Source organism: Fundulus heteroclitus, unplaced genomic scaffold, assembly GCF_011125445.2.
Source record: "Fundulus heteroclitus isolate FHET01 unplaced genomic scaffold, MU-UCD_Fhet_4.1 scaffold_97, whole genome shotgun sequence".
Taxonomy (NCBI): domain Eukaryota; kingdom Metazoa; phylum Chordata; class Actinopteri; order Cyprinodontiformes; family Fundulidae; genus Fundulus; species Fundulus heteroclitus.
The window spans coordinates 680,871-751,703 of NW_023397439.1; the positions used below are offsets into that span (position 1 = coordinate 680,871).

General features: G+C 41.6%; 4 protein-coding genes and 1 non-coding gene across 9 annotated transcripts; 2 read left to right on the forward strand and 3 right to left on the reverse strand.

Moving 5' to 3' along the window:
• Positions 1–9,346: 9,346 nt before the first annotated feature.
• LOC105924742 (sterol-4-alpha-carboxylate 3-dehydrogenase, decarboxylating) lies at positions 9,347–16,407 on the reverse strand. The gene is made up of 7 exons (XM_012860545.3): positions 16,140–16,407; positions 15,893–16,054; positions 13,914–14,060; positions 13,704–13,832; positions 13,448–13,590; positions 10,362–10,464; positions 9,347–10,267 (listed from the first exon to the last, which is right to left on the reverse strand). Exons 1-7 carry the CDS (start codon positions 16,158–16,160, stop codon positions 9,935–9,937), a joined length of 1,038 nt encoding a protein of 345 aa, XP_012715999.2. The 5' UTR covers positions 16,161–16,407; the 3' UTR covers positions 9,347–9,934.
• An 821-nt stretch (positions 16,408–17,228) lies between these two features.
• On the forward strand, positions 17,229–20,757 carry LOC118556391 (caltractin). The gene is made up of 5 exons (XM_036134974.1): positions 17,229–17,451; positions 17,657–17,821; positions 17,924–18,052; positions 20,266–20,403; positions 20,539–20,757. The coding sequence occupies exons 1-5, from the start codon at positions 17,449–17,451 to the stop codon at positions 20,626–20,628; spliced, it is 525 nt and encodes a 174-aa protein (XP_035990867.1). The 5' UTR covers positions 17,229–17,448; the 3' UTR covers positions 20,629–20,757.
• A 1,801-nt stretch (positions 20,758–22,558) lies between these two features.
• On the reverse strand, positions 22,559–29,891 carry gcna (germ cell nuclear acidic peptidase). The gene is made up of 12 exons (XM_036134978.1): positions 29,732–29,891; positions 29,359–29,459; positions 28,714–28,825; positions 28,546–28,618; positions 28,415–28,464; positions 27,992–28,058; positions 27,835–27,905; positions 25,567–26,272; positions 25,354–25,498; positions 23,968–24,103; positions 23,674–23,878; positions 22,559–23,200 (listed from the first exon to the last, which is right to left on the reverse strand). The coding sequence occupies exons 1-12, from the start codon at positions 29,868–29,870 to the stop codon at positions 22,969–22,971; spliced, it is 2,037 nt and encodes a 678-aa protein (XP_035990871.1). The 5' UTR covers positions 29,871–29,891; the 3' UTR covers positions 22,559–22,968.
• A 1,472-nt stretch (positions 29,892–31,363) lies between these two features.
• On the reverse strand, positions 31,364–46,054 carry ogt.1 (O-linked N-acetylglucosamine (GlcNAc) transferase, tandem duplicate 1). 5 transcript variants are annotated; one of them, XM_012860064.3, is made up of 22 exons: positions 45,687–46,054; positions 43,159–43,339; positions 41,879–42,122; positions 41,724–41,792; positions 38,423–38,539; positions 37,683–37,762; positions 36,685–36,880; positions 36,455–36,595; positions 36,258–36,358; positions 35,963–36,116; positions 35,680–35,781; positions 35,377–35,574; positions 34,965–35,123; positions 34,760–34,849; positions 34,088–34,213; positions 33,807–33,977; positions 33,606–33,722; positions 33,330–33,503; positions 33,086–33,238; positions 32,742–32,994; positions 32,533–32,656; positions 31,364–32,420 (listed from the first exon to the last, which is right to left on the reverse strand). In XM_012860064.3, the coding sequence occupies exons 1-22, from the start codon at positions 45,721–45,723 to the stop codon at positions 32,240–32,242; spliced, it is 3,168 nt and encodes a 1,055-aa protein (XP_012715518.1). In that variant the 5' UTR covers positions 45,724–46,054; the 3' UTR covers positions 31,364–32,239. The 5 variants fall into 5 exon arrangements, with proteins under 5 accessions (XP_012715518.1, XP_012715687.1, XP_012715634.1 ...); XM_012860233.3 differs by having other exon boundaries at positions 35,395–35,574; positions 43,159–43,309; positions 45,687–46,053; XM_012860180.3 differs by having other exon boundaries at positions 43,159–43,309; positions 45,687–46,053.
• Positions 46,055–47,651: 1,597 nt separating this feature from the next.
• On the forward strand, positions 47,652–47,778 carry LOC118562546. Its single transcript, XR_004930657.1, has one exon. It is a non-coding gene; the product is annotated as a U6atac minor spliceosomal RNA (small nuclear RNA).
• The last annotated feature ends 23,055 nt before the right edge of the window (positions 47,779–70,833 follow it).

Consider the following 70,833-nt stretch of genomic DNA (forward strand, 5'->3'; position numbering starts at 1 on the left):
GCCTCTGAAGGTTTTTTAGTGAACACCGTTGGTTTGCTGGGTTAAAGAAATAATTTGCATGCAGATATTTGGTCATCAGATCTCGTAATGGAAGCATAGCTGCCACTGTCAAAGAGAAGATGCTTTTACCTGGAGCCGTTATCGGTGACGAGGGAGACGACGGACGCGCTTCTAGTTTGGTAAAAACACCCCTGAAGGAAAAATAAACAGAACACATGATTATTAACATTAATGTTTCTGCCGTATTACGTTACGCTTCCCCCCCCCCCCCCTCCATTTAACTTTTCATTAATATGCGTGTGAATAGCGCTTTGTGAACACCAGCCTCTTCAGCAGTGGCCGCTTGTGGCTTACTCAGGTAACTTTGTATGCCCATGACATAAAAACTGTTTTATATATGTTATACTGACAAATATATGACCCTGGATGTAATGAATCCACATGAGTTTCACTTTCGGAATGATTTTACTGAAATAAGCGCATTTTTCAATTATATCCTCCATTTGTGAAACACGTCTGTGTGACTGCTTTTGGTTAAATTAAAAAAAGCCTGAAATGATCCTTGTTGTCTACATTGTTTATAGAAAACCTTTCAGAGTGAGTGCTTCTCCTACCTGATCAGGTACCCTGGAGTTGCTGGTTTGCTGAAAGTCAAAACAGAGGTTTGTTCAAATAAAATTGTATTTTAATAAGTTAATCTGTTACCTTACTTACTGAAAATGATGGTTTTTACCTCTCAGTGTCAGACGTTACCGGTGGCGGGGTGGATTTAACTGGCGAGGAAACTGGACTCGTTTCAATAGGAGCTCCGTTCAAACGCCTGGCTCTAACTTCTTCCAGCCTGCACAGATTGCACACAGACTTTAGTTGTGTCTCGTCGAGTGACTGAGCAGCTGATGAGATGGGCAGAAACTTTAGAAAACATGTGCTTTACCATGGCTTCTCCTCCTCCTGAGGTTCAGGCTCAGGTTCGTCTCGGTGCTGCAGCCAGCTGCCGTCTCCCCTCAGCTTTGTTCGTACTTTGGTGGTGCGAAACACAGATGCTCGGTCTCCCTCTGGGACACAAACAGGAGCACATAGAAATGTGAGTTATGCCATGCATTGTACCGTGCATTGTCATTGCATTTTAATAATGGTGAGCTTGATAGCGCATGAAATCAAGGTCTCTCAAATTCAAATCCTAAATGCTTCCAAACTAATTTTGAAGTCAGGACTTTCTTGCTGCATTGCATTTGCCCTCTACTATTATTGCACTCCTGGTATGAACAGGTAAAAAAAAATAATTAAATAGCATAATCTCACATAGAATGCTTTCTACACAAAAATAGTACATTTATTAGGAAAGAAAAAAAATCTTGTGTTAATATGTATATGCTCTATATAGTGGCACTTGAACATGTTGGGCTGGGAAAAAATGGCTTTGGGCGGCTTGTTAAAAATTTGGGCTGCTTTTCACAACATTTTGGCAGGTTGTTAGGAAGTATTCATAGGAAAATTATATCAAATAATTGTCAGTGTGTGCCAGGAAAGTAAAAAAAATTATATATGTAAACTAGTAAAATTATGTTTTCCTTGCACTCATTTTTTTAATTCATTTATTCTAAAATGTTTATACCTGTCAAACCAGATATCATCTATGATTATAGTCACTGATTAATTAAACTTCACTATGAAATCGTATTGGCCAAGGTCAATTTTAAATGTTCTAATGGAGTTAGGAGTTCAACGATCAGCTTGTTTCATGGCTGTGTGTAAGGAAAAATGTTTCTCGGTGAGAGAGAAAAAGTTAGATTTCTAACTAATGTTAGGAGGCTATTGATAACCTTTTTGTATTGCTACGAGAACAGGAATGGGTCAGGGATTTTTTTGGTGTAGTTTGGTCCCCAGATTGCATACTGTTGTGGACATACGTATACATGAGCAACATTTTTCCTTTGCTTTAGTGCTGTTGTTTGCTCATTCATGGCGTGCTCTTTACGATGTGTGTAGTAATTGTTATGTGTGTAATTGTAATAATTCTACACCTCTAACATGAGTTCAAGAGAGGTTGAGATTCAGGCTGTTTTTTTGTTGTGGCTGTGTTGTGTGTGTGTGTGTGTGTGTGTGTGGTGTGTGTGTGGTGTGTGTGTGTTGTGTGTGTGTGTGTTTAAGAATTCAGAAGGTTTTACTTTTTGTTTGGGCTGTACGTCAGTTCTGGCAACCCCTGCCCATATCCAATAAGTGTAATTGCAATATTCCCAATGAATACTGTTAAAGTTACACTGTAAAAATTAATTTTTGGGTGGTGTTAAACATTAGACAAATGACTTACATTTATATCAAGCGTATTAGTTTATCAAAGTAACTTCAATAATGCCTAAATTTGACCATTAACATGCTGTGTTAGTAATATAGCCTACCTAAACATTTTTGACAGGAGAGATCCTGGTTTGGTCATTGGATAGCGATTTTCAGTCGTTGTGTTTAGCGTTTAACTGTCAGGCCAATATGTTAATATGGGTGTATTATGAATTAAACAATCAGCATACAAAAAGCTAGGAACTGCCTTAAGACATAGAGTTTAGAAAAGTTCCTGTTTCAGAACAAGATTTTAAGTTTATATCCAGTTTCAGCTAGCTTAGCCACAGCGCTAATGCTAACGGCAGACTTGCTAGCGGGTCAAGCTTTTGAGGCATTATTTTGCCGTAAAACTGCAGGTAAAACATGCCGGTTTAAATATATGTTGTGTTTTATACCTTCATCACAATAAAGTTTTGTTTTTATTTTTAATTGGAGGACAAACCAGATCAGTTCCTTATTCATTAAAGACAAAGCTACATCATTTTAACTACATGTTTATGAACTTAATGTACTAATTTCTGCTGTAAACTGGATAACTGTTCACGCAAAAGGGAGCAGTGACAATGGATGGTGGGAATTCAGTCACAAATGTGACTATGCCCAATAAATTAATTATAAATATAATAACAATAATAACAGATACATCATAAGTTTAGTGTTTTTCCATACTCAGGAAAATATGGGATGTTTAAAACCTTTAGGGCAAGTAAGGGCTGTTGCCCTGATACTAATTCAGAGTACATGAAGTCTTAATATGCCAAATCATCAGTGACAAAACTACACTCATCAGCTCAATTCAGAGGGGTGATAACATCAGCTGTTATTGTACGAGGCACACGGTATCATAATTAGATCACATTAATTAGTATTCTCACCGTTTGACATGTTTTCTTCGGGTGGGATCTCTGCGCTTTACCCTACAGGCAGCCTGAAAAATACATCGGCAAGAAACATCACGAAGAGAAAGTGTGTAATCAGCAAACTGCTCCTTATCTTCAAATTAGCCAATTTTCAAATGCGTCTTCCCATGGTATGTCCCCTCCCCAGAAGACTCCGTCAGGAATTCCTCACTCTCATCCTTCAAGCATGTGGATCATCCTGTCATACCACTTACCAAACAAATACTTCTATCTATATGAATGGACGCACACGTAATCGTCACTATCAATCAGCTCAGAGCGATCTCTTATTTGATCACCGATGAATTGTTGTTGCTCGATTACAAATTAGGCGCTCCCACAGTTTATTTGGGATCAGAAACGAGTTGCTCTGAGGTGAAACATACACCCAGGGAGAGTGTTAAGAAAAAAAACAAGTCAGCGACAGATTCCTTATCTTGAAACAGGCTGCAGCTCATGCAAAAATGGGGTTCTACCAAACTGTGAATGCAAATGTTAGCGGCTAAACCTCTTGAGGCTTTCCATGTAGCCCTTCCAGAGCAAGATGAGATAGTGTAGCTCAGGGATGGTGTCCTGAATAAAAAAAAAAGTGACTGGAAATGGAGGAAGGATTTTTATCCGGGCGGCCCACACGCGTGATAAATCGCTTAATGAAACACAGCAGCTTTAAGTGGAAGCACTCAACTGAAAAAGATGTGTTGAAATAAGTGGGCAAACAGTGATAATCATCCGTTTAAACAGGCAAACATTCACACGACGTGACTAATCCACCTTCAGGTGACTCCAAAAAAAAACAAAAAAAATGTTAAGATTATCTGTTAAATCAAGTTAGCAAGTCAGATAGTTCATGGATATATAGTACATACCTTTTTCTTAACCTGATGTCCAACAGGGTAATGTCCACACTGCTGACTGTGGCCGGAGTGAGCAGAGGAAGAGTCTTTTGTCTCTGACAGGTGTCTCAGTAAACTAGCAAACAGGTACGGGCGTGAGCACTAACAAGCCCAGCCAGTCAAGGAAGGTGAACGTGGGGTGGAGCAGTGTGTGTGTGTGTGTGTGTGTGTGTGTGTGTGTCAGAGGTTGCTAAGAACTCTACTCTTTCTGTTTATCCCGTCTGTGCTTTGTTCTGTAGAGTCAGCAAGCGTGTACCTGTCGCGCAGGTGGATGACGATCGGTTCTTCAACATGAGCAAAAAAAAAAAAAAAAGGCAACGAGGGAGGAAGGAGGACAAGGTGCAGAGCGGGGCATACATAAATGAGGCGAGTGGCAGCGGCGTCTCCTGTGGGGGATGCTCGTGTCACGCTCAGTGGGCAGGAAAACCCGGGAAGCAAACACACATCATTAAAATAAAATCCAAGAGCGGCCCGCAGAGCCTAGCTGAGAAAACAAAAACAAAACAAAAAAAACATCAAGACTTGATTAATGCTGACGTCTTCTGTAACCATCTTGAACTCTTATTTTATATTTCAAACACATGCGTTCTTTTCCTTTTTTTTTTTTTTTTTTTTAAGCATTATTCTTCCAGATCACAAAGGTCAGTTTTGATAGGGGGACCACAGAGCGTATTGTAAACAAAGTGTTTGCTCAGACTGACTGGCTTGAGCTGATGTTTGCTCTAGAGAAAGGCAAGAAAAATGAGTTCATGTTTTCTGTAAATGTCATGCAATTTCTCCTCCAGATGAAAACAGCCACAGCACGAAAATGAACAAAAGCGACCAAAACAGACCATCCCACACGTTCGATCTCTGCTTAGATTTCACAACCTGTCACAGAGACGGGGAAGGAAGAGGGCATTTAAATCTGAGAGCCGAGGTTTCACTCTGGGTAGCAGAGTATCTACATGGATTGTCTTCCTTTCTTTTTTTCTTTTTTTTTCACACCAAACCAGTCGGGCGGCCTTGCCCTGTGGCTCCGACTTCACATATGAATCATTAGGGTGCTGCTGGCGAAGAATTAAAATGAGAATGCAAAGTATCTGAACTTAAACCCCACCTTATTTCCACCACACCAACAATTGGAATTGCAACAATGTTGTGCCTGGAATGGTCAGAAACCCGTGCGGTAAGCTGAGCGTGAAAGTGAGTTTTTTTTTTGTTTTTTTGAAGGGGGGGGGTATCAAAATGAGGCTCCCCGTTGATTCTGGGTTGATCATTTTCAGGCTTTATCTTCTCGTAATAATCAAAAAGCCAGCCTATAAAAATAGACACCTGCTGTGTTTTTATCGCCCCACGATCCATCAGGTTCTGTGAAATTCCTTAAATAGTTTTCTGTCAGCTGGTTTTTCGGGTGAAAGCACCTCCTGGTGGAGGAAGTCTCAGAGAGAAGAGTTTTTTGCTGTTTGTTCTTTGGGACTAAAAGGTTCTGTACAAATAAATCGGTGGCCAAAATAAACATTAACTTGAGTTTATGCTCCAGCTGGATTCTTTTTTTTTCCATGCTAGTCCTTCTTATTTAAGTTCTTATTCCTTATTTAAGGGATTTATCGCTCATGAGTTTGCACTTTTGTGGTGCAGCTGGGTTCACTGTCCTGGGGGACACTGGTGCAGCACCGCTCAGGTCAGTGGCAGAGATCAAAGTCACAAAGCAGCTTTCCTCATAATAACATGATTATCAGTGCTACTTCACCTGTCAGCGCTTTTAATGCGGTGTATTCCCAGATATATTCTAAGAAAACGGTCGCATTCCTATAAAGTTCCTGTTTAGACTAAATGTTCACATTCCTCTTTTTTTTTTCCCACACTGAAAAGTGAAACAGGCTGTAAAGATGTACAGGAACCTCTGAGCTTTTGCTGATGAATAGTTTTACAAAACCACTGGCTCCATTAATATCTCTACTGTGAATAACTCATCCAATAGGACTGCATTTTGTCTTCTTTTTTAACATTTCATGCATAGAGAGAAACCTTTATCGTTCATCTAAGCACAGCCTCTCTGGAGCATGCAGAGTCCTGGATACCGTCTTATACTCTGTCCTTCAGCTCGATCGGCAGGTTTTCTGGATGTTTCCGGGTTAGGGGGGCCTGAGATGGCCATGGAAGAAGGTTGGTGTCTGCTGAGTCATTTCTGTGTGGATTTGGCCTCGGATCAGTCTCCTGCTGAAAGTTATAACGACAACCTGTTTTAGTTGGGTTTCAGATCCGCCTCCATACTTAACAGAGGGCATAAAGAGCTTCTGCACTTCAAATGAGAACCACCTCATATGAACCGCCATGTTTAAAAAAAAGTACCTCTAACATGTCCACACAAAAAAAGAAGAAAAAAAAGGACCTCTGACAGCAGTCGACTGTCCAAGGTGTGGCTCTCAGCAACTCTGAGTCATTTGTCTGAATCTCATGTCCAATTAAAGTATCGGTAGCGTTTAGCAAACTCCACACATAGCTCGTTGTGATGGAAGGACTCTAAAAAGCTTTCCCCTGCCATGCTTCCCGAGCATAACATACAGCATGTACTGTATGTGGCGCCTAATGGATGTCATGGAGATGTGGGATGCCACTCTTTGCTGCAGTTCTCTATCAGAGTTTTGGGTATTTTTATTTACATTCAGTCTGATCCATCTTACTATCTGTGGAGACAACACAAGCTTCTCCGGTCTTGTTTATCACAATTTAGGCTGTTTCAAAGTTTATCAGTTGCTTGGATCAGAGATATGGGCACATTAAGCAACAAGCTATTTTCTAGTAGCCCTTTCCTGGCTTATGAAGAAAAAAATACATCTTTTATTTTTCAGCATATTTTGTCTTTCTCATTCTTACATTACAAAAATGCTTCAATTAAATTTTCTTCATAGGAAATATCAGTTGTGCCGTTAATAGGCTCGGAATCGTCTTGTTACTGAAAGGTGCTTTAGAAATAAACTCGCCTGGCCTTGCCTAGAAAGAAAAATAGAACCTTTTCAATACTGTTGTTAAAGAAAGGTTTTAATTTAATTTATGCGACACATCTGTACTTTGGGTGTAAGAAAGGTGGGGAAATGTGAGATATTTTCCACTACTATAATCATTTTCTTCTTTACAAATCTGAAAGCCTAAAATGACTTAGAAAGCTATCCTTGAACATAATGTGAGGGAAATGAGCTTTGTTCTCTAATTTACAGAATCATTTGTCATATGTCCCTAATATTGAGCTGCAAATATTTGAACGGTGAAATATGAATTTCCTGGTTGCACTGCACTTGCGACCATCTGTGTAGATAGCACTGTCTGACCACAGCTTGATATATATATATATATATATATATATATATATATATATATATATATTATTGAGTCCTTGTTTGAATGAGATAACACCACAACACCACAAGAGAAATGTTTCTTATCTTTTCAGTAGATATGGCCATAGGTTCTCCATAAAATCTTATTTGCTAATGTAATCTGGGGGAAAAAAACATGGGAGCTCCTCTATTGCAGTGGTTCCCAAGCCTGGTCCCCAAATACTCCTGTCCTGCATATTTTAGACATGTCTCTGTTCCAGCTCACCTGGTTCAGATGACAGCATAGCCTTCCCTGCATGCAATCAGGTGCTGCAACAAGGAGAGACGTAAAACATGCAGGACAGAGGTACATGAGGACCAGGGTTGGGAACCAGTGCTTTAGGAATATACAGAGAAGTGAACCAAAGGCTGTCCGTAGGTTGTTGTTCATATCAGAATCTCTTGATGGTTATTACAGAAAAGTTTTTTGCATAGCAGCAGTTGTATCACCTGTGGTCAAATCCGCATTAGAAAAGGGTTTCCCTCAACTGAAATATAATCTAAAATTCTCAAGAATATGAACCACAGCTGAGCAATATGGATATAAAATTGTTTTATATTTTTATACAGCAGTTTTTTTTTTTATTATTATGGCACTTTAACAAATGACCGTCTAAAGCCTCAGAAACACAATTACTGTTGTAAGAACCGCATTTCTCTTGTGGTATAAAATTAACTTTTACTAAAATAAACCAGGTGGTGCTGCTCTGCTGTTAGACAAAACATGGAGATTAGGGTGTTCAGACATATTTGAAAACAAGTGCAGCATTTATTATGCCTGGAAAACAGCTAATACAGTAAAGCTAGCATCCCTAATTGTCTGGCGTTTTGCTAACATAATCTATTCAGTTCATTGATATAATTCCAGGAACCCTTATCAGGAACGCACAAACAGAAGCGCTGCAGTGCGTCACATCAATTAACGAAGATCAGCTGGGGCCTTGAAAACTCACCGGACACAATGTGCTGAAGCGTGCCGAGACAAAGACAGATAACTGGACTTCAGCTGTGGGTAGTTTTAGAAGAAGCCTAGAAACTTCTGAACAGAAAGAGTTAAAAAAGGATCAGCAACCTTTGGAGCAACAGACGCAGCTGATCTGGGTTAGTTCATAGAAAACAATGGGGATATTTTTCTTCTGCTGCACAGTAGATGTTGCTCTTACTGGATCCCTTGATATGCGGTTACAAATGATTTCCTCATGATATGAGCCATATCCACCTGTTTATAAAGAAGACTTGTTCTTAAATAGCACAAGGAACTACTTCTACATCCAGCATATAGTTTGTTATATTTAACCTGACATGAAAACAGGTAGAATTTAACTTAACAACTAGGGTGTCCAAGTTTCCATCATATGCAACATACTAAATAAGAAACCCTAAAATAAAGAATGTCTGGCAATCATACTGACAAAAGAAATAAATTAAAAAAAAAAAATGTAACATCCAGGTCCTGAAGATACTGCCTTTTGCCTTATCCCAGAGCCTGCATTTTATAAAATATAATTCCTTATTTAACTACATAATTTTGCAAATATCAAATATAGGAGATTTGGCTGCATAAAATATAGCAGGTGGAAATTTATCATAGAGGTCCTGTACTTATCAATATGAGCAAATGAGTTACCACATTATCATAAAACCAGTTTGATGAGCCAATAATTGAGATTTTAACCTTGTCTAGATTGAGGAATGACAGTAAATACACTAAGAAAACTTAATAGTTGGCTTGGAAGTTTTCCAGTGTAGCCGGATACACCTACGAGCAATTAGAGGCAAAATATGAGACGTTTAATTTCTTTCTGGTACACTGCTAGTAGGTAGACTGTACCCCCAAAAGCCGGCCACCAAAGGGCAAGGAGCAGTATGGGAAACTTTATTTTATACAGAGATAGTGAAAATACAATATTTCTAGTTTGGTTTACAAACCAAAATCTATTTCACAACACAAAACGGTATTAATTCATTCATTCATTCATATGCACATTCAGAACTTTTTAGCAAATTAACATTAGCACAGTGTGTCTTTATTATTCACAAACTCTCATCATAGCAATGGCACAGAATTAAAGTGGTATTTTGTAGATTGTCCAAACTGAGTTTAATGCTTAGAAAGCCACTCATGTCAGCTGTATGACATCTATAAAGGCGATCCCAGCAGCCACATTTCAGCGTCTACATAACAAAGATTAAACAAAGTAAAAACAGACAAAGAATTATGAATCAAAAAGTTGAAATTATGCAATAAGTTTTGTTTTTAGAGTTTATAAAGTGTAATGAGAGAATGCAGAAACTGTTCGGAGTACAAGAGCCATTTGCTGCCATCTGCTGGTGGAAACAGGGCATACCATGAAAAGGCAGAAAAACTACCAGAGATGACTAGAATGGTTCTTTCAGTGCATCGTGTTGGTTTCAGCAGGGTTTCCCGTCTCCCCTCTAACCATCAAGCCCCATGCCTGAGATGAGGGTAGCTCTCCACCGTGCGTTCAATCCCCTTCTTCAGACTGACCACCGGCTTGTAGCCCAGGTGCTCCTTGGCGCGCTCGCAGCTGTAGTAGTGATAGGTCCCGGCCAAAGCCACTCTCATGGGCGTAAAGGTGGGTTTGAAAGAGACGAAGGGGCGCAGGATGCAGGTCAGCAGCCAGAGGAGCAGGGCCAGTCCGTATACGAGTCGGTACGGGAGGTGGAGGCGCGGGGCAGCGTACCCTAAGCCCACCAGAATCTCCGACATGAAGTCCCAGAAGCGGATCGGCTCATCGTTGGTGATGTGGTATGGCTGCAGGAGATCAATGGAAAGATCAATGGAAAGCCAATAAAAAAAACAAACAGGAGGACATCATAAAATGAGCGTCTTTTGAAGTCCCACTCACCTTTCCGCAGATGGGGGAATCTGCTCTCAGGTGCTCGGCAGCAAGGATGTGTCCATGAACAACATTCTCCACATAGGTGAAATCTACAAGATTGGTTCCATCACTGGTTGGAGGGGGGGGAACCCATCAGATTTAATATTCATGTTTAAAAACAGTCAGATTTGTTTCTATTGTGTTCTATATAATCCCTACACGCTCCACCATAACTTAACTACGGGACAAAAGAAAAAGAAGAGTGATAAAAAATGATTATTTCTATAATACCGCAACTACAAAACCTGAGTATGAGCTAATTGTACATCACTGCTAATCAGTTATTCGCTCAGCGGGACATGACGTGGAGGTCTACTCCAATGAGCATCATTATTAGGAACAGAGAGCTACACTAAAAAGCTCTGGCTATGATAGAAGGGGGGAGGAACCTTCTCTAGGAGCTTCTCGCTAGATTTGCAACATGATGAGAATATCTGATCCTTGGATTAGTGAAAAGCAAAGCATTTATTCCTAAAGTAGCTTAGGAGGTCCTTCAGATCCCCACGTTGCTTCTCATTGCTGCAGCAGGTCCGATTCTACATGCCGACTGAAAAAGTGTTGATTGGTAAACCAGGAAAATATGTCGCATCTACATAGTAGGTTCAAAAGTAAGCCTCCCTCTTCTCAAAAATATAAAGTTATGTAAAAATTGTGGCGTTTTAAAGACTGTAATAAAAGATATACACAAAAAAATCTAATTCAGACAAAAAAAAAAACTTTTCTAAATATTTTGTTCAACACAAAACTTATGAAACCAACACTTACAGCCTTTGATGAATACACTGTATGTTAAAAGTATTTCCAGTGGCAAAAAGTACTGTTTCCTGTATGTTCACTTTACCTCCAAATGTAACAGCTTCCACACTGAAGAGTGTTGTTAGCGACGGGTAGTACTTATGGAAAAGGACTGGACTAATACGATTTTGATTAATTGGTCACCAGTCGGGATCAAGAAATTTCCCTCTCCAGCCTGTTTCTCAGTGCCTCCCTAGCACAAATTAAACTCAATTCCAGAACCTCCAAAATTCCAGAACCTTCATAAACCTTAATAAAGACATAGCACAGCCGCGATAGCACAAAAATAGATAATTGCGGGGCCAACTTTTTGTTCATCGCGTTATCAGCCAACCTAAGTTTAAAAGTTGTTTGTGGGTCGGTTATCATCCGTTTTATTGGGTTTCAATAGCTGTTACTACAATAAATTTCACAACAAGATATTCATCTGCCGTTTAAAATCATTCTCCAGGCTCTTAATACACATCCAGACAGACTTCTTTGTTTTCTTCTTACCTTTCTTCTTCCCTTTATTAGTTAGTGCGCCGCTGCGTGACCCTAACCCTTTAATTAGTAGTGTACCCGAGCTTTCTTGGTTTGGTACCACCACAGCATGAGGTGGAAGGAGACTGGCCTTTTGGGTCGCTGCATGGCTCAGCGGGCCGGGACCGTTTGTTTTCTCAAACACTTCCTACAAAACACCGCCAGGCTGCCCCCGGGGACATTTAACCAGCAGGTATAAAATAGGGAAAACTTGTTTCTACACAGCAATGATCAAAACAACTTTTATTTCTGCTTTTCAATAAAAAAAAATTGGTGCATATTAAATATATGATAATTAGTGTTGCACCGATACCGATACCAGTATCGGCCAGGGCGCCGATACCGCACTAAAATGGTGGTATCGGTATCGGCAAGTAACAAATAGGTCACAGATACCATTTTTATGTTTGTATGTCACTTGAACGCAGCCTTCTCTCTCCTGACACTCAGTAGTTCTACTGGATTCACTTTGTATTCATCTTTTTCCTGCTTTAATAAGGTAGCAGCTTGACAAAGCCATGATACCAATTATTTTACATCCAAGTAGTATGCAGTCCTTACTATACACACACACATAAATTTCAAAGTAATGGTATCGGTATGGTATCGGCCGATACTGCACAGCCAGGTATCGGGTATCGGTATCGGGGTCAAAAAATGGCATCGGCGCAACACTAATGATAATCACTGATGTCACAACAATAGGTAACCCTAAAGGTCATGATTTTCTTTTCATGTTTGTGATGCTAGTGGGGAAAGAGGACCTCTAAAAACATTCAGGACTGTATCCCAGGCTTGGCTACCTAACTCACACGCAGCATTTTCTCTAAATGCTGCGGTCTGGGCACAGAGGGATGGCAGATCTTCTCGTAAACCTCAACTGTAGTGTAAAAGGTTGAAGTTTCAAAGTCATTTATCCTGAACTAAAACCACTATCCCCTCAAAAATGCAACGCTGCGCACTTTGGTCATGTTTGAAAACGTGACACACTGAGTGACTGCTGTTGGTTAGCTTCCTCAAATTTCCTTATCTTCGGTTTAACGGTTGCAATGCTACCTTTTGGTTAGCTGTGCCCCCCCAGTCAGCCATACATGTAGTTGGAATTTGCAAAATGTGATGGCACGCCACAAAGAGTAAGAGCGCTCCCTACAACAATTTGGTTTCTCTTTAATTCACTTTATAGTTTTTACTTTAAATATTCCTTAATTCAATTTCTTAGTTTATTCCTTTATCACCTTACAATGTTTTATGGAGTGCACATATTAACACTGCAAGGTCATTTTAGTTTATGTTGCAATAAATACTCACTGAAGTGCAGCCTCATTGGACTGAACCAAACGCCTCATGCCAAGTGGGGGAGTCTTAGGGGGTGTTTTAGGTTTATTTCAATGTTTGTGTTAGTAGTTATGTGGCAGCCATTTTGTTTTCCCCTATTGTGTGTCTATGGTTTAGCTAAACCAGTATCTAAGGGCCCTTGTGTGTCATTTCATTAGGTCAGTTTGGTTTGTGTCTGAATTCAGTATTTTGAGTTGACCTCTTTTATTGGCATGCCGGTTAAATTCCTAACTTTGTTAAATATCTTTGTGTTTTTGGGTAAATAAAACCCACTTTTTTTTTAATCCAACACCTGTGTCTTCCACTCTGTACTGCTTGGTCCCTCGACACAAAAATAATCATGCACGGGTGTTCTACAAGATTACAGTTGTTTGGATGTGAACCAATAGTTGATCGCTCACCCGATGATGAACTTCATCTTCCCCTGGCGAGCTGCGTCCACCAGGGTGGGAACCAGCTGCGGATCCCGGGGGCCAAAGATGCCGTGAGGCCGAATAGCAACAGTGAGGAAACCCTTCTGCTTGTCACAAGCCTCCAGCACCAACTATAACACACCAAAATAAGTCAACTTGTTGAACAAAAGCTTACGACAGCTTATGACATTTTTCCTGAATCTAGAGGCAACAGATTTTTGCTTCAGGTACGAAGCACTCCTACCTTCTCCTGCTCAATCTTGGTCTGAGTGTAGTAGTCGATGGGCTTCTTGGCGTACGGCAGATCCTCTTTTCCATTCTTAATGTCTGTGCCCTCAAACACCACGCTGGCACTGCTTGTCAAGACCAGTTTCTGGCAATAGAGGCCGCTCAGGCATTTTAATCAAATTCCTCATTTCCCAAAGTTTGCACTAGAAAGTAACAGCAGCAGTACCTGTACTCCAGCATCTATGCAGGCTCGAATAATCGTCTGTGTGCCCTGAATGTTGACCCTCTCAAACAGCAGCCGATCATCGCTTGCAGGAGGTGGGGAGGCGCAGTGGAAAACCAGAGAGATGTCCTTCAGAGCAGAAAGCAGAGCCTGGAGAGGAAAAAAAGGGAGGCACAGTCACAGCTGCAGGCTTTAAAAAAATAATAATAATGATAAATTGATGTGACCCGAGAAAGGAGGGGAAAGGTAACAAAAAGCAACACAAAGCAATGGATAGTTTGAAGTGAAATACAAGGGGATATGTTGGTTTCACAGATTTTCACAAATAATTTTTTTTGGTCAAAAAGCCATGCAGGATTGCTCAACTCTTTTTACTCCAATACCCTTTTTAATACCATATAACTATTTACCTTCAAAAGTCATCCAAATAGTAAATAGTAGGAATGCACCAATGGAACAGTTTTTAGCCAATATCAATAACCGATAATAACAATTCAATTCCAAAATACTTGATTAATTCCAGAGGGAAATTAAATGTTTCAACTCATGTTTCAGGGTTTTCTTCAACAAGTAGTTGTAGATAGTGATGGCTGCAGGCGGGAAGGATTCCTGTAGTGGTCTGTCATGTTTAACACTGAACGTTAACGTGGCGGCCAGAGCGACAGATTTACATATTATCCCTACGTACAGTAGAAACACAGGAGCGATGCAGCGCAAAGCGAGGCTACAGACGCATTTCTAGCATCTGTTGCCTCTAGCGAAGTGTGTGCGCGACCGCCATCTTGGATGGGCCTCTCAAATACATCATAACTCCTTGAATTTTTACCCGATTTTCACATGGTTTGGTTTGTTGCAAACGGCAGAGATGTGGTTATGATACAGGATGCTGTTAAACATAAAAACATGTTTTAATCCTGAAATACGTTGTTTAAACAACATATTTCATAAATGTATGCTCTTTAACAAACAAACATGACATTAATGTATAAATACGTGGTTTCTTACTAAAATACTTTGTTTTATGCTATATAACAAAGAGATATGTGGTATGGCATATTAAATATGTAAATAAATACATGCTTATATACTCAAATACTTAAAGATACATTTGGTATTAAAAATTAATACATTTTACATTTTAATAAAGAAACAATTTGGATTGTTCATTGAAATTTATTTCCCTCAATCCTGAGCCTTGTCTAAACACAGGCAACAATAATTTCTTCATATTTTTGCATGCTGTGCATGCACACAACACATACGTTTTTTTAAAGGCCTGGAAAAGTGTTTTGCACAGCTTCCTGCATGTCTGTAACTCCAGGGTACTTAAAGTGATCACTCAGCCTTAGGTTGTTAAATATAATGATAAATTAATAAGCACAAATAATGGTCCATCTGTTGGGTTTCTGCACTGTTCTCACCAAATAAAAACACATCTTCAGACCAACCTCAGCCCAAAAGGGTGATCTGCACCGCTGGATCTTCTTTCAGTAGGTATCGCTGGTTATTTTAACCTAAAGCTGCAGAAAATACGGTCAAAATTGCTCCCTCTGTGTTTAATCCTGTCGGCTCCTATGCCTGCCTGGAGTAGGAGAGACCCATCCAATATGGCGGCGATATGGTCCACTATAACTTTAACAGAAGCTTGATCTGTAGTAAAACTCTAGTATTGACTCAAGGAGAATGAAAACTGAGTAATGCCACAGATTTTTATAAGAACAAATTTTAAAGCAGTTATTTTCCTTAAACATTGCTTTGGTCATTACTTAAAATTCCAAGATGCAAATTGATGATAGTGACGTAGATAAAAGTAAAAGAAAAAAAACTCAACGCATATGAATACTTGTGATAATGTTAGAATAAATGGCCAGCCCTCGTTAGACACTGCGTTTGCTTCCCTGAAGCAGTCTCAAGCTGTTTTGTCATTTTCGGCTTCCATCTGTGGATCCCACCGATGAAAGCCGTGCCAGAAGAAGTCTGACCTGTTTGTCGCAGAGGTCTCCCTGGAGAAAGGTGACGCCTGGAAGCTCGTAGCTCTGCCAGATGTCAAACACAGACACAGAGTAGCCCCTGTCCAGGAGCTTCTCCACCAGGTGTCTGCCCAGAAAGCCAGATCCCCCGATCACTGCACACCGCTTACTGCTCTGCGGGAGACAAATCATCATTTTATCAACCGCGCACAGCTGTCGTCATAAATAAAAACCCTAAAGCAGACAGTCTGGGACTCACCGGCCGAACACGTGTCGCCATAATGGGAGAAAACTGGCCAACAGGTGAAGAGAAGTGGACTTTTCACCCGCAGAGGAGGGGAAAAAAGTTTACGTCTTCTGAATGTTCTCACTAGTGGCACAGGGACGTAAAAGCTTTGAACATGAAGCGCACAGTGCGCAACTTTTACTGGGACATACCAACAAACCTGGGCTTAATTCAACGATGAACAAACATGAACAGCTTCTATCAGCTGAGAGAACCTCTGTGTGATTGGTCGAGACACGGCCGAGCGCAAAGGTGACGTTCACGAACAGCCAATGCCGTTTACGATACGTCAAAGAACGCCATAATTGTGGCCAATGGAGAACCGCAATAATTTAGGTTCCGCCTCCTGTCGGGGATACCACGCCTCTCGGGGGGTTAACGACATGACGTTTCCACACGAACCAGTGTATTCCGTTTTTTAGAAGCAGACATGGTTTGAGAAGTTTTTATATGTGCAGTAAGGGCTTGTACTTGTGTCATACTATATGATTTTATGTTTCTTTTTTAGTATTTCATTATTTGACTTGTGTCTTTTTGACGCTCTCTCTGTAATTAACTATTTTTTTCATATTTCCCCCGTATTTATTTCCCTCCTGTTTATAAAACAATTAAAAATGAATACACTACACGTTAAAGTAGCGATAAAAGGCAGTAAAATAGTACATACGGTCACTTTTTACCTACTACTACGAGGATCCGCGGATCTCTTGGTGTATTTTTCAGAACAGCCACTAGAGGGTGTATTGAGGCACACCCAAAGCTGCGACACTTAAAACGTGATAAACTGGCTTCACGTGCATATATCGCAGAGGGTGAATATTGCGTGGGGTCGCCCACTCATCGTACACTGAACTGCTCGTGTTATTGTTCTAAAATCATTTTTTACAATCCTATATATGGACCCTGTCATTTTTAGCATCCAATCAGCTCTTTGCAGGACGGGTGCGTTTGATTCCTCACACCGTGTGCGCCTTTCAGCATCCTCACCCGGACGCCTGCGTCACACAGACCAGCGTGATATGTCGGCTGGCGCACAGTGGGTTAAAACCCACCGTCTAGTCCGTGACAGCAGCTGGAGCACAGGTTGTTAGCTAGAAACGCGGTACTCCTCTCCTCCTCCTCATCATGGTTGATATTTGTGCTAAATAAACAGGAGGATATCTGTTTTTTATTTTTTTTGACAGGCTAAGCTTTCATGCACTCCACCGATCTCCTCCCTCCTACATGAGACAGAGGCTTTAAATAGCGGAGAAGAATAAAGCTGCTGGTCAAATACACAGACATGGTAAGAATTAGGAACATCGGGTTTTATTAGAGTAGCAACCTTTTGCGGGATTTTTTTCCCCCTTTAAAATGCTGTTTCTGGATATATGTGGCTAATTTCTAATAAATTGCCATTGGGTTAGTTTTATTATTCTGTGGGGAACACACCCACCCAAAAGAGCTCCTTTCTTTTTTTAAAATGCTCTCCTCTTATGACATGCCAACAGGCGACCAGTGCCAAGAGGCCATCCCTGCAGGGTCCAGTGCCCCCTCCTCGCAAGAAGACAACTCCCAAGCCAGAGCTGACCGAGGAGCAGAAGCAGGAGATCAGGGAGGCCTTCGAGCTCTTTGACACCGATGGCTCCGGACACATAGACGTGAAGGAGCTCAAGGTAAAATGAGCCGCAGCACTGATCGATCCCCGTGGAGAAGGAGAAAATGTTTATTATCATTGTTTAGGATCATCTCGGTGCATCTTTCTGATTCTGAGCCAGGTTGCAATGAGAGCTTTGGGGTTCGAGCCAAAGAAGGAGGAGATCAAGAAGATGATCGCCGAGGTGGATAAGGACGGGACTGGGAAGATCTCCTTCGCTGACTTTCTGGCAGTCATGACTCAGAAAATGGTATGCAAGCATGCACCGGTGGTTTGCAGTGCCTTGCTAATACTAACCCCTTAAAAACGTGTCGCATTTTGTCGCCGGACGACCACGGTCCGTCTGTAACGGCGAGCACCATTCTGTTTCGCAACACACCACAGGCTCAGTCAGATTTGACAGCTTCAGTGAACAACCTGCCACAGATTCTCCTTAGGGTTTCGGTTTGGACTTTGACTAGGCCATATTTGCTTTGATGTGAAGCAGTGATTCCCAGCTCCTTTAAGCTTCATCATGGGGATGGTTTGTTCAGGGTCATAGCCAGTGTTAGTTTCCATTTTTCATGGTCTCATCTGATCAGAGCACCCTATCACAAGGAGTGGAGGGAAAGGTGTCCCCTGCCTGTGTCCTTGTAGCACACTGAAACGGGACTGGTGGTTTTCTTATTTTAAAAGACCAGATTTTTGGACGGCCCTACTAATAGCTACAACAGAATAAACAGATTCTCCCACCAGAGCAGCAGATCGCTGCCTCTCTCCTCCAGAGTTACCATTGGGCCTCTTGGCTGCTTCTCCTGATTAATAGCTCTCATCGTCTGGCCCATCAGGTAATGGCCATTTCCTTTTTTCATTTTCAGGTCATGGATTGAACAGTGCTCTGTGAGCGGTCCGCCTAACCCTACTTTAAACGTTCGACAATTACACAAGATTTTGAAGGCGTTTGGTTACACTGCCTTTTATTTGGGGTAGCAGAGCAAATGGGGCAAAAAAAAAAAAAAAAAAAAAAAAACATGCTAACCACACTTTTTTAGATTTTTGTGGTTTGTGTGTCCTTTTTTTTTTCTTTCGACTCTATAATTGTGTGCTTCCTTTTATTGATCACATACACTCACCGGCCACTTTATTAGGTACCCCATGCTAGTAACGGGTTGGACCCCCTTTTGCCTTCAGAACTGCTTCAATTCTTCGTGGCATAGATCCAACAAGGTGCTGGAAGCATTCCTCAGGGAGCTTGGTCCATATTGACATGATGACATCACACAGTTGCCGCAGATTTGTCGGCTGCACATCCATGATGCGAATCTCCCGTTCCACCACATCCCAAAGATGCTCTATTGGATTGAGATCTGGTGACTGTGGAGGCCATTTGAGTACAGCGAACTCATTGTCATGTTCAAGAAACCAGTCTGAGATGATTCCAGCTTTATGACATGGCGCATTATCCTGCTGAAAGTAGCCATCAGAAGTTGGGTACATTGTGGTCATAAAGGGATGGACATGGTCAGCAACAATACTCAGGTAGGCTGTGGCGTTGCAACGATGCTCAATTGGTACCAAGGGGCCCAAAGAGTGCCAAAAAAAAATTCCCCACACCATGACACCACCACCACCAGCCTGAACCGTTGATACAAGGCAGGATGGATCCATGCTTTCATGTTGTAGACGCCAAATTCTGACCCTACTATCCGACTGTCGCAGCAGAAATCGAGACTCATCAGACCAGGCAACGTTTTTCCAATCTTCTATTGTCCAATTTCGATGAGCTTGTGCAAATTGTAGCCTCAGTCTCCTGTTCTTAGCTGAAAGGAGTGGCACCCGATGTGGTCTTCTGCTGCTGTCGCCCATCTGCCTCAAAGTTCGACGTACTGTGCGTTCAGAGATGCTCTTCTGCCCACCTTGGTTGTAACGGGTGGTTATTTGAGTCACTGTTGCCCTTCTATCAGCTCGAACCAGTCTGGCCATTCTCCTCTGACCTCTGGCATCAACAAGGCATTTCCGCCCACAGAACTGCCGCTCACTGGATGTTTTTTCTTTTTCGGACCATTCTCTGTAAACCCTAGAGATGGTTGTGTGTGAAAATCCCAGTAGATTAGCAGTTTCTGAAATACTCAGACCAGCCCTTCTGGCACCAACAATCATGCCACGTTCAAAGTCACTCAAATCACCTTTCTTCCCCATACTGATGCTCGGTTTGAACTGCAGGAGATTCTCTTGACCATGTCTACATGCCTAAATGCACTGAGTTGCCGCCATGTGATTGGCTGCTTAGAAATTAAGTGTTAACGAGCAGTTGGACAGGTGTACCTAATAAAGTGGCCGGTGAGTGTATAATCCCAGCAAAACACATTGAACTTTGTGGCTGTAACGGGAGAAAAGGCTTTGTTTTTGGTTTTTTACCCCGCTCAGTTTAGTTTTCCAGAAGATAATTTCAAACTTCTAGTAGCAATGTTTTCTCATTTTCAGGCCGAGAAAGACTCCAAAGAGGAGATTCTTAAGGCTTTCCGGCTATTTGATGACGACGAAACCGGCAAGATCTCTTTCAAGAACCTGAAGAGGGTGGCCAAAGAGCTCGGAGAAAACCTGACGGACGAAGAGCTGCAGGTTAGCCACGGCGTTGCACGATAAAATATCCTACCTGCAGAAATCAGGACGCCCATCTGCCTGTAAAGTTTTTTTGTTTTTTACCTGTATGTCAATATATCGTGTGCTAGCATGATTTGCTGCCGCTTTGTGCAGGAAATGATCGACGAGGCGGACAGGGACGGGGACGGAGAAGTGAACGAGCAGGAGTTCCTGCGCATCATGAAGAAAACCTGCCTGTACTGAAGGCAGAGCGCCACGTTAGGGCTGGTGACGTAGAGCCAAGCGAGGCCCGGACAGTGCTTTTATGTGTAATGCTGCTCATGCGCTCGCGTAGAAAACCTTTATTTATTGTGTTGTGCCATAAATCTCACCGGAAAAGTATCAAACCGCATAAAGATCACGTGTTACAGTGGGGTAAATGCATCTCAGGCTTGAAGAGAACTAGCGAAAAGCCAAATACCATTCGTATTTGATTAGCCGTCATAGAAAACGAACCATGCTGCAGATTTCTAACAGGAATATAGATTCATATCGATGCCAAATTCAGTTGTGACCGTTAGGAAACTCCCAGTGCCTGCCGAAACAGTGACAACCAGTACATTCCAGTGCTTTATTTGCTAGAACACTTTGTGAATCAAGTTCTACTGGGCTCTTTGCTTTTGCCCTTTTTATGCCAATTTTAGTGAAATTTGTAGTATAACCTTGGATTAACAGGGAGCGCCGCCTCATCCCCGGGCTTCCCGTGGATTTGTGCCTGCCTGCGCCTGCTCGAGGCGCCACCGTCACAATCAGGGAAGATGTTCCACAAATCCACACACACCTTCCCCACTGATCCCGACACAAACCAGAGCTTTGAATATTGTACGCTCCCTATATATTTAATCTCCTGCTGAGCTCCTCTGAATTGTCGAGTGCTTTGAGTGTTGTGAACTGAAGCGTAAATACGTGGCAGAGTCGTGTTTAAAGAACAGATTAAATATGATGAAGTGGTCTGTCTTTTTTTTTTTTTTTTTTTTTTCCTCTCTCCTGCATTTCACTTGTACTACAAGCCATTATCCATAATTGATGTCTTTAACTGACCATCAGGCACTGCATCCGAGCAGAGATATATTCAAGCTGTAAACATTTGCCATCATCGATCTTTCAGTCGCACCCATTTCCAGGTTTTTTAAACAAATAGTTTGAGAAGCTTTTGAGTTGACAAAAGACAATGCCAAAGGTGACTAGGGGACCAAACTGTGGGCTGTGACGAGAAGTCTTGGATTGTGAGATGATCTCCAGAGAAAGGTGGTTTTTAAAAAAAAAAAAGAAGGTGGATGGCAAATCCAGGGGAAAGATGGAATCAAACCTGCAACCTTCCAATTGCAAGATGGCTACCCTACCTACTGAGCTACAATCTGCCCAATGGCTCGCTGCCCAGGGCATCCCAAAAGAAAATAAATGTTTAAAAATCATCCATACAGCTGTAAATACTGTAATGTCTTATCAGAGTTAACATTTATTATTTTTATACATGCATGGTCAAAACCCACCGAAATATTTTTGTTGCATTTTTTTAAGCCCTGACTGGGCAGAACCTTATGCGTTTGCCTTTTTGCTCATTAGTAACACTAACATGCTGCTTAGTCAGGCTGTCTGCTCATGTAACCAGCCTGCTGTCAGCTGCTTCATCAACACAACAGCAGTGGTTTACCCAAATGTTAGCAGCTGAAGCTGGCGCTCTGATCACAGCAGCATTTTGAATGTTTCGGAAAAGCTTTGGTTGTTTAAAACGTTTTTTTTAATAACCTAGCACAGCTTGAAAATGGTCATCAGTCCATGTTTATTTAGGGCCATCTTAGACTAAGACTAAAGTGCAATATAGATTGATGGTTCAATTGTGGATTTAATAATTTTTGCATTGGTTACAGAGGCCTTAAAACATGGTTTGTGATCGGTGAAAACTTTCCTTCTATTGATTAACGTTCCCAAAATACTAGAGAAGATGTTTCCCCCACTGATGTGGAGAACAACGTACAGAGAGGAGCCAGGGCAGCGTTCAAGTAAACAACTCCCATTAAATTTAAAAATCACTTCATGACTGCAGATTTTTCCAGTAATTTTCTGAAAACACAAAAAAAAAAAAAAAAAAAAAAAACACCCTGGTAAAAAAACAACAACAATAAAACAAAAAAAGGTTTAAAGTCGTTTATAAAATTCATTTTTAAATATTACGCGTTGCTGAAAAACATAGGGAGCTGAAGAAGAACAAAAAAAGTCTCAAATCCAAGGTGACTTTTCTTTTTACATGAACAAGATGTCAAATGTTGGTTCTGATAATGTTGTAAATTTTTATTTTCTAAATTTATTAATGGTAAAAAAAAAAAAAAAAAAAAAAGGCAGTATAAAGTCAATTAAGAAAAATACATGAAAATATTAACCTCTACAATGCACAAAAATATAGCAGGTAGTAAACCTTGCTGTTCTTATTCACATTTCCAGTTACAGCCACCAATAAAAAAAATGAGTTAAGATAATATTCCAGCAACCCAGACAGTTGAGAGGCATTGCTTGAGGTAAGAGGTTTTCAGTGAATCTGCTCGCCTAGCTCTCACCAAGTTTGGTCTTTGAGGCAAAGTCGGCGCTCAGCTTCCGCATCACTTCGGCGTGGCTCTGCCCCGCCAGCTTCTGCCTCACGTTCCCATAATTCTCCTTGACGAACGTGGCGAAAGGCGTGGGAGCGCGTGGCTTGGAAGGAGTCAGTAAGACCAGCTGACCCGTGCAGAGGGCACACACAAATTTCGCCGTGTCGAGCGACTTGGAGTGACGGCCGATCCTGAGAGGAATCAGGAAAGGGCAGCTCATTGGTGTGTGAGGAATGGTTACAACAAAACAGATAAAATCACTCTTTTAGAGATGCACCCATCCAGAAATCCGCCAAGTTTCCCCAAATACTGTATTAAATTGTTTTGAAATTAAGAACTCCAATATTTTCAGCTGATAGCCAACCACCGACGTTTAGTTGGTGCTTTATTTTATTTTTTTAAAAAGTCTGATTCTTTGACGCATAAACATTGATAATCTTGTAATTCCTGTTTTTATCCTTTAACTCAAAACTAATAGCTCTGTCAAAGAAATTGCTAAACATTTTTTTTACCCAATGTTACAGCCCTTAGTAAAAGAAAAAAAAAGAATCAGAAATGGCAGGTCAGAGATGAAAGGAAAATGGTCATTGGTGAGGAAAAGCCTGACCGGTGCGTCTCTAGTTTTCACTGAGAACTCAGACGTACTTGTTACTCTTAGACTTACGTATTCTGGCAGCGGCTGCACTGATACTTGAACTTGTACGTGATGTCGTAACTATGGCAGCGCGTCACCATGGGCAGCTCGGGGTGCACGGTCGTGGCTTTGCGTGCGTACAGCTTCCAGAGGTTTCCGTGCCCGTCCCTCACGCCGTTGATCAGCCACGTGGCGGCGTGGCACATTTCGTGGATCAGCGTGTCCCTGAGACGATCTGGGAAGGGCGGAAAAACATTCATGAAGAAGCGACAGAGTCATTCGTCATCATCAGACATTGTATATTTCTGCTTTCAGGGGTGTCACCTGCAGTGTCGCAGACTTTCTCCGACAGCTCGATGCGAGCGTAGCGCGGCCCTCCGCCTTTTTCCCTCCCCGTGATGCAGTGCCCGGCCGTTTTACGCATCTTCTTATTCCAGGTTACAGACATCGTGGTGGGAAGCTAAAAATTAGAACAACAATTTGTGTATAACGAACGTTAGTAAAGCAAACCTGGAGAAAACTGAAGTGTGACGATTTTGCGCTTTTTTTCTTAAAAAAATAAAATAAGAAAAGCAAACTTAAAAGAAAACTTTCTAATTTGAATCAGTTGACAGATCAGCTTTGCAGGAAGCAGCATTTCTCAGAGAATAAACATTTCTAAAATACCAATGCTTATCAATGCGTTCTTTTTAAAAGTTAATTACAGCTAGGCATGGATTGGGGAGCCACAAGTAATGGTTACTCTTTAAAAATTAGCATGACACAGTAACAGTAATAAAACTCAACATTTTTCTGTAGACTGAAAGCCACCGTCAGCCTCGCCCCTCCTCATCTGATCTGCTGCACCCTCCCTTAGATCATCCTCCTCCATCCTCACCAGGCCTTCCAGCCGTCTCAGCATCACGGGGAGGAGAGCATTCAACTTTTCTGCTCTCTGAATATAGAACTCCCCCTCACCAGACATCTTTAATATCAACTTTCTCCCTCTGTTTGCTTGTGTAAGAGATCATACTTTCATTTAATATTGCATTTTAACTGTCGTTTAATACAGTTTCTCTTATTGTGCTGTGCCTTCGAGGGACCCGAGAGGCGCTTTTAGATTAAATGTATTAATATAACTCAATATCTGGGGTCTGATTGCAATTCATCTGTAGAGACCGACATTAACGGTGCAGACTTAATGATTTGTTTTCATGTCCCATGATGCACTTTGAGTTTAAAAGGTGCATAGCCAGATTATTTGATATTCTTTTAATTTATGTATACAACCAGTCGCTCACTCTGGTTGTATACAAAGTTTTAATGAAAGAGTATCACGTCCTGCTGGTGTATTAGTTATCATTTTGCCATTTTACGCTTTGTTTTTGCTCAGTTTGTTAGAAAATAAAGCCTTCTGTGCTCATTTACAATAACGGAAGTACGACACTGCGTGTGCACAGCTGGGGATAAACCAGGAAGCAGCTAGCAGCTATTAGCATCTCCCAGCGAAATAATGGAAACAATGGTCCAAGATCCAATGAGGGGAAAAATCAAAAACAAATACAGTTTAGTACATTCATAGTTTTTTGTTATAGGCTTATTGCTGATAGGAGGAAGTGATGCGCCACATTTCACTAAATAAATGAACAAAGTACGCATTCATGATCACTTCAACACAAACATTTGTAACAGATTGTAAAGGAAGCAAGAGGAAAGACGGATTCAGATCACCTGGTTGTCGAATATAGTGCTGTTGTAGAGCCGGTACAGTTTGCTTGTGAGTTCTTCCTTATTCGTCTTGAAAGTGGATCCAGATGTGGAGCCGGGAATTGTGAGCGACTCCAGGAAGCAGCCAGGGGTCTTACACACCCTGATCCTGGAAATAAATGAGTGCAGACAGATCTCTGTATACGTGATGAACATAACATTTTGATTAAAGCAGACAGCGTTTGGTCTGGTTGTAGACGAAGGCGGCGTACCGGCTCATCGCAGCGGGTCTGGGCTCCGTCTGACTGACGGGCTTCACGATGGAGGCCTTTCCTTGGGGTTTTGCATCTAGAGGTTTTTCCTTTAGTGGTTTCGAGACTGGCACTGCAAATGTTTTCACAGCAGGAGATGAGACCACAAGCTTTGCCTCGGATCCTAAAGTTCAACCAAAAAAAAAGATTTGAGATGAGAGAAACCGTCAACGCACGGCTAATCAAGGGTAAAAACAAACCGACGGCTTCACCTTTGGCGGGCTTTGGGGTGAGCGAGGTGCCGGTGAGATTGTATTTGTTATTCTTTCTCAGCCTCTCCAACAGCGAAGCAAACTCCTCCTCAGAACTGCTCGACTCGTCCAGCCTAGACGGTGCGGAAAAAGTGCGGCCGGGCAAAGTCGTTAACGCCTGGCCCTTGCTGGGAGGACGGATGACGTCGGAGAGACTGGGGAAAACCGGCGATGCTGGAGAACGGTTCTCCTCCTCGCTGTCGCCCTCGTCCTCTTCTTGCTGAGGCCTGGGCTTTGAGTGACGGGCCTTCCAAGTACTCCGTATGACAACGTTGTCTTCATCGTCGTCCCCACTGTCACTAACAAAGACGGGCGAGTTAAACTGGGCGATGGGTCTTCTGAACAGTTGCCGTTCTGCCGGAGTATTGATCTTTTTGGGAACTGCGAAATAGAAAGAGTTCGTTTAAACTGTGAATGACGCTCCATATCATTCATGGGCTCACTCCACTTGACTGTTTACAATAAACCCAAATAGAAGAATTTGGTTAATATTCAAGGAAGTGGGACAAAAGAAATAACCAAAACAAGAGAAAATGTTCAAGTGTGAACTTTTGATACACTGATTGGACAAAAGCTAGTTGTGGTACTATAACATATCGATTTAACAGATTTTAAACAAATGGGTTTAAATGCCAAAACTCAAATATTTGACATCCAGTGGTAAGGATAACATACACCTGAAATTTTCCATATTTTAATCACATTGCATTTATTGATGCGCATGGGTGACAGATAGTAGCAATGTTTACTTAATTCTTTACAATAATATACCCCAAGACACGAGTTTGCATGAATTCCCTTTTACTCTGATACTTCCAAATAAAAGTGGTTAGTTCAGAAGTCGCCCGTTGAGTAAAAAAGCGTTCACCCTGTGTATAATCTAATCTCTGAGGCCTCCACAGGTCACCTGGACATACAGAGATACAAACGTCCTCAAGAAGACTAAGCGACACAGCAGACAGGTCAGATGTGGAGACGCTTAAAGCAAGGTTAGGTTAAAAAAAAAAATCTCAAGCTTTGAACATCTTTTTAAAAAACTGTTCAATCCATTATCTGAAAATGAGAAGAGTGTGGCCCAACTGTAAACGTACTAAGACATGGCTCTCCAACTAACACTGATGGGTAAGGAAAAGGCAGCGTTAATCAGGGAAGCAACTAAGAGGCCCAGGGTGACTCAGGAGGAGCTTCAGGGATCCACAGCCAAGCAGGGAGAATCTGTCAATAACTAATTAATAATCCAGCACTTCACGAACCTGGCCTCCAGGGATGAATGGGAGGGAAAAAGTCACTGTCAAAATAAAGCTATAGGGGATTTAGTTCAAACTTTGCTGCAAAGCATGTAGAGGACATCGCAAACATGTGAAATGAAAAAGAGGTCAGATGAGACGGAAACTGAACTTTCTGTCCATCACGCTAAACACTACATCTGACAGAAGGCTAAAGGAAACATGAGGGTGGCAGCAACATGCTGTGAGGCTGTGTATTTTTCCACAGTGACAGGGAAGCTAACCGTAGGGCAATCTTGGGAGAAGATCTTCCAGAGGCTGATAAGAGTTGGGTGAAGGTCACTGTTGCACCAGGATAATCACCCTAGATATAATCAGAGCTACAACGGCGTACTTGAAAGCATATTCATGTGTAAGAAAGGCCCAACCAAAGTTCAGACATAACTCTCATCAAGAATCTCTGACGGTCGTGCTCCAGCCAACCCAATTAAGCACAAGACGTGAAAACTTCTGCAAAGTGTTTTCATTTTACTCCACAAGTGGACCACTTTTTGTTGATCAACTACATAAAGATCACAATAAAAGATGTTCAAGGTTTTGGTTTAGAGAAATAAAATCTGAAAAAAAAAGGTCATGGGGTACGAATACTTTTCCATGGCACTGCATGCACAAACGAGAATGGATTCGGTGTTAAAATCAAAGTTTATACAATTTTACCTCTTAAGGATGATTTTGTTTCAAGAAAGTCGTCATCAGATGAGTAATCGTCCACTATGAAGTTTTTCAGGCTGTTGGAAAAAATTCAGGAAAGGTAAAGACTTGTACCATTACAAAGCAATGTTTCAATATGAGGACAACGCATCGAAGAACTGACCTGTCTTCACTCCCACTTCCAGATGTTTTCTTCGCTTTGGCTGCAGGGGTTTTAACTCGCTGCAAAACTTCAACGTGCAAAAAGGGAAACATGTGATAAGACATGCTGGTGAGGATTCTCCATCATCCAGGTCATTATCAATAAAAAAAAATCTAAACTAAAGCTGAAGATGTTTCGCTTCCCATCCAGCAAGCTTTCTAACTTCAAAATGTCTGGAGTACTGTGGAGATCCAACCTTTTATAGACCTACCATCGAAGCCTCGTCAGAGCTTGGATTCGCATGTGAAGTGAAACATCTTCAGCTTCAGAATAGAAGTCCAGTTGTTGTGTTTATTTTTTAAAAAAAAAACTTTTTTGGATTCAACAGAATCCTTATGAGACCTGGTCTCATGAGCATCTAAAGACATTTAGCAGTGAACTTACATGCAGCAAAGGCATCTTCATCATCTGAGCTCTCCACAAGAACAGTTGAGCTGAAATAAAGAATACATTTAAAAATAGTTAAATTACTGATAAAAACAGAACAAAAACACGTCTTGCTTGGTTTACCATACCTCCCCGTCTTTGCAGCACTGTGTGGATTCTGTGGCTTAGCTTTTGCTTTGGGTGTAAAGTTTTCCACAAGAACTAAACACAAAAAAAAAAAAAACGAAGAAAGTTTCACATCGTGCATAAATCTGGATTCGCGTCATTAAAACATTGTGCAGCAAAAACTCACTCACATTTGTCAAACTCTTCATCGCTGGACTCGCTCTGGGCCGCTTTGGCGAAGGCAAATCCCGATCCAGAACCGCTTGTCCCAGCATGACGAGTCTTGCCAATCATACTCCTCAACTACAAACAAAACCAGTAAGTGTCCCTTAAATTATCTGCCCTGCTTGGTTCTCCCGTATGTGTTGCGATCGCAATGTTTAAAGCAATAGTGTCAAACTAATTTTTAGATTGGCATCGCAAAGTCATTAAAAGGGCCAGTTGCACCTGTAGAGAATTTCATTTCAGTCCACATAGAAATATATATTTTTAAAAATGCACAGTAACATAGTAAGTAGCACCCTTAGGCCCGGTTTATCTGCAAAAAAAAAGTTCATATTGGGATGAGTTACACTTTGAACTCATCATTCTGCATCACTTTTTCTCCTTTTGGACATTTCTGGGTTGTTTTAATGTGTTGTAGGAAAACTGACATCTAGTGGCATGATGCTGTTACTACACAGTTAAAAACAAAACATTTGCTACAGGAGGCAGTTTTAGCCAATTTTAAAGGCTACATGCCTCCACTTTATGACACGATAGGCCCGTTTTGGCTCTTGACGGGTCGCATTCGGCCCGCGGGCCATGAGTTTGACACATGTGGTTTAAAGGGTTACCTTCTTTTCCGTCGAGTCCAGTCCCTCGTCCATCCAGCCCATCTTCTCAGCCACTCTTTCAAACGTTTTGCAGATGTCGCCGTTCATTTCCTCAACTCCCCCTAAGAACAGCGCCGGTGTCAACATGCGACTTATAACACACAACCGATTATTCGCAAACACAAATGCAATCAAAACCTACAGTTCTTCAACCTACTAGCCCTGCAGCGATTAATTTCGCTGGAACAAGTAGTTAGCATTATTTCCGTTAGCAGCTTGCTGCTAGCTAAATACTAATATTGCTAAAGCAAATGGAAAACCATTTAACTTAAATATACAACTTGTTCCAAACAGTAAATATAAGAAGGGTTGCTATAATTAAAATAATAGTTACCGAAGGCAGTTCTTTTGTTAAATGTCCACGGAAATATCGGGCTGGCGAGTAGTAAATTTAAATCGTGCGCATGCACAACGTCAGACGTTGTCACGGAGGCGACTGACCAATCGGAGCATCTTTTAGACACTGACGTCATCGCGTGTACGCCTACACGGGATGTAGGCACAGATAGGTCAAAAACCGAGAAGCAAGATGTAGTTCCCTTTCTTTTAGGGTTGTAGTTATAACGCAGTGTTATAAATTAGAGATTTAATCATCTCTCTATTCGGCGCTGGTTAAACATGAATATTTTGGACGGATAGCTTTTTTTTTTATTCGAATAAATCTGAAAATTACCCAAACAAAACTGGCTGGGTGTTTTGATTGGAAAGGAAATACGTGACTATAAGAACTGCATTATTTACAGTGAATATCAGACGCACATCTATAAACACCCGCAACGAAAACCTAATTTCCAGATTTTATTATTGTCCATTAAGGTCTATATAGACGCCCTAAAATCAAGTTCAAATGCTAAAGACATTGAAAAAAATATATCTGGCCTCGAAAAGCTAAATTAACCCCTTTATAGTCCTACAGAGGGAAATTTTGTCTCTTGCCACACTGAGTGGCGCATGGGGAGCAACCTGTGGTCCAGGGTCTTGCTCAGGGACCCGGAGTGACAGACTTTGTGGCCTCTCCGAGAGACCTCAGCCACAAATCTAGTTTATAATTTCACCGACCAGATCAATATTCCAGACGTTTAACTGACTTGATTTTATTCTCTGATCAAAAAGAGCTCTTTTAATCTTATTCTGCCGTGTGAAATCCATGAACAGTGGCTAATCTAGACTGTCCCCGCTAAAGAAAAGCATGACGCTGACACTGCCACGTTTCCACAGTGGGCATGGAGAGCTGAGGGTGAACACTCTTCCATAACATTATGAGTTTTGGAGGGCAAGCGCAATGGTTGCGTAGACAAGTTTCCCACCTGCGCTGCAGCTCCTCCAGTTACCCTGGGTCTCCTGTCAGCATCTCAGAATAATGTTCTCTAGGTAGGTTTGCATCTGAGAAATACTCCATGTTCAGGTTATGAACTGATCAGAGCTCATAGATGTTCCAAACTTGAAATAGTTTCCCACCCTAACCATTTTTAAACATTCATTTAATTTATTTTAACAGGGACAGTACAGCTAAGACATTATTGCCGGTGGGCTACTGATGCAGCGTACATAGAGCTTATAGTATAACGCTAATTTAATCCATGGTCAGGCTTTTGATCAAGGAAAAGTAACTTAAAACTGCTTGTACAAATTCAAAGTTACAAATTGGTGACCCATATAAAAGTACCATAAAATTATAAATCACATTACAAAAATAAAAAAATTCCAAATCCAATTAATGTTCAACATTGATGTTTTCAGCCATTGCTTGTTCTGTTGAGAAAAACCTGCGGTGCAGTCATCTGTGGTCCTCGACCCTGATGATCATGCACCAAAGTCTTCCCTGATGTTCAGAGGAACATTAGAAAAAAAGGAAAAGACTAGTGTTCGGTGCCAGAGGTGTGATTTAAAAGACAATATACAGGTTATGCATGCTTATTTTATTTTTGGTAATGTGTCAACCAGCAACAGAGCAAAAACAATTTGGTTTCAATTTCTATTTTTTTTTTATTATATGTAGAGACTTGCAGCTTCACCGACAGCATACAGTTAAACAATACAAAACAAAACTGTTTAGAAAATACTTACCAATCCCATTCCTGGCATGTTAAAAAAAAAATCTATTAAGATATAACTTTGATGCTTTGACTGACTGGAGTTCAGGCGCTTCCACATTCATTTTTTGCCCAATCCATTAGAACAAACTCAGTTTGACATCAAGAAGGTTAACAGCTAATGAATAAATTCTTTGACAAAATTAATAAAAGTTGGCAATTTTCTGTGGGAGGAAGTTTTTTTTTTTTTTTCCAAAACTTGCACATTTACTTCTTGCAGCCATTTAAAGGCCGGCTTTCACAAACAAAAGACCGGCTGCAAATCGTCTCATACTTGCTTGATAAAGCTGACGAAACTCGCAATTTAAACGGTGCGACATTGAAATTTTAAAACATACAGAGCTCTAAATCCATTTCTTAATAGAACAAAGATGGCTGGGCATTTTCTCCACAAGCTGCGATTAGTCCTGCACGTACAACCACAGGATTAAAAAAGGAAAAATCCACTGTTCCGAGGTACTGGAGGGAAACGCGAGGTGTTCACGACCTTCTCATGCTCACAGAGTACACCAAGTGTTTCAGTTCTACAGTCTCAGACGAGCCGCCCGAAAAAAAAACGTCTCAGGCGTAGTCTGGCTCACCAGACGTGCGACTCGACGACAAACATATTTGGGAGTCCAAGTGTGAACACGTGTGGGCTCCTTCAAAGTAAGAGTCCCCCCTTTAGAATAAATGAGATATGGAAACGGTCACTGGAGGGGCGGGGGAGGCTGTGCTGCTGGACCAGGAGATAAAAACAGGTTTCCAGTTCAGGCGTTCTCACTGGTCTCCACTGTTAGGTGTTTGACCAAGTGGTCCGGCTTGTTGCCGCTGCTGTGGTGCTCCCACATCTGCAGATAGAGCCTTTCCAGGTCTATCGTGTACTGCTTGGTGTTGAACAGCGGGCTGCAGATTCGATGTTTCCAAACGCGGGCTCTGATCATCTTCAGGCTGCAGGAGGGAGAGGAAAAAACAAACATTTAGATGTTGGATTTAAGACAGAACTTAACTTTTTTTTTTTTATTTGTTTTTGAAAAAGGTGGTCAGAAAATTGTGTCCGTACTACTCCATGTCTGATCCCAGTTTGACTGCTACGTCCTCGTATTCCTGCCGCGTCTGAGCGATCAGCTCCGGGCAGCCCAGGCAGTTGAGTTGTGAGGCGGCCACACGGGAAGCAAGAGTCTCACCTACAAGGACGTTCAAAATATTGAATAAATCCTAAACAAATAATAAAGCGAGACTGTAGTCCTGACGATAAATAAGCATCCTCACCTGGCATAGTGACCATGGGGGTCCCGGCCCAGAGGACGTCCATGCCGGTGGTGTGGCCGTTGCACAGAGGAGTGTCCAGGCAGACGTCGGCCAGCTGGCCTCTTCTCACGTGTTCCTCCTTGGGAGCCACGGGGGAGAAGATGATGCGAGACGCCGGCAGGCCCATGTTCTGAGCGTACTGCTGGATGTTGGGCTCGCCGACCGCAGGGAAGCGAAGGAGCCACAACACGCTATTGGGCACACGTTTGAGGATCTGCAGCCACACGGTGGATTGACGACAAACGTGAACATTTGTGCGTAAACATCGAGTGAAAACTGTAGGAACGCCGTGCGTCCAAACCTACATTGGCCCACATCTGCAGGGTGGGAGGATCGATCTTGTAGAGCTGGTTGAAGTTACAATAGACAATGGAGTCCTCGGGGAGACCGTACTGGGAGCGGGTCGTCACCACGATGGTCCGCAGCACCTCCTCCCCAGTGGCGGCTTTATTGTTGATCTAACCAAGGGGAGAAAACAGGGCGGTCTTAAATGTGAAAGCACGGCTTGGCTTGCCTGTGGGGACTGAGCCGCGTGTCCAGCAGTCGTACCTGTGTGGTGGCCAGGCCGTTGCTGACCGTGAAGTTATTGATGGTGACCTGGATTTGGCCTTGGTTGATCATGTTGATGATCGCCTCGGCTGCCGTGTTCATGGGAATCACCGGCATGGACAGGGCTTCGCTCGAGTCCCCGGCGGCAGGCTCCGGGTTGTTGTCGCACTTCATCTGGTCGCAAAGGAAAGTTTCAACTTTAATTCTGTGACACACTAAAGAACAGCGAACAGATCCACAGATTAGTTATTCTAAAAAAAAAAAAAAAACACACACCTTTATCACTTTGACATCCGGCAGACTGTCCAAGAAAGCTTTCAGATCGATCCCGTTGAGAACAATGCGGTTGTCGAAGATGTGGCCGTTCGATTTGAAATCAATGACGGCCTTTTTCTGCAGGTCAAACGAGGACTCGTTACGGCGGCTTCAGACAAAACAAAGAAGAAGTGTGGGGGGTCTGTGGGGTGCTGGACCAACCTTGAGGTGAGGGAACATGTTGGCGTGATCTCCGATGAAGAAGGTGTTGGGCATGTAGGCCAGCTTTTCAGAGTACTGTTCGGCCACTTCGACGGGAGACGTCTCCTTGTCCGTGACGATGTAGTCCATGAAAGGAGCGCCGCTGGTGCCAGGGTAACCGAGCCACATCGCCTGTTCGGTACGCAGGAACAGCTGTTTGAGCTTCTCTCCACGGCCACCACTAACCAACGCATTGCTACCTGGGACAGTTTCCTCCCCAGGACTACGTGTCAGAAGCTCACCTGGATGGGGGCGGGGCGCAGGGCAAACAGCTCGTTCCGCGCTCCCTTGGTGTATCCGTTCATGTTGACCAGGATGTGGATCCCATCCTGATGAATACGGTCGGCCGCCTTTCCGTTGCACGGAATCTAAAAACGAAGGACGATCATTGGCATCCATTACAAAAGTGACTTATTCTAATGGCTATTCAAGCTTTAGGAGATAAAATATTGATTAGGAAGCACGCTAGTTCCACGCTAGTTTTTTCATGTCTAAATTTTATTGTGTTCCAGACTATGTTCGAAATGAAATTCAGTCCATTTAACGATTTAAATGCATATATTTTTGATTAATTTGCTCTCATGTTGTTCTACCACAGAGAGACTTTCAAAATTGGCATCTGCTAAATCCAAAGAATGGAAGAAGGTAAAAATGCCAGGAAGAATGGATGGATGGGAGATGAGGGAAAAAAAAAAAAAAAAAAAAAAAACACACACACACACACACACATAATGGATGTATAGAGATGGACAAATGAATGAAGAAAAAAATAAACCAATATAGACACGTACATAAATGGGTTGGTACAACCTTAAGACAATAAAAACGAGGGAATTAAGTCTAAAAGTAGAAATCTATTATTCAGATTCATCTGGATCAGAAGCTGAAAGCTTTCTCCAGATCTGAAAGGTTACCTGGGAAAGGTCTGTGAAATGATGAGCTTCTGCCACCACTTTCACACGGAAGTTGGTGCCATCGTTGGGGCTGAGGGCGTAGCAGAAAACCTTTGGAAAAACGAACACCAATCAAATACCATCAACTTATCAGAACCAAATTCTAACAAGTGTTAAAAACACGCGGCGTTTCAGTGGGAGCTGAAACGTAAAATCATTTCTGTACCTCGAACTTTTCTGGGTTGTGCATTCCGGGGATGGACTGCATCAGATGAGAGGTCGGGTGGTTGCCGAAGTCGGAGCTGACGTAACCAATGCGCAGGCGACCAGCGCTGCTCTTCAGGTCCTTAGGATGCTCAAAGGCGGGCTTGTGGAGTGCGTTAATCTGTGGAATAAGGAACAAGGTGAGAACACAAATAGAGCAGAGCAGAAAATGCTACATAGAATGAACCCAATCTTCTAACAGAAAAGACAAAAATCAATGAAACGCCTCCCCGCCCTGCTTCCCAGTCTTCCTCCATAGCAAGCAACCAGTTCACCACAGCAGCCCCTCTCTTACCTTCCCCATAAGCCCATATCCCAACATCCCGGCCCCCTCCATCACCAACCACCAAAAATGTAATTTAAACGTTACTTGCTTTGATCATTGCGAGTACCTTGTCCAGACAAAGGTTTCCGTGGCGCTCGGCGATGGCTTTGCGGAAGTTGTGAGACAGCGGATACAGCATGCTGTGGTGCGGGTGCACCGAGGGCAGCCGGTTCTTCTCCAGCTGGTCGGCCACGATGCTGACGAGCTTTTTCATCCGCTCGTCGTAATCTGTCCAGTCGCACACAATCTGGGAAAGGGAGGAAAAACAGAAGAAGCCAGAGAACATTTTTAATTTACCGCTTTCCAGACTGAACCGTCAATTAGAAAAATGAACAGGATTATTTATACAAACCTGGAGGCAATGAGCTAAGTTGCAGTAAGCATCAGGGAAGTCTGGCTTGAGTTTAAGGGCTGTGCGATAAGAGGCGATGGCCTCTGGGATGTTTCCAGAATCCTGATTGAGAGATTAAAAAGTTAATTTAAAAGCTGAAAACCAGGTTTAACATCTTACTGAAGTCCCTTCATTTGAATTCTCACTTAAATTTATAAAGAACAATTGCTGTGTGTAAAGAGCTGAAAAAACAACTGTTATAATCGGTTCATCTGACAACAGAAAGACCAGGAAACAGCGCCACCTTGTGGATAGAGGCCAAATTGCTGTGAGCGTCAGCAAAGGCTGGGTTGATCTGGATGGCGCGAGTGTAGCACTGCAGCGCTCCCTGGACGTCCTGCATTTCCTTCAGCGTGTTGCCCATGTTGGAGTAGGCATCAGCGAACGTGGGGCTGATCCTACGGTTGAAGCACATCGTTTTGGCACAGGGGTTGACGGATGAGTTTGATTTCCATAAAACAGGAGAATACACACCTCCATGTCCCTCCATCAGAAAATGGTGCCTACAAATATGCCTGTTTCTTATTAGAAGTACAAACCTAATAGCCTCCTTGTAATGCATGAGGGCCTCCTGGAGCTTGCCCTGCTGCTGCAGGACGCTGGCCAGGTTGGAGTGAGCCGCAGCAAACTCTGGGAACACCTGAAGGACAGAGCGGCACAATGAAAACGCCATTAAGTTACCGCGTGCACATTCCCATCAAACCAGGTCGCAACAAAAAGCATCGACTCAACTTACCTCCAAGGCTTTTCTGTAGAGCTGAACAGCTTCTTCGATGTTGCCCTGCTCACGCTTGATGTTGGCCAAGTTGTTAAGGGAGTCGGCGTGAGTTGGACACAGACGCAGCGCCGTGTTGTAGCACTCTTCCGCTTCAGACACCTTGTTATGACAGACGAGTGGCATTTAGAAACTACGGACTGGTACAGCCAGGGTCAGAAAATGACGGGAAGCCCGGACGAGCCCCTTACATTGCCTTTCTCCTTCAGGGCATTGGCCAAATTGCAGTAGGCGTCAGGGAAGTGGGGCTGCAGTTCAATGGCGCGGCGGTACGTGTCGATGGCGAGGTCGATGAGCCCCTGCTCGTAGTAGACGCAGGCCAGGTTGCCATGGACGACCGCATGGTTAGGGCTCAGACTCAGGGCTCTCAGGTAGGCGGCCACAGCTCTGAAAGCACACAGCGCATGGTTAAAACTTCTGCTTTGCGTGTTTCCAGGGGCTTGAATACGTGAACATGCTTTGTACTGTTAGACGGATTTAACAGTCCTGGCTAATCTTGTTTTACGAGTTCAGTGACAGCTCAGGATCAAACTGTGGTAACATAGGTGCAGCGTACCTGCCCTGTCTGAACATTCACACAAAACAAAGCTACACCATCGATGCAGACCAAACAAACTAAGCTTCTGCATTGTCCTCCCATCACCAAACCGGTCTCAGCTCTCGCTAAGCTCCGCCCTCTTCCCCACTGTCAAAACCTCCGCCTGTTTGCTGAGCCAGAGAAAACTGATCAGAGAATGGCGATGTGCTCACAAACAGCAGGTTATACCCAAAGTCCCACCTGGAAAATTTTAAGCTAGTTTCTCTTCCAATCCCGTTGAAAAATTAACATTAAATGAATAAAAGATGTTCTAAACAATTACGTTAAATGAGCTCACGTGCCATTTGTTGTACCCCAAGTTAATGCACAGCATATGTCGATTTTAAGTTCAATCTATAAATACTGATGGCAGACTTGTTCATAAATGGCACCAGCTCTTTGAACATTTCCTCTAAACCCTAAAACAGAAATCCAACTCCTGTTTGGAAACACTGCTCAGGGACAAGGAATCCCAGGGCAGCGTCGAGAAAAAACATGTTTAAGTGGATATGGCGAAAAATAAAAATAGGATTTGCTTTAACAAAGGGTGTGGAGGCTCATCTGTTAACAACCAAAGGTTTCTGGCTACACAATCCGTTTTGGCCGACTCACCTGTCAAAGATGCGAGCTTCTTTCAGAACGTTGCCCAAGTTGATGTACGCATCTAGAAAGTTTGGGTCCAGAGTCACCGCCTGAAGTTAACATGACAATAAATGTCAAACAAAAAAAAAAAAAAATATTCCAACCTTAACTCAAAGCTGTACAAAATATTACAAGTTACGTTTTTATGCATTTTCAATTAATGAATACATTTTGTTCCTCCAGATGTCCCTAAAAGTTTTTACAAAATGTGGACACCTTAGTCCACTCACCTAAATATCATCAATATGTACCAGATTCTGCTGAATTAGAACTTCTACTTTTAATTACATTTAAATGTATTCCTTTTTAAAGCTTATTGTGCCCACATTGGTCAAATTTAAAGTGGTTTCTGAAATGATAAACCTTTATTCTATAGGTCAAAATCAAGATAAAAGTAGCGTTGGTCTCTTACCAAGCGTTACCAACAGTGGGTAGGAGCCACTGGTTCAGATTTAAAAAGATTACTGAAGTGAAATAGAGGTCAGAAAAGCTTTGAAATAATGTTTAGGGTGTTATTTTTATTCTAAATGACAATTTTTGTGTGTTTAGAGTCAAGCTGTAATGTGGCAATAATCAAGAATGTCATTTAAACAAATTAAAGAACCAGAATTTTATTTTTTTGAAATGTAAGTTTGTATCTTGTACAGTTTTTTAAGGGCTGCAGGGACCCTGTGATGCTAAAAACCTTTCAGAGTAAAGATCACAGTTACCTTTTCAAAATGATGGATGGCGAGCCAGATTTCTCCCTGGGCATTGAACACACAACCCAAGTTGCTCCAGGCCACTGCAAAGTTGGGCTGAGTCTCAATGGCTTTCAGGTAACAAGCCTTCAGTGGGTTTACAATGAACGCCACGGGAAAGAGGACGAGGGGTAGAGTGGGGGGAGGGGTTGTAAAATAAAACAGATCGAGAACAAAAAAAAGAGCAGAGAGAACAAAAATTAGCGTCTATTCTCCAAGATGGCAAAAAGTGAGTCTACAGCACGGGCTCGCCGGCGCAAAAGTCTGCCGCGCAAAGCTGCATTGCTTTTTCCTACGCTGCGCGGATCCAACCAACACCTACACCTAGGCCCTCATCCTGCAGTTATGGCCACGTCTTGTGAAACACAGTGGCATGTTCGTTATTTACACCTTGGAATTTCATGCCGAAATCATACATTCAGCATCGGGAGCTAGAAACCCGTCTGCACGAGCATCCGATACGCACGCTGCCATAAAAACCTCACAACCGTGGATGCAGGGCCGTCGGTGCAGGTGAAGGTCCCTGTAAAGCATGCGCCACAGTCGCCGGCGCGCCGTGTGGCTCTATTGCCACAACTGCAATGCACCACTTATCGCCGCTCGCGTGACCTTGCGCCTGGCAAAGGTGTCGCTTCGCCGCCGCCGCCGCGCTCGCTTGTTGGCCTGATGGGACAGCCGCAGACCTCCAGCCCCTGGCAGAGTAGCTGCCACACCAGACTAGCCCACGCCTGGCACCCGGGAGGATCAGATCAGAGACACGGGGGGCAGAAATAAACCAGGGGGCAATGTCTTTGATTAGCCCACGGATGTCAGAAAGAGAAGAACGAGAGGAGAAATACTTAAAAAGACAAATGTCTTTCTCGTTAAGCCAATTGGGACTGGAATTGGGGCGCTCTCGGGGGCGAGGCTGGTTTGAGCGGGGAGGGGTCCACAACCAACAGGCCAAAGGGGATGAAGGGGACGTGGGTGAGCGCGCTTGCGCGGTCCGCCGTTTTTGGTTACTTGAAGGGTATCGCTGCGCAGCCCCTGCGCCGCTGCAGACTCACAGCGCACTATCTGCATCATCATCAGAACGCTGAAACTCCAAATAAAGAAGGGAAAAACAAAAATAAAACAGGACAAATAACCGATACATAAAGAGTTAGAGGGTTCTTACTTGTGTTCTCTTTTTTTTTAAAAACACGATTATAGCTTCCATATCCAAGTTTGTCTTTATTTAATGTAAAACTGGGTAATTAGTATAGCTTATTTCAAGAAATGCTTACTGAAAATTATGTTACTTTTGTTTCTTTTTGCTCTTCAAAGGAAGCCACAAGACAGAGGAGCTCAAGCATGAAGTGAGGTGGTTTTTCTTTTGTTGGCATTTACAAACCCGTTACCATATTTTTGGACTTTGTCAGAGTGGCGGCCGCAGCTGGCTGGAAGAAGAGGAGAGGACTGAGGCTGCCCTAGAGTTCCTTTCCACCAGGCACACCTACGCAGGAATAGTGTCACCCACCTGAAACCTTCTAAATAACAGTATCAGTTGTGGAAAAAACCAAAAGAGACAAAATCAGAAAACAAGATCGTTAGTAAAAGGCTTCAAACAATACATTCTTTTAAAATATGGAAATAAAAATGCCAAAAACACAACAAAAAAAACAGGAAAAAAATAAATAATTTAGGCTACTCTTCTTTGTTTTGAGTCATGCAATGAACGTAGCATTTCATAGAAGAGAAAGGGAACGCTCACAGGGGAACTGGGAGGAAGAAAGGCTTTCATGTGTTCAACCAATTAGGGACATATTCCTTCAAATTAGATTTGAAATCAACTTCCAGGAGGGCGGTTACTGGCTTGATCTTTCCCAAATGAACTGATCCCATTTCTTTGGGAATATTATTACACGTTTAAAAAGGAAAAGGGAACAAATATTTATTGCTCATCTTTTACTTTCTAGCATTTCATGAAATATTTTTAAAAAAAAACTTTGATTTCTTTATCCTGGCCTGCTTTCTTGAATCCTGGCCAATGGGTAGAGGAAAAAAAGGTCTGTGGATTAATGACTTGTATCTAGAAGCCTCCACAGTTCTGAAATAAAGAGGTCATTGCAGTTGCTGCGCACCGTTTCTCTCTTTCTAACCAAGCATCTGGCGCAGGCGGTGGAGTACAGATAGTGAGCTGTCTGCTTGACACGACTTCAGCCATTTTAAAAGAATCTCCTTAAACGACTAAAAGAAACATCCGAGGGCGGCGGCTATCAGAACAGATAACCACCTGGATGAAATTTTCATCATCAGCTATGATGTGAAACAACTGATGTTTGTGTGTGTGTGAACAAACATGTGGTGTGAGTGTGCTGGGGGAGAAGATGAGATGAAGCTGAATGGTCAGGAAGACAGCTCGGAGCGCGTACAGTCCACCAAGCCTCAGCGGGCGCGCGGGGGGCGGAGCGACAGAGCGGGGGAGGTTGTGGCTCCCTGATGCTCCTCCCCACTCCTTTACCCCCCTCTAGCACGAAATAAGATGGCCTGTAACCGGCAGGACAACTCCATGCCTCCAGATTTGACCCCCTAGAATAAACAATTTTTCATGAGACAAAATTAGGTTGTAACTCCAGGGGAAATAAACCCCCCCCAAACTGACAGCAAAGCAACATGAAAAGATAAATCATTGGAAAGTGTATTTACAAAACAGGAGTATAGCAATTAGGTTAGAAACCATCTTATCTTTTGCACTTCAAAGATAATCTAGCGTCTCATCAGTTCATGTTTACTTCCAAGACCGAGCCAGCATTTTCCCTCCGGTTAGGACTACATGAAAACGCAGGGCTGAGGCCGGATCGGTTGGGGGAATTAAAAAGCTCCAGCCTTTCTTCCTGAAAGGGCGGGGGCTGACCTTCGCTAAAAAGGTCAGAGTACAGCAAAGAGGGACTGAACAGCTAATACTGGACGGACAGATATGTTTAACTTACTGAAAAACTAAATGAGCCTCTCTAGAAAGCAATCATCAGGGTTTTCTTTGAGGGCCACCGTTAGAGCCCGATTGCTTCATATGGCTGGATGCCGACTGATTCCAGTCCAATATTTCCCAAAAAGAAGCTCGCTGCAACTGTTTTCTTTCCTTCACTTAGCTGGAAGCTTTGCTCAGGGGGGAATTTTAAGCGATTGAAAAAGTTAAGTGGGAAATATAAAGAGCATCTATCTGTCCTTAGTGGGTACTTAAAAGAACCAAAATATAGAATCTAAAACATGAACAACACACACATGTCAGAGCCAACCCACTGTAACATACCTTAGCCTCTTCCAAACGCCCGAGAGCTTTCAGCAAATTACCCAGGTCACTACGCACACAGTAAAGATCCTGGAGAAGGAGACAGGCCGGGCCTTAACAACTGAACCAAGTCAGCGATGAAACGTTGCAGCGGCAGAAACTTTGCTGGTACTCACTGGGTTATATTGTAACGCAGACACGTAGGCCTGCACGGCACCCTCCATGTCTCCAGCCGCCACCAGAGCTGCCGCCAGGTTGATGTAGCCGTCGATGAAATCTGGCTTCAGCCTCAGCGCGTGGCGATAGTGCTCTATGGCTTCCTGCAGCTGCCCGCGCTCCTTGTACACGTTCCCGAGATTGGAGTAGGCCTCAGCAAGCATCGGGTTCTGTTTGATGGCCAAGGTGCTGAAGTGAGCAGACCTGGGAAGCAGAACGGGGCACGCAGTGGGTTACACTCCAGTAGCGTTGGGCAGAGCCAGCAGTGAAAAAGAGGCAGAAAGGAGAGACTTGCCTTAAAGCGGCACAACTAAGCCCTTAGAAGCCCAACAGAGACAGTTTGCTATATTAAAACAGAGAAGTCCGGCATTTTTAGGCTGCTTTCACCCACTTTGGTTAAACTGCAACAAGCCTGGCAAAGTAATTCAGACGACCGTGAAGCCTCTAGCTAGCAACCCGCTGTCAAAGGATCCATGTTGGTGCAGTTCCATTTTTGAGCACGGTGGACTTGGGCTGGCTAGTTTCCACATGGATCAAAATGTCCAGAAACACCATTTCTGTGCTTTAAAACTCAGTTTAACAGGACGTCAAAGAAAGTACTAAAGTAAAGGGAATTGTTACCGTCTGTATGGAGCAAAAGCTAAAGCACCGGCTCACCTCACCTCAGTTTATACACTGCCAGTCAGCAGAATGAAAGAAGGCTACTACATTTACCCCCTTCACTTAAACCAAAGATATAAAAAGGCCTGATCTTCTGCACAACAAGCACATGGAATTAAAAACTGATATTAGATTTAGCAGATTTCTGTTCTATATTTCTGATTAAGAGTCTATTTAACAGTAACATCACTATAACGGTGGTATATAATATGTTTTAGCAGGAATGGGGAAACAACCTGCTTTTGATATCATTAGTATATTCTGGTTAAATCTTTTTCCTAATATATTATACTCTAACAGCCTCAAAGCAGCCGGTGCCCAACACATCAATTCAGAGGGAACTGCTCAGGGCTAAAACCCAGCAGTAGTGCCAATAACAAACAACAGTAAAGGCTTCAGGGCCCTAGAGAGAGAAAGCATGCCACAACTACCTTAAGACCCCATTAAAGAGTGCAGCTCAGTGTTTTCAGAGTATGCTCCAGTTTAGTTATGTGTACACAAACCCAGAAGCCCGTCGTTGCCAGCTACCAACCACCACACCGCGTGTTCAGTGCGCACCGAGGCTCTGTAAATGTGATACCTGTCAAGTCTTCGGCACTGGAAGTGGATGGAGGACAGAAGCAATAACACGCCGGTGTTATCGGGCTCCTGCCTCCATAGCTGCATGCAGTGGCGCTCAGCTGCTTCAAAATCTCCAGACTGGTACTCCCGGTGCGCCAGTTCAGCCAACCCTTGGAAGGAAAGCATACGTTTTGTTGGTTCTGGAGCACCAACATAAGCCGAGGAGGGGGGGAAAACAACACGTTAGAGGTGATGGAAGGAATGAAATCAGACAAATGAAAAACAAAAAGGATGAGAATGTGTTCACAATCAAAATAATAATAAACTGAACTCAACTTGAAAAACTGGTAAGAGGCAAAAAAAATCAAGGCGAAATAAAGCAGTGATGTTAAACAAACCCAGATTGCAATCAGCTTTGTTGTATTGGCTTACTAAATTAGAAATCTTATAACAATTTTATGAGATAAAATGAAAGGTGGTAAGTGACCGCTCATATCACGTCACTAAAGTGAAAACAACCCCGAGGATGAGACTGGACCCATTTAGCTGCACTGATCCTTAATTCCATATAGAGTACAAAATCAGGGTTTTATTCATGAAAACATGCAAAAGGATATAAACAAAGATTTAAAAAAAATGCATGAGATGAAATAAATTGAGGGGAGGGGAGGGGGTTGACGTACAGGTAAAAAAATAAGCATTTTCCATTCTTAGCCAAATTCCAATGTCATGAATATATTAATAGTAGCACAGAGGTTGTATGACAGTGTGTAGTATATCTAGCTACTGTCAAAAAACCAACTTTCTATATTTAGGGTCTAGAGAAAAGGTTGTCTCTATGCCGAGTCTGCTTTGGCGTAGACAAGTTACAGTTTCTCAATTAGTTAACCCTCCTACCACCTCTTCACCTGCAAATACCTGCATTAAACAGTAAGTGTTAAAGGTATAAATAGCCTATAGCACTTAAATAATTACATCAGATGCATTGCAGTCCTGGGAGTTTAACGCAGTGCGCTTAGAATGGTCTTGTTACTGAAAAGTGCTATATAAATAAACATGCCGTGCCTACAGAGTACAGTGATACTGCCATAACGATGAACTCTGCCTTACACCGAGTCCGAGTTTCTCTTTAGCAGCAACTTTTATGAACGTGGGCATTTGCATGCAAATCCTTAAGGGAAAATACACATGCTGCACCCATGCAACAAGAAGGAACCGCTGCAGCTTGAAAACCTTCCTACCAAAGTTTCCCCACAGTTGACACTATAAGGCTCAAGCCTACATTAAAAGACAGCAAATTTCTGAAGTAAGCGATTGATCACCTATGTAGACGTCATCTTGACCACATTGAAGGTTATTTTGACTGGTGCCCAATTGTGTTTTGAACCACCGCCACACAAATCTACCCGTGGGTACAATCAAAGTAACCCTGAACCCTATTAGTCCGAATGAAACTTTGAGAGGCCCTCCGGCAGGATTTTCCTGGTGCTGCTAGAGTTTCCTCGCAGGTCTTACATTTCTATTCTAGGACTCTGATGTGTGAAAGACAGATGATACAGTTGCATACACAAAAATTATATATATATATATATATTAAAAAAAAGATTTACATGTATGCATCAAAGCGTGTGGCCATATTAACCCCTCGTTTTCCATTAAATAAAAGAAGAGATGAGGTTTACAAATTAAAATAAAAAGGACCCGCGTTTTTAATTCAAATGTCCACACATGGTCATTACTGGCCGAATCCATTTGCAGGTATTTTTATTTATTTTTTACAAAAAGGGCCAGTTACATAATCATGACTAATCTAGCGTGTGACTTTTAACATAATGCCTAGATGAAATGCAAACTGGTCTAGCTGGGAAGAGCAGAATGACAAATACCTGCGAGACTTACTCAACATAGCAATTAAACATTAAGTATGCCATATCTGTGTCCTTTAGACACTATTATGTAATCATTCCGTGAGGTATACCCTAGACGGTTTTACTAGCTTCATACAGAAACAATACTGGTTGAAAAAAAATATTCAAAGACTTCAATGACCACAATGCAGCGTAACTCCAATGTATAAATAGATGGAAAGGCAGCGCGTTAAGCTAACGCCATCTGCGGCGTTTGCGCCATACAGCGCTGTCCACACTATCAGCAAAAAAAACCCTCCCATCCAAGGTTCCCACTGTGGCGAAAAATCTGTCTTTTTTTTTGGTCAAATCGTGCAAACTCCTCTCAAAAGCGACCAGCGCAGATAACACACAAACCGGCACCGAGTTGGGTTTCTTATTTGCAAAGACCTTAAAAGCCGTTACAGACGTTGCTAACGGATGCTAATCTGGGCCTCCATTGTTAAGAACCTCCTTAAAAAAACTAAATTAAAACAGCTCGGTAGCTAAAAGCTGGTTTTAGAAAACCCTCAACTGGCTTCGTTTTTTCCCATTTTTTACATATTTTGTCATTTAAGCGCGTTTTAGCTGTTTTTAGACCGTCTTAATTCCCCTGATAGCATGCTAGCTGCCGTTAGCCCTGTGTGAGAAACAAACCAACCTGTGCTGTCGGCCACATTTCCCACTGAACTCGCCATCTCCTCGGTCTTCGTGGTTTGCGCGTTGGTCGTCAATTTGCCTTCTAACAAATACCAGTTTCAGAGAGAAAAGATTCAACGAGCTCTTTTTGTCTTCTTCTGCTTTAGCTGGCGTTCGTGGGGAAAAAAACACGTTGCCTTGCCGGTTTTGGTAGGGTTAGCTTACCAAACCTTTCTGACTTCCCGCTCTTCGTAAAATAAATTAACTGCTATATTGCACGATAATAACAGATTATTATCTCAAACTCCAGCGCAGTTCCGTGAGCTGTTGCTAAAAGCTTCTAAGACTCAAGCTTCCTCTCCTCAACAAAGCATGTATTGAACATAAAATGGCGAAATGGGTGGAACTCGTTTTTGAGACAAACTAGGTCCTAAAATAACAAGGACGGGAAATGTCGCAGGAATTGTAGTAAATTGGACATTTAATAAGACAAACCGGAATTTAATAAAAATCATGAATGGTTGATTCTTAATTGGGATTAATTAATTGGTTTAGTAAAAGAAAAATAATGTCATCGTCAACCTGTTCCGCGGAAGGACATGTTGGTGCAGTGAGACAAAGCACGAATGCTGTGGAGAACAGCGGAGCAGAATTTTTCAACATGGCGCTTAGGCGCAAAAAAAAAAAAAAAATCAGGTAAAAAGAAAGAAGAACACACAATACAGAACAATCAACGGATTCAGCCGGAAAAACAATACAATAGTCTGTCAGTTAAAAAATAACATCAAATTGCAAAACAACCATCCCTCATAGGTTCTTCTTTAGGTCCGTGTATTATAATATTTTGCTTAACTTTGTTCTTGACCTCTATCATATGGCAAATCCTCCCCTTTCTCTGCATCTACTTCAGCATCCCCATCTTCACTGTCACCACATCCCTTAGCTTGCATGCAGATTCCTCCTTTCCCCGGTGCTATTCCCTTGCATCATATTAATTTGAATAATTACGCTTGTTAGGTTTACTATACTCCACCATACCATAGTTTTATACGGTGCACTACATTTCAGCATCAATGTTTAAAATACCCTAATCTTAACCCACACAAACAGACTAATCTGCAAAAATATAGATTCAGTTACAAAAAAAAAATCAGTAAGTTAGAGTTTAATTAATTTTCAATTCATTGTTTTGCCAGTTACAGCCTTGGAAGTACATTGGCTTGCAAAAGTAGTCTTCATATCCCTTGAACTTTTCCACATGTTGTCACATTACAACCACAACCATTAATATATCTTATTGGAATCTTATGAGAAAGACCAACACAAAGCAGAAGTCGAAAGAAAATGATACATGTTTTAAAACATTTTTCACAAATGAAAAACTGAAAAGTGCGGTGTGCAAAAGCATTTAGCCACCTTTTCTCTGAGTGTAACCATTTGCCTTCAGAAGTTGCCTGATGATTGACTGCTAGGGACTGAATAGAGTCCACCTGTGTGTAATCTAATCGCATTACAAATACAGCAGCTGTCACAGTTTATGGCTCCATCCATCTCCCCTTTAACTCTGACCATCTTTGCTGTCCCTACTGAAGAGAAGCACCCCCAGAGCATGATGCCACCACCCCCATATTTGAGTGACTGCTCTATTCGGAAAGCACTTATCATGGTGAACGCTGATGCACTTCCTCTTTGGCTAAAGAGTCCTTACCAATTTGATATTTTCGGATGCAGCCCTTGTCTAAAGGTGCTGTACAAATGGTGCAGTTAGTAGAGAAGGCAGTAGGAAAAGGAGCCTGTATGCTTTCTCTCATAGCTGCTTAATCATAAGAACCTCTCAAGGTCCCTTACTGGCGCCAAGATGCTATATGAAATCCCACAATCCTTTGCGTGACATGACATATAAGCACAACCCCACCTCAGACAGAGCATACACTTTGTAATACTTTTTGGGAAGGCTGTAGACCTGGATTTGACTAGAATTATTCATGTGTTGTACGAAAGGAGAGAAGGTTAGCACTCCCCTTGACAAGGATGGAATTGGCCCTTGTGCCCTGCAACACATATATACGGTTAAGCCATTGTCACCTACTTTGTGGCATTTCTAACCATGTTTTAGGGGGGAATGGTGGCCTAGTGGTAAGAGTTTCTGTCATGAAAGTTGTGGGTTCAACTCCCACAGACTACCACTCTGGGTTCCTGAGCAAGACCCCTAAACCCAGATTGCCCCCCAGGCGCCACACAGTGGCAGCCCACTGCTTCCCAAGGGGATGGGTTAAACGCAGAGAACAAATTTCATTGGAATGTATATTGCAATGACAGTAAAGATGATTATTATGTGTTTCCATCATCTAATGACGTATAAATTAAAGGCTGTCTGAAATTAGCACGACAGTTCGAAGGTCCTTTCCTACCGAGTGTTCTTACTGTTGACCTCATGAAAGGTCTAGGAGCAGGAGCTATACTTATAACATTTTGTATGCAGTCTGAACTAAATAAATAAAAAAAAAGATATAGGCAGAATATTCAAACCAGATAAAAAAAAAAAACTCACAATCACATAAATGTGACAGACAGAAAGTTGTATTCGACTTTCACAGTAACATTAGATGTGAACGTGTGAATTTGATGGCCACAACTTGGGGAAACTTGAAAAACAACTGTTACATGACTCGCTGTGTGTAAATGTTTGAATTCCTGAAATATGATATTCATGCAAATATAAGCTCAGCAGGTGAGGTATAATGCAAACAAAGCTGGAAATCATGTGGAGCTTTCACTTCAGGTCGCCGAGTCTGTGTGGGTAAAAGCTCAGTGGTACACACCAAAAAGCTGCATAGGTGGGAAGTAACTGAACGCTGGTGGGCTTTTTTTTTCTGCATTGTGTAGAATGTTATTGCTCTGTTGATATAAGTGAAAAATAACGAAAGAGGTAAATTTACAAAGCAATAGTTGCAAATTAACCACCCAGCTCACTTCTGCAAGGTCTGTTCATACATAATGATGGTGATATTAATTATAGCTGATTCATAAATTAGTTGCAAAAAGTGTCTTTTTTGTGTGTGTTTTTATTTATTTTTTGCATGAATGCTCTTTAGTCAGTCTTTTTTGCTTTATTCTGGGGTTCAACCATTGTAAGTCTAGGCTTACATTTCTTCATGTCACCGTGATCAATTTCAAAGCAGGGCCAATTTCTCCAAACCACAAATGTTTGTCATTCTCTTTCTTTGCCCTATGTTCAGTATATCCAGCCACCGTCAGGTGCCACGATGAATAAATGATGTCTGTCTGTTCACATGCGAGGAAACATTGTGTAGATTTTAGAATCACCAACAGGGGGCAACCAAGGCCAAGCACATTGACATGCAGCCATACAAACTCACCTTGGATGACGTCATGTAAGGTTTTGTAGAACTTTTACTGCTGTGGCTGAAATGACAATTCAAATATTCATGTGGAAGTTTGTACTCTAATACTCATAACACACCAAAGGAGCAGCATATTCTTCAGCTTGATGAAAAAGTGTTGGTGTTGCATCAGTTCAAAGTTCCATTGTAGAGTGTAAGGTTATTTTAGATCTTCTTGCTTAATGTATAACACAACATGTTTAGTTATGTAGGCCATAAGGGGCATTTAAATGTGTTAAAAAAAAGGGGGCTGCTGCTAGCAGCACCCCAGTCTTTCCCACCACCTCTCTATGGGAAAAAGGTTGACATCGCTGCTCATGTTGGTTTTCTTCTGTGTGCTCAAAGCATGCAGAGGGTGCAGGGTTTGTGTACTCTTCCACACGTTGCGCTCGTCCGCTCTCGGTCTTCACAGAGCTGCGGGGGTCACTAGTGTGCGGAATGATGTCATGGCCGCTGTGTGTCCATGGCAATTGCATCTGACATGCTTTATCTTTGTGCATGCTGCAGTCAGGGGGGAAGGCTGCGGGAGGGGAACACATCTTGTCGGTGCCAGGGTCTGTGTCAGCCCTATACAACAGACCTTCTTTTTACTCAAGCTATTTTAGGAGACACGTGAGAGCGGGAGGTTAATTCACTCTCTGATCTATTTGGATGGATCTCTATTAAAAGCTAAGAGAAGCACCAAGAAATGTGGTGTTTGTTCATGCTGGTCTAATTAATGGGAGAGAATATTTTCTGAGCAAATGAGTCCATTGCCTAAATTACTGCGGCCCATTTCTTTTAGGGTAAGATTCAGTGCACGCTGGTGACCCAGATTATGTGCAGCCCTTCAGAGCAGTTAAGGTGCTTTAGGATACAGAGCTGCTCGTATCCTACAGTTAACCATACTTTCATGGTAAGGTGTACTTTATTGTAACGATCTTATAAACCACCTAAATTTCAAGCTTTCCTATGAATGAGTCCATTTCACACCGTGTGTTTGGAGTTTTTTGTGTACCAGGTGCTCTAACACTGCAGGAAGACTTCAAAAACATGTGTTTGTTTTCCATGAAAAGTACATGGAACCATTTTTTTCCTGGAAAGGAAACTCACATGACTATGCATTGTCATGCGAGCATATTACAGTGATATACAAAAATATTCATACCCCATTCAACCTTTCTACATTTAGTTACATCGCAACAAACTTCATTAAATTTTATATGAGGATCTAGAAAGTTTCTTTTTTTTTTACAAATAGGAAACATTTATCTTGCATATATATATATATATATATATATATATATATATATATATATATATATATATTAGGGCTGGGCAACGATTAAAATATTTAATCGCGATTAATCGCCCTGATTAATCGCGATTAATCGCGATTAATCGCGATTAATCGCATTGTATTTACAAACTCCAAGAATGAATTCAAAAGTAGTGTAAAGAGCACTTTTATTTTAATGTTCTGCTGCCATATGAACAAAAGTGTTGTAACATTTGTAGCACTTATTTTATACTGGATATTTTCAACCCATCTATTGAATTTAGTGCACTAGTTGATCTTTTCTTCATAAGAGAACAAGCACTGCAGCCAAAATATGGCCTTTTTTGACCTGCTGTATATTAGCCAGTCCCTAAGCTTGATGTATCATGAAACTGTTGACCTTTTGGGTTTTGTGGTTTTTATTTTATTATTACAATTTAATAATAATAATAATAATAATAATAATAATGTTATGTTCAGTGTTTTTTCGCTAATCCACCTCTTATATATTTCAATCCTTATGTAATTTTGTCTGTGTTGTGTGCACCTGCCTGTTGCTTTAATCCTATTAATTTCCCCGTCGTGGGATAAAAAAAGGATTAGCTAATGTTATCTTATCTTAAATAACACTTTTTAATATATGTACTGGGTTCTTTCAAGGTCTTAATTACATGTTATGTGTGGGCTCCAGTAACATCCATCCATCCATCCATCCACTGATCTACCTGGATGTTCCCTGGAGGACTGAAACGCCTCAGTCAGAGACTTCTGTGGGTCTGTCGGGGCAATGAGAGAAGTTTCGTCTCCTCTCTCCGTTTCTGGGGCTCGACGTTTTCATGTTTTTTCACGTGCTTAGATAAATTTGTTGTGTTTCCACTGAAATGAACCGGCTTTTTACAAAACATACAGCTTGATTTCATTTACGGTATTAAAATAAAGCCGAACGGTGCTACTTCCTCTGGTCGTGTTTTTTCGCTGCTGCGTTCTCTCTCAGCTGTTTGTGTATTAAGTTTGTGTGAGAGCTGAGTGCGCGGGCCAGGCTGAACCTGCGTGCTGATTGGCTGGCGCCGCTGAGCCATGTACGAGAGGGGAGGGGGAGCGAGAGGGCTGCCGTGACAGCGCGCTGCAGTCAGCGCGCCTGCTGACTGACACTGACTGAAAGCATTTGAGCAACATGCGTTAATGCGCGATAAAATAAATATCGGCGTTAATAGTCTAATGAATTAACGCGAAATTAACGCGTTAACTTGCCCAGCCCTAATATATATATATATATTTAGCCACCCTGCCATATGATGCCCCTTTAGAAAATCAAGTGCAACCAATGATAGCTGGAGCTAAACCTGGTAGAAAACCTGTTAGAGGCAAGAAAAGAACTTGAGACTTGGGCAGAAGTTCAGCTTCCAGCAAGGTAATGAACTTAAAAATACAGCCAGAGCTACAATGGAGTAGTTTCAATCAAAGTGTGTTTATGTTTCATAATGGCCTAGTCAAAGTCCAGAGTTAAATCCATGGAAAATCTTTGGCAAGACTCAAAAACTGCTGCCAACAGACAGTCCCTATCCATCCTGCGTTTGCATAGCTGGTTAAACCACCCTCCAGGGTTTTGCAGCTGTAACTGGAGCAAAAGGTGGGCCAACAAAATACTTACTCAGATGGGATGTAAAAAAAACAAAAATACATGCCACACTTCAGATTTTTACTTGTAAAACAAAAAAAAAAAAAAATTGTACCTTCCTCCTCACAATCAAGCACTGTGTTTTATCGGCCATCCATCGTCTTCCGCTTATCCGGGGTCGGGTTGCGGGGGTAGCAGCTTCAGTAGGGAGGCCCAGACGTCCCTCTCCTCATCACTTGGGCCAGCTCCTCCGGGGGAATCCCAAGGCGTTCCCAGGCCAGCCGAGAAGCATAGTCACTCCAGCGTGCCCTGGGTCTCCATCTGGGCCTCCTACTGGTGGGACGTGCCCGGAACACCTCACGAGGGAGGCATCCAGGAGGCATCCTGACCAGATGTCCAAGCCACCTCAACTGGCTCCTCTCGACGTGGAGGAACAGCGGCTCTCTACCTCTGGATGACTGAGCTCCTCACCCTATCTCTAAGGGAGAGCTCAGACACATTACGGAGAAAACTCATTTCGGCCACTTGTATTCGGGATCTCGTTCTTTCGGATATGACCCAAAGCTCATGACCATAGATGAGGGTAGGAACGTAGATCGACCGGTAAATCGAGAGCTATGCCTTTTGGCTCAGCTCTCTCTTCACGACAACCGACCGGTACCAATCCGCCTGTCGATCTCCAGCTCCATCTTCCCCTCATTCGTGTTTTATCGGCCTATCACATAAAATATAAAAAAAGATAAATGAAAGTCTGTTATGCAATGTGCCAGAAAAGTCAAATTAATATATCTGCAAAGCACTGCAATGCAACCTGATTATGAACTACTTTCAATGCTGCACAAACAAATTTTTAAAACTGGAAGACATTAGTAATAACCAATATATAAGAAAAGCAGATCACTATATCATTTTTGGGTTTAATGCTCAATAGCTTTGCCTGATAGCCTGAAGCAGCAGACATATTTGTCATTATGAGTTTTCCCTCTGAGTAAAGCAGACAAAGAAACGACAGAACAAAGGCATTTCCTCAACTTTTATGGTATAATTTCTGGCTGACACACTAACATACTATAAGGCAGACTAGACTTTTTTTTTTTTTTCCAGTGCTATGTTTTTCCAGTAATGTAATAGTTTTCTCTCTGTGGAAAACATTATAGCAGTCAGACTTGGCAGAAATTAGACTTCTAGCTGCCAAACAGGTTAATCATCAGGTAGTAGCCGTTTGATTCATGCACCCGCCCTTTATTTAAGACTTTTGCCGACTGATGTTTTATAGCCTTGAACATTGTGGTAAAAGGTTGTGTCTGAACATAGCAGGTATGCTTAAAACTGCTCAACTGTTTCTGTGTTCTTTCTGTGTTCTTCCCTGTTGCACATTAGGTCACTAGTTTACAGCACAGCATGCAGCAGTTGTAAAGATATTCATACTCTGAACTATTTCATGTCAACCATAAACTCCTATGCATTTTATTGGAATGTTACACACAAGTAAAACACAGAGTAGTGCACAAACGTTAAGGAGAGAGTGAAATAGGTTTTTGATTTAATTTTCCTTTTTTTTTTGTTTGAAATAAAAGTCTGACAGTGTGAAGTGAATTTGGAGTTAGCCATCCAAGGATCCAAGCACAGAGCGAGAAGATGGTGAGCAATTTAATAAAAAACAAAAAAAACAACAACAACCAAAACTTACAAACAGTTGCAGCTCAAGAACAGAATAAAGTAGGCATGGAGAAACAGGGTGGCTGAGAAGAAAGCAGACAAACCAGCAGTGGGTAGAAGGATATGGAGTCTATCTATCTATCTATCTATCTATCTATCTATCTATCTATCTATCTATCTATCTATCTATCTATCTATCTATCTATCTATCTATCTATCTATCTATCTATCTATCTATCTATCTATCTATCTATCTATCTATCTATCTATCTATCTATCTATCTATCTATCTCTCTCTCTCTCTCTCTATATATATATATATATATATATATATATATATATATATATATATATATATATATATATATATATATATATATATACACATGTGTGTACAGAGGTGAGGTAGAGCCGAGGTGGAAGAAAGGTGGAAGTAATCAGATGAAATTAGGAGCAGCTGGGATCAATGAGGGCAGAGGAAGAAGGAGAGTCATTAACAGGCATAGGAAAAAAATCTACCAGAATATAATGTCAAAAGGATTCCAGAATCTAGTAACTAAATTCACAAAAGGAGATAACAAAGGATAATAAACCAAAGATGGCACGATTCAGAAACTTGAAGAGCCAGTCCAAAATCAAACGCCTGGCGATTGTGATGTCCCAAGTGTGCCCTTTGCTGCAGCTACGGCTGCAAGTCTTTAGGGGTGTGTTTACACCACCTTTGTACATCCAAAGACTGGCATTTTTGCCTATTTGTTGCAAAAAATAGGTCAAATTTAAGTGCTGCCACAAATTCTTAGTTGGATTTTGGGCTGGACATGGACTTGGCTAACCTGACTCCGCCAGATAGATTTGCTTCGCATATCCATCTGGAAACCTTCCGTTGAAGTAATTTTGGGAAGGGGCGAAAATACTGGTTAGCTGATTGGCCTATGTTGGTGATAGACGGGCCAAATAAACCAATCAGATCAACGAAGCATATGACATACTCGTCAACATGCTTCGTCGTCGCTCGTAACAGAGCGACGACGAAAACACAACCACAAGCCAAGCTACTCTTGCTGCTGCAGGTAAAGGCTCGTTAGCTCAGCAAAGAAATACTCTGTAATTCTGATAAAACTTGCTCGATAGCCACGCTAACGCTAGTTTCATCGGCTGAAGCCGCCATGTTCTTTAGACTGAACTGTCGCGCGTCTCGTTGCGTCACACCTCAACCCGCCTCAAAGCCAATGCTAATTGGACGTTCGTTTGGTGAACGGCTCCAAATTTTCTTTAACGGAGAGTAGCCAGACTGATCTGCGAGTGAAACCTTGAAAGCTTGCGAGATCAGGATGGTCTCACGAGGCTAGGACTTGGCCTATCTGCCACATATGTGCTTTGGTTTTGTTGAAGCTCTGGCTGCATGTTTAGATGTCTTGGTTTAGATTTTTTATTTAAATTTTTTTTGGAATACCTATTTAGCCCCATCCATCAACCCTTATTTGCCTCTCTATCCCTGCTGAAAAAAAAAACTCCCCATAACATGATGCTGCCACTAGTACCTTAACCATGGAGACGGGGTAGTACGGCGATGTCCATTGTTAGCGTTTTCCCACATGTAGGCCAAAATGTTAAATTTAGTTTATATCTGACCAGAGCACCTTCTTCGACATGCTTGCTGGGTTCACCGTGGGTTTTGTTGTACCCACCAAATGGGTCTCTATATGACTTTTTATTCAACAATGGCTTCCTGCTGGCCAAAATTCAGATAAGACTGGTGAAGTAAATAACCAATGGTCCTGTGGACATATTCTTTCACCCAAGCTTTGGTTCTCTGTATCTTGTTAGATACCATGCAGGGATTATTTTGCACTTTGACCCAGGTTGTTTTTTGTGTTCACTGCAGTGTCAGAGAGCACAGAGCACATCAGGGCTCCTTTGTCGCAGGGAAGGTGTCAGGACCTGCCCAGTGCTTCTCTTTGCATTCATCACCTGTTGTTGATCTGAGTTGGACCCCTACCTGTTTAGCCCTGCATGTTTTCCTTTCCTAGTGTCCATCCTTACGCATTTTTCCCACAGGGAGAAGAGTGATGGTGCAGAGGACCTCAATAATCCTTTCATAACCGCTGTTGTCAGTCTCTGCTATCAGTTACATCAACTGACTGACATCCTTTTTAGTTCAAAGGGTCGCTTGTTTTTACCCCCTGGGAATTTTTGCCTCTGCCAAGCCACCCATATATGATCTCGAGACCCCTGCTATACCCTTTGTTTCTCCTTCTGTGGTAGTATTTTAAATTTGTATAATGGATCACAGTTTAGAGGTGTGGATGTGATACATAACGAAGGAACATTTTGGATGACTGATCTCTCTGGGAATGGCACATATGTGTGGAAGCATAAGTGTAGTTTCACTTCCTTGCTATTAGGGCACCATAGACTTTTCATAATTTTCCCCAACCTTTCCTGGATAATTTTAAAACGGGAGCAAACCAAAGCACTTAGTTTGCAGCTAGCTTCATAGTTTGTAGCCAGGATGAGGCAGCAACAACTGTCTGTGAGACTGACCACAGAAGTGGAAAGGGAATCAAGGCTCCCTCAAGTCACCAATGACAAAGAAAACAGACGAGAAGTTTTTTTTTTTTTTGAAAATTAATACACCGATGGAGCAGTGGTCTGAAAAGACAATAATGAAGACTGGGGAGCTGAGGGGAGGAGAGTAATGGAAAGGAACTGAACAGAGAAAAACACAGGGAAGAAATCAAAAGCCTGTTACCTACTTTGCAATAAACAAGAAATTTGCCGTTGTTCTGGTGGCGGCACGCAAGGACAAGAACAATATTAGTTTTGGCTCCAACTTTTGATAGTTCATTAGAAACTCAGCTGCCAAACTCCTAGAAAGTCCCGGCCACTGTAGCCGACGTAACACCAGCGCTAAGGTTGTCGATATTTGACAGACAACACGACACCACAGTGGTAGAGAGGTTAGTTTTCAGAATAATGAAGGACAAGCAGGAGTAGAATAAAATGTTTGAAGTGCAAGAGTAAGAAGATTCTTTGTTGTTATGCGAGATAGCTGAAGAAATGGGTAAAGCAACTGAACGAAGGTGGCATGTTCGACCGCTAAATACCACCGGTGTTAAACAGGGTCAATACGGTGTCTTAGTTGGACAAATGTGTGAGATGGATGAGAAAATATATTTTTCATCATTGTTATCATGTGGTCTTAATATTGTCGGCTTCCACTGATTAACAACTTCATACTAACACAAAGACAGCAATATCTACGTTAGTTTTTTGTATTATTTTTGAATGTAACTTTACAAAGCACTTCTAGTAACAATGACATCTGATTACTTCAGAAATTATTACAGAAATCTGACGGCGGTTGCATTTAATTAGAAAAATTAATGTCTAGGGGAAAAAAGAAATAAAATCAGTTTTTAGCAAACAAAATTGAAATTGAGCATCAAGACCTGCAGTGTGATCGTAGCCTTAGAGGAGAGGGTTAAAAGGGTGTGAAAGGTCAGATTTGAGGTGTTCGTGGCCACTGCAATAACTTAAAGCTAGAATACCCCTACCATTCTGTTTGCTGTCATTTGCATGTGAAAACAAATACTTGTCTTGGCATTTTCTAATTTATTTAGGTTCAATTGAAGGTGTTTTTGAGAGTTGGGTAAAACAATATATCCCCTGTAACCATAAACCGGCAGACTGAAGTCCTAACAAACACTGATCATTCCACTGAATCCCACAGTATTCTCGCTTTTCTCTGGCTCTTCTTTGTTTCAACTAATGGTGCTGGTCATTCACCTGGCAGTTATCACTTCATTCAGCGTCTCCGTGTTTTCCTGCAGCTCTCCAACCCTTTTCCTCATCAGTGACAGTGACTGCGTAATTGTCCTGAAGCAGGCAGCCTGGAGCAAACAGGACTTGTTGTACCCCATTCTCACGCAGAAGTCATTCCACTTTTTATCCCCCCAAAAATGAATCATCTATCACTAAACCCCCCCCCCCCCCACTCGTTGCGTAATCGGCTGTACCTTGTGAGTCAGTCATGGTTGGGGGAAACACTTTGTTCTGAATTAAGGTCACCACTAGCGAGAAGAAATCACCCTCTCATTGCACAATACGCCACTGTTGACCAAAAAAGCCCAAATCGGATCTACTCGCAAATTTTCCATAAGCAGCTTAAGTGAAAGCTTGTTTTTTTAAAGTGTGCTTATTGCACCTGTTTGCATTGGATGTGGACAACTCATGCTCTACGTCAAGTTCAACTCATTGTAGCTTTCTGAGTGCAGATGAGAACTTTTCTTTCTCTGACTTACTGACATTGTTCCGAGTTATGCAACCACTCACATGCCACAATAAAGGATTAGACCAGTTTGAGAAGATAAGCTTCATAATAATAAGTAGCAGCAGCAGCACAGAGCAGGATTTCTGCAGGATATTTCACATCTCATTCCTCATCTCCGCTTGGTGCTCCCAGCCTTAGCGCAAAGCAGTTTAGTCGGGGGTCATCTTCTTATTTAGATCCCCACTTTCGCTTCTTCTCCATTGTGATGGCTCTTTAGTTCCTCTCATACAATTATTTGTGCATACAGCCACAGCTGTACCTCCAGCCTCTGAATGCCTCTGTCTTTTCCCACCACATGCTTTTCCTCTCTAGATATCCTGTTTATGTGACGCACACAGTTGTAGAAATGTCGCGGAAACGGGGACTCGTTTCAGTATACAATGCAGGCTTTAATCACTTGTGTCTGAAGGGTCCGTTTTTGACAACGTTTTTGTAAATATCGCCACTCTCTTCCATCGTTGTTCCAAGATCGGATCTTCTCTAATGAGTTATTATTATTTTATCTGGAGCTCAAGAAAAGTTGTCATTGCAATTTATGGACATGCAAAAAGCACATTACTATTTATCTCTGTGTACACAGCGCAAGTCGGAAAAGGGCTGGACCAAGGCGGCTGCGGAGGGAACAGGGAGAGAGTCTGGAGGAAAAGGCGTAGCTGCAGCTTGTCAACCGCTGCTTCCACTTTATTGCCCTCCGTGGTTATGCCACGGAGTGCAATAAAACATATTCTGATAAAATGTCTCTGCCGTGCACACAATGAAAACACATGCAACCGTACAAGCAGCGGGTCCATAAAGACGACAAAGACGACGATGATGATGATGATGATTATGAACCAGGCAATGCTGCAGATGCAGATATGTCACAGGCTGCATCCACACCACTGCGGTCCAACTTTAAATTTAGAAGTGAAAATCAGTGTAGTGGTGTGTACCACTAATTTGTGACCTTGGCTTGAATGAGGTGATCACACCTCGTTCTGGCTGCGAACTGAACAGTCTTCTGCATGCAAATGCCGGGTTGGACAACTCTCTTCTGCGTCTGCAGCTGGTCCAAAACCCTGGTGCGACAGGTAGCAAGAAATGTGAGCACATCATTCCCATATTGTCCTCCATTCACTGGTTGCCTGCACGTTTTCAGATTGATTTTAAGATCACAGAGTTTTTACATAAGCATGATGCCAGATGAAGTTTGGGGTCAGAACTCCTGTTGCATTTTTGTGTTTCTAGGACTCGTCTAGTGACCCGAGGAGACCGAGGAAGCTTTTTCTGCCGCTGCTCCCAAACTCTGGAACAATCTTCCTCTTACTGTCAAATTAATGCCTGAAATGAGTTTTAAGGCCCATATTTGTCACTTGGCTCAATTCTAGTGAAGCAGAAAAATCAGCCTGTTCTTATACACTGCAAAAAATAACTAAAAATAAGTCAAATTTTCTTGAAATTAGTGCATTTGTCCTTGATTTGAGCACATAAGATGATCTGCCAATGGAATGAAACTTTTTGACTCCTAAAATAAGATAATTATATATCCTGCACTCTAAATACGATGATGGAGATGAGTTGTTCCTATTTTAAGTGTAAAAATCTCATTCCATTGGCAAATTATCTTATTTACCTGCTCAAATCAAGGAAAAATACACTCATTTAAAGAAGATTTGACTTATCTTTAGTTTTGTTTTTGCAGTGTATCACTCGTGTATTTTCTTTGCTTCCTTTTTCATGCTTACCTGTTCTTTTCTTTTTTTGTTTTATTGTAGTTTTTTCATCTTATTGGTCACTTTGTTTTATTTTAGTTTATGGAACTGTACAACACTTTAGTCCCTTTGGATGTGTAAAGTGCTCTATATATATAAAAGTTAATTGATTGATTAAAATTGTAATCATTTATCTGCTCAGAGTTAAACACACAGTACACAGTATTAAATAAATACAAATATGAATGACAATTTAGAATACTTCTGTATATTTAGAAGTTATCAATGTATTTTCTCGTTAACACAATGATAATGATTCTTTTACAGATGCAAATGGTTTGGTGATATTTCTGTAATTCTCCTGGCTCTACAAAATCAGAGTCAGAGTGTTTTTGCAAAGTCGACAGACAAGTTGCACGGTGTCTAGCTAGAAGTTCTTATCTCTGTAAAAATACTTACCTTTTTCTTCAAAGTTCAAACAAATGTACATTGATTTATTAGCAGGCTGCTCAGATTCAGATGATCACATCCCTTCCTTTTGCTTTCTTATCTCCAGTGAAACAATTACAGGAATAACAGAAAGCCGTCTTGCTGACAGCAAGGAAAAGTGAAAACATTAAGGATATAAGACCGAGTCGGAGGTCAGATCATTTTTGTTCCACAGTGCAGAGAACAGTTACAGTGACAAGCTTGAAATCTATATTTATCCATAATTACCTTAATATTATGAACGGAATTCCCTTCCCAGGGAATTGGTAAGATATACAGGTGACCATTGGTAGTAAAGCCACAGAGCAGCTGACTGCGTGTCCTTTCATTAAGCTAAACATCTTGATTAATTACATTCTGACCATTTTCATTCCTTGTTTGGAATTTTCCTGGATTCTTCACCGGGTGTAGTCGTCTGCACTATGTTGTCAGATAGAGTCAACATTTTTATCGCTATCCATGGTGTCAGACATACTGTGCTTTTTTTATTTTTTATTTATTAATCCTGTATTTATACAGGTCAGTCTCTTGATACTCAGTGCCTCATTTATAACAGAGACCTGTTAAAGGTCTGTCTTTAACATTAAATCCATTCTAGAAGTTTTAATTGGCCATATAATTGAAACATCATATTTATTTGATGTTTCCAAGATTTATCCAAGACTCGAAACTGCAAATATAATTATTTTCACTTTAATGATATAAACTCCGTAAATGATTTAACCAAAAATAAATATTTACTGTGAGAAACCAGCCTGTGATAGAGAGGTTATGTAAATATTCATTAACAGTTGTAGCCTGAAGGGGTGCCACGCCTCAATGGAATGCAAATATTCAGGTTATTATAACAACACTTGTACCTTTCTTTGATTGACTTCACAAACCAGTGTTGTGAAAAGCCCCAAGACATTTGTTAAAAGTGTGGTTTCATTTACCAGCAGACCTGAAAACAAATGTAAAGGTGAAACTTAAAAAGGAAAACGTTTTTAAAAATGTTTTATTTCCTTATTGCTATTGTGTTGATGCTTTTTTTTTCCCTGTTCCAGCTAAATCTCCTCAGTCAAATTGAAGAAGTTTGCCAAAAAACAAAACTGTGTTCTGTTAGCATAATAAACTATAGGCAGCAACTGAGATGCAATTTCTTACAGAAAATATTACAAGTTAAATGAAACATTTTTTTGAAAAATAAATTTACTGAGCTTGTTTCATATCTGAAAAGTATTCCCATTACAAAAATTACATTATATAAAGATAAAACTTGGGCCAACAGTGGATATTTACTGTACGGAACCTACATATGAGGTTATTTTTTAACATACAAAATGAAAGTGGTACTAACTATTTTCTTGTGACAATCAATGCTACTATCATCTGTTTTAAATCTTTACAGCTGTGCAGTAGCATTGAAGTTAGTAGGCTAGAGCAGCTAGTACAATGCAAATTTGTTTTGTTATGAGAAACAAAATGTTATATGTTCTCTTTTTACTTATAAGTATTAATTAGATTTTTTTTAGGTTTGAAACATTAACATAAAGGCTCTCTGAATCACAAATTTGAGGATGGCAAATCAGTTTTCTCAGCAGGCCTGGCCTCGAAAATCCAATATGGCTGCCTTGCACAGAAAGGTTTGTAAAAGCTGCGGTGAAATTCGCTTATTTGTAAGTTCAAACACTCACATCATCACTATATAACCTATTTTGGTGAACACGATGCAGTGTGAGAAATCAAAAGTGCAAAGAGAGCCATTTCTGCTATCTTGCATTGCTAAAAGACGTTAACTTTGTCACTATGCATATCTACTGGAAAAATCCCAGTGGTTTAAATGAAACCACATTAATTTACATAGAGGTGTAAATTAAAAATGATTAACATTTTATTTTTACATAATTTCCAGATCCAAGTTCTAAATTCAGAGATGAATAAATCAGATAAGCAGTCACTGTCATTTTTTTTACTGGACAACTGATGCCTGCTTCAGTTTGCATTAGAAGTCCTTGCAAATTTCAAGGAGGTTTATCATGAATCATGTGCTTGAACAGCTTGTCCTTTTGGTTATTGTTGCACGTTAACTCTAGATCACAGCTTGCTTGTGTGCTTTTATCTTGTAAATAATTACCTGAAACTTTCTTTTGAATGCCAGCTATTCTACCCCAGGTACCACCAGCACCACAGGCTTGGAAGGAGACAGATTTTGTGTTACTTGGCATTTCCACATAGGGAATTATTCAGAATGTAGTTTTTCATGGTGTGTTTTGGTGTCGTATCCTTAGGTTGTTGTTGGAGCGTGTGAAAACCCATACCAGGAGGAGAGCTGAATTCAGCCACAATTAAGAGGGGAAGCACATCAACAATAGGAAATGGATATTGGCTCAGATTGAAGCAATGACTCAAACACAACAAGCAAGCATGTTGTTTTCCAGATAAGGGACTTTTTTCTTTTTTTTTTCGCCGCTGAAAGTAAGGAAAAAAAAAAAAACCTCACAAGCAGGTTTGAAAGATGCGAGCTGTTCCATCAACTCTAAATGGAAAAATAACACATCAACAGCTGCGCGGAAAAAGAGCGATAGCAGACATTTTGATACAAATGCTCTGTCACTTTGAAGTGTAGCAATTTTCTGCCCAAAAACGAGATGGAAAGACACTCAGCTCGGAAACAATGGAGAATGTGGCCGCTGTCATGTTTACTTCAGTCTGGTTCAGTGGCTTTCATCTCTGGCAGTGTAGATGAACAGTAGTGATAGGACGTTCGGGCTGAGAAACTGGCAACAGAAAGAGGAATTTACTAATTTACTGGATGCAGAGCAAAAACAAGTTTTTATTGTGAGCCATCTGACAAACACTGGGAAATTTGAGAATAATAATTTAAAGCATTTAAGCCTCAGACTTTTTCACCTATTACAGTCTTTAAAACATTAAAACATATTTGGTGTATATAATAATAATATGCTTATTCTTACAGTAGGTTTGGTCTTTGTAAGGCAATGCCCTTATGTGGCTGTGAGTGTTGTTATGTGGTTTTTTTAATGTTGTTAAATGAGGGGAGCAAAAAATTGAGTGACATAACCAGCAATTTGGACACGCAGGCTCAAATGCAGGTAGCGGAGACCTGTTTTTTTTTTTCCGTGGAGAAAATCCCCAACTGTGTGATACATAATACTAAGACCAACAAACTCGTAATTAAGATTACTGCAAAGTCCGGCCCAGTGCAGCTGGGGAAATGTGGGAGGAACATGCAACACTGGATGTACACTCCTAGATATCACAAGGTCACTGTTAGGGATTTTGTTAACGTCTTTGCAAAACATACAGAAACATCTCTGCAGTCTTCCCTCGCACCAAAACTTTCAACGGCTTTCATCTTCATTTATGTGAGACCTAGTCTGACAGAGCAGCACATAGCTCTTTAAATAGGCTCTATCACTGTTTTCAACTATAATAAGCACCTTTACCTTATCTGTTATTTTTATGAGTACTATGTTATTATGGCCCCCTGGAGACCTGGTCGCACAGTCCATGGCCCTCCCATGTTTTTGCAATCATATCAAGCACCTGGTAGCACACCAGCTGTGAGACACAAGCGTGTCATTTTGTTAATAAGCTAAAGTTATCTCACTTCAATTTGTAAAAAAAAAAAAAAAAAAAAAAAAATTTGTTTTGGTGGCATTCTGTTTACTTCCTTGAGCTCTTTCAAATTTCCTAAAGTTAGCACCACAAACGTTAATGTAATTTAACGGGATCTTTGTGATCGACCAACAGAAGTAGTGCATAATTGTGTGTAGAGTATGATTTTATGGTGTTTTTCAAATACACCTCTCGTGGAATAACGTGTCGTTTGGTATTACAGCTGGACATCTTTCGCTGTATGACTCTACCATCTTAGCACATCTGGAAATGGAAATATCAGCCCATTCTTTTCAAAATAGGTCAAGCTAAAATAGATTAGACAAAGAATGTCTGTGAATGTAATTTTTCAAGTCTTACCAAACATTTTCCTATTTCTATCCCCTTCTAATACATAGTTATGCTTTGATATAAAACCATTTTATTGTAACTCTGGTTGTATGCAATAAGCTCAGTACTTGCTTTTAGAGAACTCCAATCTGCCCTTTTGAGGGAATCTCCCACCTCAGCCACGTACCTCTGCAGCTCCTTTAAAGATATGATGGCCTACTTTCTGTTCTTTCTTTGATTATTGCTATTATTTTATGCCCTGTCAGGTTAGGCTGATAAACACAGGGTGTAAAACAACAAAGGGGCTCAATTTGCACAACGCTTTTTTGAGATTTCAATTTGTAAAATAGCCTAGTCAAAGTCCAGATCTACACATAACTGGGAATCTGTGGCAATAGTTCACACTTTCCACCCAGTAGGCGTTTTGGCAAAGAAGAAGGATCAAAAGTTTCACTGTGCAGAGCTAGTAGGGACACGTCCAGCTGTAATTGCAGCGAGACGATGATTCAGTTAAGCATTTATTTAAGTGGGGTAATACAAATAATTGACAAACTTTTCAGATTTCAATTTGTACTAAGGTAAGAAGACCATACATCCTTTTCCTTCCACAACTATTGATCTACTTGGTCTTGGTCAATAACCAAAACCCTTCCAAAATATATGAAGATTTGTGGTTGTAACGTGGCAAAATGTCAAAAGGTTTAAAGTGTATGGCACTGTATGAGGGATGTGTGTGAATATACAGAACAAGAATACAAAGCATCTGTTTCAACATGTTAAGCCAGCTTTATATTGAAAGGCTCACCAAAAGTACTTCAAAGAAAGCCTCCATTTCAGTAATGATTCAAAGGGCCTACATATGAATGACGCGCTCTGTGCCCAGATCCGTGACCCTGGATCCTTCCACCTCTCATGTGCTGCATCGTGCAACCCTTAACTACTACGATGGGCACATTGTTAACGCGTCCAATGGGAGCCATAGAGTATATTCTGTTTGTGCAATTACGATTGCCGTGGCTCATATGTGACTCGTCTGCGGTTCGCCGGAGATGACAGAGATGCGCAGGACTCTGTGTGGGATCTCCTGTACGACAAAAAACGGCGATAATTAATAAACCAGGGCGGAGCTGAGACGGTAGCATAACCAAGACAAAAGAAACATAAGCAAATAAAACAAGTTGGGTCTGGATTTACGCCACTGAGACGAATCTAGATTTGTCTTCTCCTCTTCCTCCTTTTGCTCAAGTCAGAGCTGGTGGACCATAAAGAATTAAGTACACACTCTATGTACATGTTGTTCTTGAACAAGAGAGACGCTAAACACCTTTGCTATCTAAACTGAGAGAAGTCTGGAGCTGAATAGAAATGGGTGTATTGCGAGCTGTTTGGTTTGTGCATCTATTCAGCTTTTAAGCCATGCAATTTTGCTTCTCGTGCCGTGTTATGGCTATGGTATAATTAACTGGTTCGACCCTGTTAAATTTCACAACGTACCAACTTAGCACGTGCTGTTGACTCTTTGCACTCTCCGTGAGCAACAGACAGGTGTGACCACTAACAACAGGATGACGGGGTTCAACACCTCTGTTCCCCGCGGACTTCCTCTCACACCCCAGCTCCGAATTCAGACACACCCAGAGCAACAAGGCACACAATTACCACCAGCGAGTCTGCCAGAACGCACCGCAAGCATGCTGATATGTGCTGTCTGGATTCCTGCTTGGAGGACGGATCTGAGTTTACACGGACACTTTTTAATCCTGAGAGACCTTCGCTTTGACAGCACCAGTTCTCTATTCAGACGTTTGCAACTTACCCCAAACAGTATCACTGATAACCTTTGAGGCTAACCTGTGGCCTCTGACTTTATCCTTAGCGCTCTTTCAATAAGACTTTGGCCTTTATGAATTCAACACACATATATAATGGCTTTCTTTCTTTTAATTTACTTTGTTTGTTCTTGGGGTCTCCCCTGATACGCCGACATTTTCTTCTAATTTATCTTTCTAGTTTCTGCTCTAGGACAGCCCATGATAATCCTCTGAGGCCATTTCCTCTGCAGTTTTCCCAACACTGAGTCGGAGGCGGCTGTGGGGGACACCATTAAAAGGAATGCATTTTTTCCCCCCTGCATATTATCTAAGATGGAATTACCCTTTCTTTTGCAGACGTACAACTGCACTATGTCACTATATTTACAATGCAATAGATTTGTTTAACATATAAAACAAAGAAGCAAGCTAAATACACCTTTAGCCAACAGAAAAAAATAATCTAAATATTAGTTTGCACATTTTATTAGGACTAAATTATAATATAAGAATAGTTTATTTTATTTTATTTTATGTATTTGTCCCATTGAAATATCTATATTAGTTTACTTACAGGCCAACACGCCTTTAAAGTTTATTGACAGAACAGGGACACAGTGCAGTCTTTTCAGTTCATAACAAAAGAGACTCAATAAAGAAATCCCCTGACACAGAGACACTCACATTATCCACTACATGCACGTTTTCTTTTCTTTTTTTTGTTTTACTTTGGGAGTGGTGGTAAAATTGACATAACCAGAGTAAATCCTGCAAACTCCACGCAGAAAAGCATTTGCAATACAGATTAAAACTAGCTGGAACACTGGTTCTACCTTTAAAAATAATACATATAATAAATAATTTATCTTTTCATCTGAGGCTATAAGGTAGGTATGGGGTTTGCAAACTTAATATTGGATGATTTAGGCATTTTTAAACCAAAGGCTGAACGGTACAAAGTATCGTTCTTATAGTAAGAGAGATATGAAGAGTTTAAAATGGGGATATCTCTTTTATAAGGCATTTATGGCAAACCTTCATGTGAAATGTGTTTTTTGTTCTTACAGCCAGCTGTTTCTAGACTTCTGTCCTCTCTATTAGGTTTTTTTTGGGTCATATTAAGAGACTGAGTGGTTAATAAAGTCTCCAAAAGAGTGATAATAGGTAATAGCAGGCAACTGGTGGTAATCACAGTACTTCTAAAGTGGTGTATGTGTGTAAGTAAACAGAGGGGTGGTTCTTTTCAATGAAGCTCAGCTGGACTACTCTCTCGCTCTCACAGCACAGCCTAGCAACAGCCTGTTTCTCCATTTTACTTGGTTTTGACCAAATAACTCAGCTGGCCATCACATCTCCACATTGGTCACTCGTCTCTTTGTTTGTTCTCTTTTCTCCTTCTGCCAAACATGCCAGATCTCCATGTGTCAGGGGGAGAGGAAGGAAGGGGGAGAGGGCTTTCACGTAGTTTCCAGGGAGGAGAAAAAAAAAAACCATGCTGGCTTCCTATTTATCTGATACACATTAAGTCATTTTTGTTTATTCTGTTGCACCCTGTTTTAATGGCTTTGAGGTCATCCTCACCAGTACAAGTGGGATAAGTAAGAGTTTTTGTCTAATTCAGAATATAATGAGATTTTGAGTCAGTTTTAATCAAAGCTGTAAAGCGGGCATCAACATGGAGTACAACCATGTCCAATATGAAAATCTAAAAACTGTTCAGTTAGGGAAAAGATGTAAACCCTAAACTAAGAATGTATTAAAGAACAAATCTAAACTATGAAATAATATGAATGTCTAGCTAATCTCAAATGTTTAAGTTCATTCTGCAAAATTAGATTGAAACTACTCCGGTACTATAATATTCGTAATGCTGAGAAAGATTAAGTTAAAAAATGCACAAAGTACAGATTGTACTGAAAGAGACTGATTGCTTTCAAATTAATGATGTTATCACACTTTAACTTTTTGTTCTCCCAGAATGAAGTTGGAGGAATCTGTTGTTGTGCACTTACGAAATCCGGCCTTTGGCCTCGTCAAAAGAAAGATGTGCCATCAGAATCAGAATCAGACATACTTTAATAATCCCAGAGGGAAATTACTTTCGTTACATGCTCCAGATGTACAAACATTTTTATATATATATATATATATATATATTTACAACATTCCACACAAAGTAAAATAAATATATACATATATAAGTCAATATATATATATATATATATATATATATATATATATATATATATATATATATATATATATATATATACATATGTATAACTATAGAGCCAAATAAAGTGACATCCTGTTCTACATGGCTTGTTCATTAAAAGCCATGTAGGGGAACACAGCAATCCTGTAAAAGTAGGTGGTAAACACACCTTGCCCCCTGGAAACATGGTGGGGGCAGCATCATGCTGTGTGGATGCTTTATTCTTTGATTTTACCAGGACAAACAAGCTAGTCAGAATGGACTCAACTAACCGGGGAGGAAACTCGTTGCTGGCAACCAAAGACTGCGGGGGAAGTTCATCTTTCTGCAGGAGATGACACTAAACATACAGTCTGAGTGACAATAAAATGGTTTTGATCAAAGCATATTTATTCTTATTGTCCTCTGATCTGATTGGTTGTATGGATTTTGTGACTTTTTTTGTTTTTGTTGAGAATCACCTTTTACCAACTCCCACCTAAGTCATTTTAACCCTAACCCCCTTCTCTTCCAAAGAAGACAGCTGATTCAAACCATCAAAAACTACCAGTGTCTCTGAAATGTGAGACATATGATTGACTCAGGAGGAGCTAAAAACAAATTCACATCCCACTTTTTAGCCTTTTTTTATTTGTGAAAACCACTTCACCATGATGCACTACTTTGTGCTGGACTAGTTTGCATCTTTTATCAACAGAAAATGTCAAATAAGGGATACAGACACTTTTTCAAGGCACTGTGTCTGTTGAATTCCCAGTCCAAACTGCTCCTTTAGCATTTTGTAGTATGGCCAAGCAGCACTACATTGGCAACGAAATGTTGTGGTATGTATTTTCTCGATGCACAAAAAAAGCTAATTACTCATCATTCTGAGTGATACATTCAAACTACTCGACGCTTTTGCAGCACTCATTAGTTTGCAGTTGTGACGTCTGCCCCAAATGTCCTGCCACAGCTACAGCGTCAACAGGTTCCCCCTCACAACACCAGAAACTGGGCCTTGGCACAGGGGTTCTGGGGCCTGAGGGTGCCTTGTTTTTCCAACAGCTCCAGTGCTGCAGGACAAGGCGCCGGGCGTTGTTATGCAACAAGCCGGTGAGAATGGACAAGCTTCAGCAAAGTCTCGGTGAATTCCAGTGGAAATGATGGGATGACAGCAGCGCTTAGGTTAATCCTAGATGGGGGGAGCTCTTGGGACCTTGCTCTCATGGGACCCCCTCACCCCCCCAGTGCTCTCTTCTCAGACTCAAACGTTTATTTGAAAGTCTACGGGAGATGCAGAAAGAGCGGAAAGCGGGAGACCAGGGTTTGTGGGTTCAGGAGCAGAGCAGGTTAATCCCTGTTATCCCAACACGAGGGGGAAGGCCAAAACTCTGGGGGTCTCCCGGCATTTTCCTTCTTTTCAAACCTCTCAGCCACTAATCTTCTTTTAACTTCCTCCTCTTTTTGTTCCTCCTCTCCTCCCTGTCAGAGTGGCCGCCCTCGGGCGCCGGGCCAACAACCCCACTGTCTCTCGGTGGGTGACATCACTCGTTGGCACAGGGAAGCAGGTCTGGAATAATTGGGCTTGGATGGTTGAAGCGACTGTCTGTGTGTTTATGCGCTTGGGGAGTTTAGGGGTTGATGTAGAAGGGAATCTGCGTTACTCAACCTAAAGCACGTAGACCAAACGATCAACACTCGCATGTAACCAGCGGGAGGAATCCAGCTCCTCCAGGTCATATGACTGGGACGTTGAATGAAAACTAAGCCCAAATAATGGCATTTTCGATAGTTTATAATGAAGTACACAAGTTGGCACCCCAACGTGTAGCTTTGGGTTAATATTTAAGAATGAATTAAAGTCTAGTTTCATGTGCGGTTGGGTTTATTACGGTGGGGGTCCTCCTCTAATAACTTTCTATAGACTTTATACATGACCAACCCAGCTAAGTCCATCCGTTTACTACTCTTCGTCCTATATACCCACACCCTACTTAGGGACAAGCCTTTGTTTGACCGACGCGCTTTGTCAATCTCTATTTAGTTGCTTCTTTACAACAAGCTCAGCCCCTTTGAATATTAACTGTGTGATCCCTCTAGCCACACAAGCAGCCGCTCAGACCCCCCATCAGTGCGTCCCAGCTCCCCTGAACTCTGCTTTGGCACTTTTTGCCCGACCGCATGTTGTTCAAAAGACTTTCAGGAACTCAGCGAGAAGTTTATGTACAATTTTCTGACATTTAATCTTTTCATTAGGTGAATTCTCTTACCATCAGAACAAAAAGTGCCTATATGAAAAATTTCCATAATCATTTAACATTTTCTCAGACGACAACGGCAAACTTTAAGGCAGTGGCGTCTAAAGTTGGGGCTCAAGAGCTGGAGTCCTACGTGTTTTGGTAGTAAAGCAGCCGAGAGAACCATGGTAACTCTGGAGGTGCTGCGGAGATCCACAGCTCAGGTTGGAGGATCAGTTGCTCGGACGATAATTAGTTGTGATAATTAAAGGCCTGACTTTCATAGTAGAGGGGAAAGAAGAAAGCCATTGTTGAGATGAGTGAAATGAAGTCTCATCCTACTTACAAAATGCTATGTGTGGCAGAATACACTGCACGTCAAACAGCAAACATTTATTCAGCTTTGACAGGGAAGCCGATTAGACTAAAGAGCTAAATGCAAAAACATCCTTGAAGAAAACCTTTCAGAGGCTTTAAAAGGCTTAAGAGTGGACCAGAGGTTCATCTTCCTGCAGGACAAT

Coding starts and splice junctions, on each gene's coding strand:
- gcna (XM_036134978.1), bottom strand. CDS start 29,870: ATGACGTCAGTGTCTAAAAGATGCTCCGATTGGTCAGTCGCCTCCGTG. Junction 28,619..28,713: donor CGATGAAGAGTTTGACAAAT/GTGAGTGAGTTT, acceptor TTTTGTGTTTAG/TTCTTGTGGAAAACTTTACA. Junction 25,499..25,566: donor CTACAACCAGACCAAACGCT/GTCTGCTTTAAT, acceptor ATTTATTTCCAG/GATCAGGGTGTGTAAGACCC.
- LOC118556391 (XM_036134974.1), top strand. Junction 17,822..17,923: donor TAGACGTGAAGGAGCTCAAG/GTAAAATGAGCC, acceptor ATTCTGAGCCAG/GTTGCAATGAGAGCTTTGGG. Junction 18,053..20,265: donor CAGTCATGACTCAGAAAATG/GTATGCAAGCAT, acceptor TCTCATTTTCAG/GCCGAGAAAGACTCCAAAGA.
- LOC105924742 (XM_012860545.3), bottom strand. CDS start 16,160: ATGGCGACACGTGTTCGGCCG. Junction 10,465..13,447: donor AAGATGAAGTTCATCATCGG/GTGAGCGATCAA, acceptor CCCTCCAACCAG/TGATGGAACCAATCTTGTAG. Junction 10,268..10,361: donor ATTCCCCCATCTGCGGAAAG/GTGAGTGGGACT, acceptor GATCTCCTGCAG/CCATACCACATCACCAACGA.
- ogt.1 (XM_012860064.3), bottom strand. CDS start 45,723: ATGGCGAGTTCAGTGGGAAATGTGGCCGACAGCACAG. Junction 41,793..41,878: donor CTGCGTTACAATATAACCCA/GTGAGTACCAGC, acceptor CTCCTTCTCCAG/GATCTTTACTGTGTGCGTAG. Junction 32,421..32,532: donor CTGGGATCAGACATGGAGTA/GTACGGACACAA, acceptor TCCCTCCTGCAG/CCTGAAGATGATCAGAGCCC.